Below are 72089 nucleotides of genomic sequence, written 5' to 3' on the forward strand. Positions count from 1 at the left end.
GGGATTGAAATTTGCTATACTGACTGTAATAAGCACCTCTGCAGGACCAAGCACAGCAGCAAGATCACAGAAATAATAATAAAATAGTAAGAGGTAATAAAAGCTCTTTACTTTTATTTCTCTTATATAGTGACCTATGAACTTCCTGATGCATCTCTGTCATTGTCATCATCCTTGCTATATGCTTCCAGATCTCTACTAGCACAATGTTTCACAGTGCAGAGCACTTTCCATTTTCAAACACAATAAATCCATCCATTATTACTAAATAAATCAGCAAATTAAATACATCAGATGAAGCATTAAGTTAGACAGATTTTCCTATGGCTATCTGCCTTAGTGAAGCTGACATAAACTCTGTATTGACTTTATTAATGAATCCACCTCCAGCCACATATTTGTATGCAAACTGTCATGGGAACTCTGGCATTAGCCACATTTCCCTGCAATTCATACAGTTATGGTCTACAGCTGCTACCTACAATACTTGCAGAAAAATATTTTGTGGAAGCATCTGCCACTTAGAAGCTTCAGTGCCTGAGCTGCAAGCCTCTGTCCCTTCCATGCAGCTCTAAACAAACCTCTGTTTGCCAAAACTCAGTTGTAAATGCAAGCTATACAAAAAAACCCACAGCAATGAAGACAGGAAACCTGGCCAATAGCTTCATCAGAAGCTATTTCATCCATGTAGTTTGTCAGAGGTTAATACTGGATGCTCCTTGAATCATGTGACATTTACTTGGTGTTGTGGAAGGTGTCCCTGTGCATGACAGGGACATTGAAATAGATGAACTTTAAGGTCCCTTCCAACCCAAACAATTCTGTGATTCTAGGACTGTTGGGAAAGGTGTCACCAGTCCCTTTGCCCTGTCTGCTGGATCTTATGTGCCAGTGTAGCTCTTACTGTCTACACAGGCTGACAGTGCTTTTGCCTTCCCTTTGGTGGGAAAGTTTTTTCTGCAGCTTGATACAAGACCTCAGATGAACAAAAAAGGGAATATGCTGCAGATGTACAAGGGGGATCCCACCTAAGGCTAATTAGCAACATTGCTTCCAAGGAGAATTTACAGATTGGACTAAAGAACAAACTGGACAGATTTCTCTCATAATTTTGCTGACTGGCTTGTTTGTTTCACTTTATCCAGCAAGATTACTTCTTACTTTATTTACTTTTTTTTTAAACAGTATCTGCACAGTGATTTGATGAACCCTATCTAATTATTGTTTTATTTATTTCAAATATAAGTAATGATGAAAATAAATAATAACTAATTTATCCTCCCTGAATGAGAAAAATAAATGTATACAAACCAGATGAGGAATGCCTGATGAATTATCTTTATTCCTATATCACTGATAAAGACAAGCATACTACTGTTGTTTATCTGAAGTCTTTTAAGCCTTTCATCTAGTGATAAAACAGAGAGGTCTGTTTGTCATGAGGAGTATGAAACATACTATTCTGATAATATCTGGAACCACTGGTAATAGCTATTGTCCGAGGTAGATGTTTAACACAGGCATTTAACCCGCCCAAACCTTTCCTAATAGATGCTGTTAGTTGTGGGCTCTCACAGCCCTGCAGTAATAATATTCATTGTAATTGACCCACTGTCTTAGATACCGGGAAAGAAAAAAGTCCTCAGTTACCTTAGCTGTCACTTAAATTTACATATTAAACACTACAAAATAGTGGTTTTTTAGCCAGATGGTGTTACCAAAAGGAAAGAAACATGAGAATCTCTAATATTCAAGAATCTTCTGCCCATTGTCTTAATCTTTCTGAGTGAATGTTTGAGCTTATTATACTCATAGAGACCTGCTAAATCTTTGGATTTATTGCTCTAAATCAGTGTAGCCATTGTCATTATTAGACCAGTTGCTAGTAAATACTAAAAAGCATTCATTAAAATGACAGAAATGGCAGTACACTATAGATTTTTTTTATTGTTGTCCAGAATGCATGCTTCCTTTTGAAGGGAATAATGAGAGAAAAATTAAATAAGAGGTCAATAAGGATTTTACCGGTAAGGGGAGCAAAGTGGTAGGAATCCCTGTGCTATTGCAGCATCTTTCCTCATTTTTCTCATTTTTGATATGCATACTAATTTGAAGACAAAAGGAGCATTGGTAGTTTTTGTGGGTAACTGGTGGTGAAATTAATTGATTTCAGTAAAAATGTGAGGAGTAATTGCCTTTTTGTTCTTTTTCCTTTGTTCTTGGATGGCCTGTTTTATTTGCGGTACAAGATTCATGAGTTATTTCTTAGTTCTAACATCCCTCAGGCTTGGGCCTTTTCTCAGTTGTGGATATTTGCTCTCATTTAGCATGTTATGAATTTTAGAAGTCCTGAGTTGGGCTTCTCAAAGGTGCTGGGTTAGGTCTTCCCCTTCTGTAGCCTCTGCATGGGAACTGGGCACCTATATCCTTTAGGTTCCTTTGAAAACCTCAGCAGCACTTCCTCCTGAAAAGAATAACAAGGAAGATAGACTTGACAAAGGAGCTGGCCCTTAGTAGCTTCCTTTGTTTTCAATGGAGCTGCAGAGTAATAAGCCTCTGCGAAAATCTTTCTGTTCATTTCACCTTCTAACTGGGAGCTGAGTTCTTTGGAAATGCTGGCCAACAACTACTACATCAGGATGATATCTCAGGATGACAGATACTTTGACAGTTCACAACAGTTAAATAAAAATTGCTGAATTCATGTTATATTTGGAGGTAACTACATTCAAATTTTTCTTCACCATTTAAAGAGAGATGTTCTGCTTTATCACCCGGCAGGCTGACTGCTCTCATTTTCTTTTTAAATTTAACTCAAAACAATTAAACATTCAGATGAACAGTTCTTCCAGTGCAACACTAACACAATGACATGATAATCAAAATAATTATAGTCCTGGAATATTATTTTCTTTTTAAGCAGTCTGAGTCTCCTACAGAAGAGCCTCCTTAAATTGCATCTTCAAAGAGAAATTTATTGCCACCAATATAAGAGTTGATATTAAAAACAAAAATTGTAAAACTGAAAAAACAACAACCTAAAGGAATCTAAGCTTATTAGTGAAATATTAACTTTTAAAGATCTAGGCAATTTCCAGAGATCTTATAATTAACAAAGGAAACATTTGGAATTCATTGCACTTTCTGATTGTTAAAACTGTCATAATTCCATTAGCAACTTTAAAAAGAAAATCATTAGAGAAAATATTACCTCTTTGGAAATTTTCTTCCCTTCTCTTAATTACCGTGGCATGAACTCCTCTTTTGATAAAAGGGTTTTCCTTGCTATTTGATGACTGACGATTAAGGACATTGTTCTGAAAATGTCTTCATTAACCATAAGTACCTGAGCTATAGAATTCTTTTCCCCTATAACTTGTAGACTAATCCATTGAGCATCTCATTATATGAGCAATTTTAACTTATGCAGACAATACTATTGACTTTAATAAGTATGGGTCTGGAGAATAATCCTTAAAAACTGTTTGGTTAAAAAATAGCAATTTTAAAATATGGATATATGGTCAGCTTTGGATAACTGATTCTAACCACATAAAGTAAAAGAAAAATGATAAGGGAAAAATGCCTACAACTCTTATTCAGCAAAAGCTCTTGTTTAAATAATTAAAGCAGATTGTGTCCAATGTATAAATTTCCCTATAAGACCCTTTTTTTCCATAGAGAGTTGAAGTTTTGTTGAATCTTCTCTTTCTAACTCTGAAGTCAATTTGTAGGAGGTGGTGTGTAAAAGCACTTTAGTAGGGAAAAGCAGCAATCTCAATGCATCAAAGTTAGGTGGTAGCAGGGTTATCGCTCCGTGAAAAATCACATAAACATTCCACATATGAAATATTATTCATCAGGGCAAAACCCTCCAAGGGTTTCAAAGATGACAATGGTGTCATGAAACCTTTTTTTGAAAAAGGAAAAATTTATTCCACTGCTAAGATTGATTCTGTCACCATGTAGCAGGCAGTGTGACGAGGCAGAGAATGAACATAATTGAGAAGAGAATTAGCAAACCTTAAATATCTGCTGCTGCAATATCATTACCCATAAACTTGCCCTTTTTCCACCCTCTTTTCCCCAAAGACTGACATCCCATAACTGTAGTGAAAAAGAATGTATTCTTTCAAACAGCTAAATCAACAAGGTCTCACATGAGTAGTGTTGAGTGGTGTGGTTGAATGATTTCATGAAAAACTAATCAAGTATTCATCATTGAGATCAAACACTTCCCAAGTAATTATTATCAAAACCAATCTGATAAGACCTGAAGAAGTGGCATTGCTGATCTAATCAGAAGTAGAACAGAAATAGTTCTCTCAGCTCTTGTAATGTTCAGGTATGAAAGTACAAAAATGTAATTGTATTTTATAATTAAAAAAGAGAAAGCTGTCATATTGTAATCAATTATTTCAGATCAATCATAACAATTTTATTTTTGCTGGTTATTTCATAAGAACACACATTTACAAATTGACTTTTTCATATATAGATAATGTAATACAGGGAAAAAATATGCCTTAGAAACAAACAATATAGTTTAAAGCTATTTCAGTCAAAAAAGAATCATCTGACTATAGTGACTAACAGAACTAGTAAGTCCATATTTTTCATCTTTTGTCTATAACGATGATTTCTTTTTAGATCAAATTTTAAATACAGAATATTTTAAAAAACTACCATGATATTTGCAGTCTAAGTAATCTTCTATTTTTAACTTGTCTTTATTGATTAGAATTCCTAAGGACAATCTACAAAATTTAGGAAATTTTAAAGAATTTTACATGTATTTTAAGCTGCCAAAGTAGAAATTGCAATACCCTACCCAATTTCCAGGAATGTATTTATCTGGTCATTATTTTCAGGCAAGAGCCAAAATACATTTTAGATAGCATAATACATCATATTTCCATTATCCTGGTTGATTTTGACAATATAGAGTTTCAAACAGCTCATATTGGGAAAAAAATCCTATCCTAATTGGTTATTTTATTTAATAATACCAGGCTAGAATCCCAATGCCACTTGCATAAATCTTAATTGGTCCTAATTCTAATAGCTTTATTAGTTTTAGCTCTAAGGTTATATGATTTCTCAGAAAATATTTTTCCATGTAGATTACTGAATCATATCTGGGTGACAAAAGTCCTTAGAAAAGTGGCCCTTCTTCAGAGTGTCATTTCTTGGATGAGGAATTTAAAAACTGAGTTCTAAATTTCACAGATTATTTTGTGAACATTTGAATTATTATGAGTATGTTATATTATGAGTTTTTTTGAAATTAATTGATAGGTAGAATGTCAGTATTTTAAAATAATTTGCTGATATGTAAATAAAAGTATTAATAAAAATGAACCCTGCTTCTTAAACCTAAGTTCATCATTGTAATGTTGGTGGGGGTTATATATTTATATTGTTCTCAAAGAAAGATTTTGGGGATCTCTTTAAAAAATACAGGCCTAAATGTGGTTCAATTTTCACTTAATATTTATTTTTAAGACTACAAAATGAAAGGAAGGACATTTTGTGTCAACAGTGAAAACTATATCCTTTGTCAAAGTGAAGTTCTGTACAGCTCTGCAAAAAAACACATCTGAGAAAGTTGTTTCACTGCAGAAAATGGCATCTTCATGTCACACTGTTTCTGCTGATTACCACTGATGACAAACATCAGTGAATCATTCACTTGAAAGATAGATCTTGCCAGCCTTACTGTTGACAGGAAGGTTCTACACCCAGAAGAGGCTTTGAATGCAGGCTGGTGCCCTTTTGTCTCATACAACTGGCACAACTCTTTCTTGCAGTGTGATCCAATAAAAAACATATTCTAGTTTCAGCACCTCATAAAAAAGAACTGCTACTCTCTACAGTAATGTACAAACCAGATCTTCAACTATCAAAGCTATTTAAATATTATGTAGTTATTTTAAGAAGCCAAAGTATTTTTGCTTCATAGACTGTCAGCTGCCGTGACCGTAAATATACTCTATAAGACCTGTTTCTATAGTTTGAGCCCTAGATGATTTCCAGCTGCAGTTTTAAGTATTCCTCCACCTCTATGAGCAAGAGCCTCTATGTGTGTTGAAGATCTTTTTTACTCCAAACACGCAGGCTTCTATCTGTCTTTGAAACCATAAAACATGGGTATAATAAGAAAATGTTTTTAAAAGTGAGACAAAAGCAGTAGGCCTGAATTCTCTGAACTTCATTTGTAGCTGGTAGCCCTTTATTTGTAGATAATTAATCAATTTATTTGAAAAGCATAGTTTTGACTGGTTATGAGTACAATAACATGAAGTGACTCAATATTAGCTATAAAAACTGTTAATTGCATTCATAGTTGCACATTGAACATCTGCTGTGTTTAAGACTTCTGCCATTAATACATGAAGGAAAGCAAATTATTATTTTCCTTTCCTAGGCACTTTTTTTTTTTAATGTCATGCCTTCACTGAAGCTGTTTCTCTCCTTAATTGTTGCCATACCAGTGCTGGATAATATTTATATATATATTTTTATACATATATATAATTATTTTCCTGCAAGCAAGGTATGTTGCGCGAATACAATTCTATGTAGGTCTTATAGGATATGTACTATAGTAACAATGAATTATGATTTTGTAGTAAATAGCCACAACTGTGTCAGGCTTTACTTTCATGAAGGCTGTACTGAACACAAGATCACTGCCCATGCACAACTTCAATAAGAATATGAAGAGGCTCCGCTGCTCTCTCCCCCATTCTGCTTTGAGGCGATGTCTCATTGATGTCTCATGTCTTCACTGACCCCATATTTAGAAAGTCCTTAACCTCATAGGACCTTGGATGATTATTGTTACTGTAAATCTGAATTCTTAGATTTATAACCTTTAGATGTTTCAAGTATAAAAGAATGTTTACTGAACATCCTACATCATCCAGGATGGGATGGATCAAAGATGTGGTGACACAATTTAGCTCTAAGTTTTCACTTCACCTCAGTTCAGAGTTTATTGAAAATGTCTGTATCTAATGCTCATTTAGATAGCCAATGGGAATTTAATGATGATCACTGCCCGACCATTATGCACTGATATGGGGGTTGATTTCAATTTCAGCAACAGAAAAAGTCCCAAAAGATCACTATCTGTGAACTCTCCCTCTAATTCCTAGAAGGCCCACCCTGGCTTTTAGTCTGAACACACTCTGAACACACTCCTCTAATGCCTATAAAAGTAGTCGTATTTTAGTCACACTCACCCTGAAAAGCCACATTGTACTGTTCAACAAAGTCCTTTTGAAAGCTGTCTATGACATGGAGTTTTTATAGGCAGAAATAGAAAACAGACCTCAAATGGCATGTAGTCAGAAAACAGAATTTCACCTTAATACGTTTGTGGTCCTCTGCTATTTCTAGGAACACACTGAAGAGCTTTCCCGAGATTTACCAACAGCATCTCAATGATTTCCACAGTTAGAGCAACCATCAGTTTGTCAAATTCTGGCAAGACAGGTCAATCCTTCCCATATCTGACCAAGACTATCTCTAAACTGAAGTAAGAAAACAGGAGACTAGCTCTGAGCAGCACATTGTAACTTACATCGTGCACTAGAGCTCCAGTCATGGGAAGTCCATAAATCCAGTGGGACATCCAGAGGGTTTGCACAGGTCATGTACATTGACAGATGCTCCTCTGCCTCTATTCAAGGGTTTCTAACTGCAAGAAGGAGATCAGACCGTTATTTTCTTTATCTAAGCAAAGAAATTTTTCTAAATACCTGTGGAAATTCTTGGGGAATGTCCTAGAACCTGCTCAAAGCAATGGAGAGCAATGGTAAAACTCCTATGGTGTTCAACAGAAGTAGTGCTTGGAAAGAAAAAAGGTTATGGCCCTTCTGGCTGCTTCACATCAAATTTCTATCAATTTTGCCTAATGCCTTTATCCACAGGAGGAGAACTAGATGAGATCTGGCAGAAAAGTCTCTGTAGTACATTCCCTCTGCCAAGCAATGCCTCTGTGAAACTTGACAAATCACATCACTCGGCTGTCTGCTAATTCCCTTCTACTCTTCCTCTGCTGAGGATAGAACAACATTTCTTCTGTTCTTCTAATTTTTCTTGCTACGTTTGCTTAGACATCCTTTCTTTAGAGCACAAACTATTTTTGATTTGTGTTCATGAGCTCAGAAGAATACTAGACACAGTAGTTTCTGGAGAGACTGAAGGTAAGTGTCTTAACAACTCTCCAGACTACATGGACTCCATCTAGACACTGAAGACACATTAAGGAGCTCTAGATGCCTTGTTGGTCTGACAGCTGTCAGATAGGACCTATCATAGATCCTTACCTTCCTTGAGTAGCAGTTGAAGATCAACGGAGACACCCTATGGCAATTTAAATGGCACTATTTGCTCGTGAAGGGACACAACTGCATCTAATTTGAGATCATTAGTGACTACAATGGGGTGAAATGTAACTTGTGTACTGAGAGCTACATGAAGATCTAAATTTAGATTCCTGAATCCTGACCCAAGTCTCACTGTTGGTTTATCTTCAACAGTTTGGAGTTGATGTGGGGTTACAGAAGATCAGTGGTCTCCAATAGGTCTTGTATCACACCTGCTAGTTTCATGTAGAAGTCGTGGACATCACTGATAAGATAATTAAGTCTGGGATATGGAATATACTTTTATTGGGACATACTCCAGACCTGTAATGTCAGCTGTGGCATGCTGCAAAGTTCATTTCCTCCAGTGCTAGAATACTTGTTAGCCAAGATTCATTGTCAATTTTTGTTGCTGTACATTTAGACTGTTGATGCAGTCCTATATGCACAATGGAAATACTGCCAAGTCATTCTCTGAGGAAAACTGCAATGTGCTATTAGAATAATTTTCTTCTTTTAAATGGGACTTTTACAGTAACCATATTAATTCCTGTAAATTATCTGCAGAGTCAAATGTCTTTAGGACATACACTAGCAGAAGTCAGGATTAATGATTCCCTGATATAACGTAGTTCTTACCAACAACTGAAAACAAAAACACTGACAAAAATGTATTTTCCTTACATTTCCTGAATTATATTAGATTAGAAAATCAATGTAAGTCACCATGCCTGCTGTCAGCTTCTGAATGAATAAAATGTTAACTTTTAATTTTAGGCTTGAAGACTACTTTTGAGCAAATATCTGTGTGAAGCCACTAAAATACCTGGATACAAAGGAAAAAAAACACATGCAGAGCCCTTGCCCTTACTCAGAAGTAAAAACAACCCTCCTCAATGCTTCAGCTCAGTCTTCTTAAATGTGTTGCAGATACTGCTGAGCACAGACCTTCTGATCTCTAACAATCCTAAATGCTGCTTTTGACCTGCAGTTGCTTAAAAAATAAATCTGGTTATGATACAGTACCTGTGTTTTCTTAACTTAGCTGCCAAAGCACTGCTTTTCTCTGTGGTCAGGCCACATTACTAAGAACATATAAGAATGAGCTTGGTCTATAGGGAAGAACTACAAGAGGACGTAAGGCAAACAGTGCAAAGAAGATTTGAGATTGCAAGAATTAAACTTTCGGATGAGTAAAGAAGGTTCTGGAAGAAAATCATAGAAGAGTTGAAAAAGAAGCAAAATAATGGAAATGCCTAAAGGAGGCAAATTGGGAAAAAATGTTTTTGGAGAAAATGTAAACAGTGAAGAGGCATGACTGCAAAAGATAGAGATAATGATGAAGGGATGAAAAAAATCCTCTGAGAGGAATGTCGGTAGAGAAGAAGAGGAGGAAGATAAAATGCCTTTATACGAGACACTGATCTTATTTGAGTAAATAGAGTCGGATAATGTTTTTCTGTCGTGCTTTGAGCCGCCCCCCCCAGGGGGGGCTGAAGTGATTGGTCCCAGGTGAGTTTGCGATCAGGGGGCCAATAAGAGCTGCATTTCGCCCCTCTGAAATTAGGATATTACAACTGCTAGAAGGAAGTTGTTGGCAGTGAGAGAGAGAATCGGAGCCACAAGGGGTGGCTAGGGGCCCCCAAACCCAGGGGGCCCCTGGGCCTCCACGGTCTTGGTTTGGCCAGGGCTGAGGTGGTCTCTTCGCCATTTCACCCCACTGCCCTGAAGAGGCAGTGGCGCAGGGCTTGAGAGGCCAGCCGGGGGTTGGAGCCAGCCCCGGGTTGGAGCCAGCCCCCCCCCAGCAGGCAGGCAGGGCATCGGAGCCGAGCCAGAGACGGGCCGAGGGGCGGCCCGGGAGCTGCAGAGCTGGAAGAATTCTAGGCAGAGGATGAGAGAAAGACTTGAAGCAGTCTGGCTGCCACTTTCCACCCCCACACACAGTGGCAGGGGAGGAGGCGACCCTGAGTTGAGACTGAGCAGTGGAGAGACGGGGAGGGGCTTGGAGGAGGTTTGGGCGAGGGCAGCCGAAAACCAAAAGAGGAATGTGGGGGGAGGAATGCTTCCCGTGGCATGTGGAAGTCGAGCTGAAGCTGCAGCTGAAACAGAGAGAAGCCAAACCAAGCAGACTTTTTCTGAGTAAGGACTTTTGTTGAAAACTATTTGGGGTGTAATAAAAGACTGAGCAAAACCCAGAAACCCTGCAACCTGGAGAGGAAGAGTGAACATCTTACTCCCTGAGAGGAACCTTCATGAACTAGGGCGAAAGGACTCAAAATCTGACTCCCTCTAGCTCGTGATGAAGACCTGGTGCAGCAAGTGTTCCCTTGCAGTCGAGGAGGAGACCTTGGCAGAGGCTGAGGAGCTGGTGGGGGTGCAAAAGACCCCTTCCTCGATACCCCAGTGAGAGAGAGACTTTAGCTATCGCCCTGATGGTTTTTCTTCTTCTGGTTTGATGTGGGAGAGCCTCAGGGGTGGTAGAGATTGTATTAATACTGTGTATTTATTTGCTTTTTAGTTTCTATAGTTTTTATTGTGTTAGTAATAAATTTTACTATAATTTCCCCGTGCTAGCAATTGTGTTATGTCTGAAAACCCTCTCACACTGAAGCAAATTGTGGGGAACCTTGGAAATTGGATTTTTGGGGAGCTCAAACCACGACATTTTCATATCCAAAAAACTTTTTGTTGGGTCAGCATCCTAGGCATTATCATTTAATTTGTTTCCTCCAAACATGAGACTTGAATGAAAGCTGTATGTAAATAGGATAGGCTTTTGTATCAAATCATGTTGTCTGGCATTATGAATATATCTGACTGTTTTAAAATACAGTTTCCAAAAACAATTGTTACTTTAACTTTACAATAAAACCAAATAACTATTTAAAAATTATAGTTAAAGCCCCAATAAAAGTGCCAGTAAGAAACAGCACAGTAAGTTTAATTAACATATGTTTACTCAGAACTCACTTATATGGAAACAACTTTCCCAGGGTTAACAGTTTTTTTATTTTTTTTTTAAATCTTTTTCATACAAAAGTTATGGGTTATGCAGCCTATTGCTTCCTAACTCACAGAAATAGTGACCTTTAAATGGCTGCCATACCATATGTTTTCTATCACATTATAGAAGGAACTGCTCTTCGCTTTCTTTCTTGGAATGGAGAAAATATCTACAAGGCGGAAGGAACTGCTGTCTGATGATTTATCAATTTTCTCTAAAATATAGATGGGAGGGATGTATAGTGAATGGATAAATAGATAGGCTTGACACCATCACATGACTCCAGGAGTTGAATCTCTAACTTCTACACCCTTTACAGACCACAGTTTGGTTAACCTAGCACTATTTTTGCTTTGACTAAGAGAATACCAACAAATCCTGTTCATTTAGATATCACTAGATAATGCTTAAGTAAGCTACTTTTTCTTAAAAGAAAGCTATGTAACTCTTGACAACTTTAAGATTACATGGATGTAAAAAAACAGTATGCATAAAACTATTTCTACCTCCATTCCTTAAGATCATAAACAGTAATTAAATGGATTAAGAGGAAACCATAATATCTGTGGGTGGGACAAGGGCAGAAGTGGCAAATTGCCAACAGAAATCTAGACCTTTGGAGTACGTTGAGTAAGACGTGAGTAAGAGTTTTCTCAGCATGAGCCTTTTGTTAGCCAACATTTCAGAGTATTATCCAAATTTCTGGCCTCTGTTTTGGCTTATGTGTAACAACCCTCTGCCCCTGCAGGTGAAGCATGTCAGGAGACAAGAGCCTGAACTACAAATGTGCTGTGAATATTGCAGCCTCCACTGAGCCTGCAGGTAAGATACTTAAAATCACCAGTAAATGCATTAAATGACTTAGCTATATGGCCAATTTTAACATGCTTTAGCCTGGCAGTTAAACATCTAAGCCTAACCATTATGGTCCAATATGTATAATATTGTCAAGTTGTCTACCTGCCACAGATTTTAACATACTTTTCTAAGCACTTTGATGATTTGAGTGCTGTAAGGAGTTGGCTGCAGAATCAGAGCTCTCACACCAAGCAATGGAAAAGCAGTGCACACACAAAAGCAAACCCAGTTCAAATACTGATGCAACTGCACATAGATGGATGCACTGGACATACATAGGATTTCCCATGGAGCGGTGTTTCCATTGCTGAATCATTAGTGTCTCTATCCTAGTGCATGGAGATGAGTCTGACACTGCTGTTGTTACCTTTCACATGTAATTTAATGCTAACACTGGTTTTGCTAAATATTAATTGGAAAAATATGTAGTTTGAATGGATATGGAGAAATCAGATTTGTACTATACATAGTATAGTACAAAGATTTCAGACATACGCGCAGCAGAATTAACCAGCTCTGACGATTATTTTATACATCTGTAACATTGCTAATAGCAAAAGGAAGCCCCAGACTCACTCCTTTGTGGAAAGGAAATCAGTTAAGAACCTGTTCCTAGTGTAAGTCTGGTGCACTAATTGTGAATCATTTTGAGAAGCTGCTCATTGACAGCTTCATGCTGGGAAATCTAAATTACTCTGTCCCACTTTTCTCAGAGGGAGAGAATCATTTGTGTAGGTCTTTCTACAGCTTGAATCCCAGCCTCCACAAAACAAGATGTGCTAAGTAAGGCAGCAGCATACACAAATACTTGTAAACTGGCACTGGTAAGGAAGAGCGCATTATTCAATGTATCCTCTTTGAAAAAAATCAATAAAATTCATATACAGTATGCTCATTGTAAAACGACATGTGCTGCATTTAATACTCACTGACGTGACACTTAACAAACAGTCTTGAACTGAGCTCTATTTGCATTTGATTTCTGTCACAGCTTGACAAAAAAGTCTGTTGCTTTCATCTGCTTTTTCTTTTTAACACTTCTAACCAAAGATGCACAGGTGTACCTTGCAGGCAGAATAAAAAGCAAAGTGCCCTCTAAAGGGTCTCAAACCTCTTTCCCCATGTGTTTATAATGTACCGTAATGTTCAATCACTTGCACAGCTGGCAGAAATAATAAAGGATAATTTTAAGAGCTATTGAATATTTTTTGAATTTTAATTAAACATATGTAGACAAAAGAGCAGGAAACACAGAATCGTCCCAATCTGGAATGAGGGAGCAGACTTTTAGTAGAAGTCCACAGGACACTGCAGTGGGAGCAAGAAAGGATCACACAACAAGAATAGAAGAAAGTCTAAAAGACTAAAAGACCCAGATTGTAACAGGAGATTTGAGATAATCTGAACTCATGCTGTGACCAATCCCACACATCTCAGACATAAAAATAGGAAGTTTTCCCACAGAGTGATGCCTTTTACAGATCTGCAGCAGATCCGCACTGGGTGAGAGGGTACACTTCTAATAGACTCTAACATGTCTGTGGAAATAAGATCAAAGGTTTGACCCTTAGGTTTTGCGTTTTATCTTCAACATGTGAATATTTCCATAATTCTGGTGACTTAGAAAAAATGTGAAATGTTTAAAGCACCTGCATTAATTTGTCTCATGCAAAAGTTCAGTCAATACTACAATAGTAGTACAGTTGCATACAAATTAAATATGAGCACGCAATGAATGGTTCAAAGGGTTGGACTTGATGATCTCAGAGGTTCCTTCCAACCCAGCTGATTTTATGATTCTATGACTCTATGAAATGTTGACAAGGTTTCAACAGCCACTTCCTCTTGCTTGAGAAACTTCCTCTTGCTGCCTCAGAACTTTGATTCTTGCTGGTTTAATCCACCTCCTGGGTGCTCTTCCATGTGCTGACTTGCCAGAGCTCAGGCAAAACTACCCAGGGATTGCCAGGTTTTGGAACTGGATCAGAAATATTGCTAATGTTCCATAAGCGAATCTTAAGTACTTCAGTGTAAAAAGTATCTGAACAGCAATGCCTAACTTTTCTACTCAGGTGAATTGATCCAACATGGGAATTCAATGTGTGTAGGAATATTATCTTCGCCTGCTTAGCTGTCAGAGATACCATCAGTTTGGTTGAAGTGTGTGACCTGATCCTTTTTCCTGTTTTGCTGACCAGAAGCCCTGCCATTTCCTTAGGAAGTGAACAATTCAGACGGTCTCTGATGACTCAGAAAACCTACTGGTCACATTTAATTTATCTCCAAGCTCACTTCAGGAACACTTTAATTGAAAGCTCAGTCAAAAGACGAGTGAGAGGTAAAAACAATGCTCTCCCTATGACAACATTATTACTATGACAGTTACTCAGAAAGCAAAGTCCTGATCTCCAGATATTGCTCACTTTGGTGGAGTTTCCATTCATTGCTCCAAATGCCCAGAAAACCACTCCTGTCAGGCTACAATATATGTCCAAAAATTGCCCTCTTCTCTGGACTGCAGCATCAGCACTGCTCAAACCTCCAGTCTCTCTGGTTAGGCAGGCCACCATTTCCTCCTCCTTTTCCCAATATCTTTCCTCAAGATCTGGAAATGTCATAGAAGTGATTGATGCAGCCCTGAGTGAGATAGTAAATTTCAAGACAGAATAACTGGGAGGGGAGGATACAGGACATAATCAGAGAAAGAAAAGCTGTGAGTTCAAATATGTTTTGGCAGTTCTGGGAACTACCTATCTCTGAATTAGCTTCCTGCACTAGCATTATAATCTGTCAGTTATAAGAAAAGTTAAGACAGAGAGAGAGAGAGAGAGAGAGAGAGAACGAATCCATCTTTTTCCATGGAAAAGAAAAAGAGAAGGCTCTGGGAAGAACTTAATCACAGTACACCAGTACTTAAAGGAAACAAACAGGACAGTGTCTCTTCACAAGGAGCCACATGGAGAAGACAAGTAGCGGTGGATACAAGTTGCACCAGTAGAGGTTTCATCTTGACATAAGAAAGAAATGTTTACAATGAGACCAGTCAGTCACTGGAATAATCTCTGCAGGGATGTGATGGAGTCTTCATCACTGGAGGTTTTCAAGATGCAATGGGATAGGTTGCTAGACAACATTATCTAGGCTCCCTTTCCCATGAAAATTTGGACCAGATTATCTTTGTAGGTCCCTTAGAAACTGGGATGTTCTGTGATTCTATGATTGTTTAGGTCTCCTGTGTACATACTCTGGGCGTGACCACTGGATTTAGTTATCTGGCTCCTGATTTGGGTCATACATGAGATGAAATGTGATGTTTTGTTCTAAATAGCGTGGTAGCAGTCAGAAGAGGGACTCTTGAAGACAGGAAAAATAGTCAGTAAAAAAGTAAGGAATCTGGAAAGCCAGTTGGCATTTGGGATTTTTGGACCATATATTTGACCTCCAGCCCTTCTTTGAATGAGGTTTTGTCTATTTGAGATAGATGGTTACCTTAAAATACCACTCCCCTAGCCCACCCGTTAAAATCTCTTAAACAGTGTATGGTGGGTACTTCTCAGTCCCAATTCCTAGTTTTGCAAGTGGAGATGTTTTCAGAATAGAGACTGCAGAGTCAGTGTGCTAACTTGAAGGGCTGGAAAAGAGTATTCATTTTAGCAGAAACTTGTTCCATTTCATTACAGAAAATGGGACTCCATATGTACAGTAACTGAATTATTAAGTGGACAGATTATATGCCTGAGGACATATTTATTTGGCCTACAAAAAAATCTGTGCATTGTGTTGCAGTAGTTGAGTTCTGGCTAATATAAACACATGCCACACATTCCCCACTCTTTCCTTTAGCTTGGATTTTGATGTTTATTGCTTTAAACATAAGTGTTCAGAAAACAGACACATACTGTAGAGATTCATGAAAACACTTGGAAGGCTTTTGCTGCCCAGTTTATCCAATCAGAGAACGGGGCTCATGTTTGACATGCCTCCTGGGCTCTGGTTCCCCCATAAATTCATGAGTTTAAACATGTGGCCATACCAGCTGGGGACAGTGGAACTAGCAACAGACATTAAGCTGGGCACAGGTTTTAATTCATTGAGGAATTAAGTCCCCAGTTATCAGATGAGTGCTTCAAATTCTGCAGCTTTCTGAGTCCACACATTTTTACCTTCTAAACATTCATGTATAAAATAATTTTTTACAGCCTGTGTTAATTTCAAAGTATGAATAGCTTTTACAGCCTGTGTTAATTTCAAAGTATGAATATCGAAGGCAGAAAAATGCCTCTGTAATTTATGTACTATTTATTTAAGCATTAAAACAGAATTTGCTAACAGCCAGAAAAGCTAACAGATATTACTACTCAAGGGTTTTTAGCAGATATGAAGCCTTCTTCATAACAGAGTTATGGAAGACATTCAGAATTTGTAATTATTGAGTTTCAGTTTTAAATTGTTCTGCTTCTTTTATGTACAGATATAGCAATTTTCTGGTCCCAGCTGAAATGCATTTTGGTTGTAAGGTTTCAGTGAAAAAAAATTTGTCTGTTTCTAAATTAGGTATAAGATTTCCCTTATTCTACAAGTTTTCTTTATAGCAGGAATGTAATTTTCATCCAGCCTGTTTCTTGTCTTTGTTTCCCTCAGTTTATCTTGAGTTTTCAAAGGCACTCTTAATATATTTTTATTAATTTTATTTTATTTAACCAACACCCTGACAAAAAAAAAAAAAAAGGAAGAATAAAAGGATGAAATAGCTGCAAATCTAAGGACCCTACTGAAAATTGCTTTCTAGAAACTTTGTGTTGATCAGGAACTTATTAAAGTGTTGCAATTGGGTTAAATTGCATAAAGATAAAAGTTTAGAACAACTCCATGTTTTTTTAAAAGGTCCTAAACCAATTAGCATCCACAAAGGGTAACCTGTCTGAGGGACCTGAATGCATCTAGGTCACCTTTGGGAATATCTACTGCTCAAATATTACCTGCAAATTCATGCTTTGCGAAAACATCATAACTTTCAGATGAGAGAACTTGAGTGTAGTCTGTTGACATTTTGCTGTTTATCTCTCTAGATGCTTGTGGCCAACCAAGGTAACCTGTTATGTATATATATGTTTGTATATAAAAATACGTATGCACCCCCCATCTCCTCCAGTGCATGCATGTGTTTACAGGTATGTAGACTGAGACGTATCATTGATTCAGACTGGCATGTGGATCTGACATCACCATGCCCTGAGCGCTCTCCAGCTCCCAGCTGGTGTTCATTCGTGCTGAGGCCTGACCATATGTCAGGGTAATATTGAGGCGTACACTCTCCGCTCCTTCTCCTTGCCCTCTGTGCCTCAGTTGCTGCAGGAGGCGGCCACTGTGGTCTCCAATACACCTCCTTGTCTGGGAGCTTGTGTGATGTGGCACCTGCATGTCAGATGTAGACACTGGAATACAGGGGTTGCATCTGTGCTGTTAAAGAGAAGAGGGAGGGCACATGGGCAATCTCAAGACCAGGACCCCTGCCACTGCTTAGTTTTAGTTTTCTCCCAGTCTCTTAGTCCTTGGGGTTAAGACCATAGCCAGTCTGAAACCACTGTGTCCCAATGTGACCCAAAGATCAGTACCTAGTCTGTTCTTATTCAACAGTGCAGACACACTCATTAGTCAGGCAGGAGGAGAGGAGCTCAGAGAGCTAGAAGTTACGGTGATCACAGGATCCAGTGAGCCACAGGTGGGGACATGGCAGGGTTGCCTTGGAAGCAGAAGCAACAAGCTTTTGAGGGTTCTGGGAGAGGCATATGGTCACAATGAAGCACTGAGGAAGCAGAAGGGGAGAAAAGGTCAGGAATATGCTACTGGGTTCATGGCTCAAGGAGAATAGGAAGGGCAAGAGGAAGAGAAAAAGATAAGAGCCCTGATTGCAGGAACATTTGAAGCAAAAGGAACTTGAAACTTTGAGGACCAAGTCTGACTACTCCCCTACAGCAATGACTATTTATTAGAATGTATATAGCAATGAATATTTATTAGTAAAGAGAATTTTCAAAAGGTTAGTGCATATGAAAAATTCTGCCAATGCAGCCTAAGAATTGTTTTTAATAACAGGGCTGGAGGTGGCTGAAATAAATAGAGTGTGTTGGATATCCAGTCTGTAAAGCAGTCAACATGATGAAAAAAGAAGTTCAGTGACAGAATCACAGAATCAACCTAGTTGGAAAAGACCTCTGAGATCATCAAATCCAACCCATGACCCAGCACCACCCTGTCAACTAGATCATGGCATTAAGTGCCACATCCAGTCTCTTCTTAAACACCTGCAGGGATGGTGACTCCACCACCTCCCTGGGTAGCGCATTCTAATGTCTGATCACTCTCTCTGTAAAGAATTTCTTTCTAATGTCTAACCTAAACCTCCCCTGGCGCAGCTTAAGATCGTGCCCTCTTGTCCTACTGCTGGTTGCCTGGGAGAAGACATTGCCTCTCATCTTGATACAACCTCCTTTCAGGTAGTTGTGGAGAGTGATGAGGTCTCTCCTGAGCCTTCTCTTCTCCAGGCTAAACAGTCCCAGCTCCCTCAGCTGCTCTTCATAGGACCTCTGCTCCAGTCCCTTCACCAAGAGTGCCAGGCTTCAGAACAAGAGCTGCTATGGCCAGTCTCCAGCCCCATATACCTGTAATTATCCAGGTGCCTTGCAGCCTTAAAATACAAACTGAAAGCTCTATTTCCTGATGCAATGCATCTGATCTTTTTCTTTCTTCATTTATCCTACTTGTCAGAAGCAAACAAAATTACTGTAACTGCTAGATCAAAACTGAATAGCAGAACTAACCTTCTCTGCTGATGAAGGCTGATATTAGTAAAATAGCTTGATTGATGAGAGAGTTCTATGGATACCTTCTATTTTTGAAAATGGACTTTGATTAAAAAAATGGTTTGTTTTGATTCCACTCTTACTGAAATTATTTTTTGGATTATTTTAGTCCCATTTTTGTCTCAGTTTAATCAATAGCTTTCCAATATTTGTGCAAATTTTCCAGTTTGCTTGCAAAGTGGTTGAACAGGTTGGTTTTGCTGCACTTGAAATAGGAGATTTCAATGTTTTTAACTGTACAGTGCTAAGTATAAAAAAATTATTTTTTTTTTTGGCTAATGAAATCAAAAGAAAAAAACTCATAGGAAGGCTATCTTTAAAATGTATTTAGAGAAAGGTGTTTTTTGAATCAATCCTTAAATCCAGAAGGGTTTGAATGAAATCATTGATCTCATGAGTTTTGGAAGATTTTAGTGGGCCATTTTGGCATGCAAAACCAAAACCAAACTCCTAAATATTCTAGGACAAATACACAATAGTTCAGTACAACCAGAGCACCTGATCAATACTTCTGCTTTGAGTAAGAGCCTGGACTAGATGCCTCTTCCTTTCCAGGCTAAAATTTTATTTAAGTCTGCAAGTTTATGTACATATTTAACTCTTCTCCTCTAAATATAAAAGACTGAACAAGTCAAGTAGTGGCAACAAATGTTAAAGATGTGAAAGAAAACTGACAGCTGATCATGCAAAAGAGATCTATTACTTTTTGTCTCTCTCTCTCTCTTAGCTTTAGGGAATGGGGAGGGATAACTGACTCATATATCATTAAAAAGTCCTTATATGGAGAAAATGTGTTCGAAATTAAAATCTATAATATTGTGCATTGTATTAAGATGTCTGCATAATTAGACTGTATTTTGCAGGATACATTTTTCATTTAAAAGCCTGGTCTGGGATACATTCATATGTAATTTCAAAGAGGCAATTAGTATCAACAGAATGAATTAGTTCCTAAGCCAATAATCGTTACAAATTCCAAGAGATATTTTTAGATATTATAGCCTGTGCACACACTTCATATTACATTAGCACACAGGAGGGTATGAACATCACTGGATTTCTCTTTTATCTATATACTTTACCTATGTACATTATCTATATTCATATATGTATATTCTAGTTCTCACTGCAACTGAAGAAGGTCTTGGAATTCACCTTAAGGGTACCTGAGTCTAACTGTATCTGGATAAGAACATGTAACTCATAAAAGATCAGGATAACAACTAGCTCAAATAAAGCATGAAATAATTCACAGAATGTAGGACCAAACTGAAAGCTTACTGTTTTAGCTGAATTTCATTCCAAGCCCAGCAGCACATGAGCATCCTTATGCAAAGACACTCAGACACAAATTCATTCTGTTGAAAAGTGATTACTTGAGGTGTCAAAGGCAAATAGTCACCCCAGAGTTCATTTGTAGTCAATAGTGAAGGAGCTGTAACTGCAGCTTGCCTCATCACCACTTGAGAAACCTGTCAATTACGAGGAGTAAAGAATGGTCATGTTTTTAATTTTACTGCTTCACTTCAGGTTTCGATAAATGGCCTCTTTAATATCCCATAAATCTACATAAAATGTGCAGGTATTTTCTATTCAAAACACAGAAGCTGAGGTTAATGAGGCTGCAGAATACTTGTATGATACATTCTCATATATTTCTAAATACTCCATATTGAGAGACCAGCTTGTGACTTGCACAGGGTTGTTTTAATTTTCACAAATCGTTCTGATTATACCTTACATAGTCAGCATTATCAAATATAGTAAAGAAATTTACCTCAGTATTTAACATGACTCATTCCCTCAACAAATTTTGTGTGAGAAAATATATTATTATACTCATTGTACAAAGAAGAAATGCTTCATTTCTGGAAGAAGAAATAACACAGGGCACTGAACTTGTGTTGTTAACCCAAGTGACTCTTTACATCACCTTCCCGATATGCTAACAGAAAGAAATTTGTTTAATTTTATGCATTAGCATATGCCGTCGTCAATCTTACTTTCCTTTAAAAGTCAAATCTTCTACTTGTTATATCACAGGTGATTGCTGTGGGAATTACTATGATGAAAATAATTTAGGGTGAAAGGCAGATGAATTCTTAAGAAGTAAGTATACTCTCATGCAACAGTAATATTGTCATGTCCCTAACGATAAAAATGATAGAAGAAAACCCAAAAGATACATGACACCCAGACAAAGTGTTTTTAACTAGAACATTTTTCAAAGTTTTCCAGATGACATCAATTGCTTTTTAAGCAAATTGTTTTGTACAGAACTCCAATGGGAGAATTACAAAACTCCCCTCTTCAGCCTACAATTAGTTTAATCAGGTAACTGAGGGCTTGAATCTGTGCACATTCTTATTTAACAAAAATATCATTCCTCATCGGTTATCTGCAAGAAAAAAGCTGCATTAACGTGATTTGTACACAAACACCTATCCTGTAGTTGCTCCTTGCTGCCAAATTCTCTCTTTCCTGAAGAGTAATATTTTATCTCCTTTTCTTGAAAAAAAAGGAAATACCTCTTAACAAATATTTAAAAAATTAAAAATAAGTTAAAAAAAAAGTGTTTGTGGTGAAAGGTATTGGTATAGGAAATCGAAAGCCAGTTAATCAGATTATCTGGACATTTCCCTGATATGCTGATAACTTTGTATAAAAAAGTTATAACTCTGAGGTGGTTTAATTTACATGGAAAGTGATGGTGGTGCTTTTGTATCTAATGTATAGTTCTGTTGTCATGATGGTTTTTTTCCTTATATAATTTTGAGTAAAAATAACTACAATTTAAGAATGTACATTAGGTCATCTACAGTCTTCCTCTTACAATGACAAAATTAGTTCTTTGGAGGTATCAACACTAACACAGATAGTACTTGGAATAAATGAGAATGAACTGACAACCTCCCTGTCTTTGTGCCTTACAGCTATTGGGAACTTGAGGCTCCCACACACGTAAAAGTCAGAAGTGGACCCACACCAGGTGAAGATGTGCTGTGGTGGTGATTACAGCTCTTGGTGCTCTTCTGTCTTGCCATCTCCTTTTCCCTGACTCTCAGAAAGGATAATAAACAGCAACCACAAAGAGGGAAGTTTTCGAACATTCCTTTAAAGCGATGGGACGACTCTCCCGTAAAAGGACGAAGTGTTCCTCCTGGATTTGTCACATCTTTAATGGGGATAGTGTCCCTTTTCTAGACATTTCTAGTTGGGAGGTATGTTTTAACATAACAAATTGAGCATATACTCAGAGCTCAGTGCATATAGGATACTTCTAGTCTAAACAGCAGTTACATATGCTGGAAGGGGATTGCAATTACAGTTTTGCACTTAGATATCTTGGGCCTGCCTATATCCATGTCTGGGTCTAGATGCTTTATAAACTCGTGATATTAGAAGGAAATCTGGCACCTGTTGAAATAACTGACAGTATTTTAACCACCTTAAACTGGGCTATAATAGCATCCTTCAAATTCGGTGGATGGGGAGGAGGAAGAGGCTTTGCATATTATAACCCTGTACACTAACTGGCACAACTGGTTTTTATTCCGACTGTGAACTAAGCAGGGCTGGAATACAAATAACAATAATAGTGAAAAAGTTAAGTGAGAATTATCAAATAATTTAATGATTGTATCAGGCTCTTACATTTATAATGGTTTGTATTGTGTCTATGAAATCAGGGTAAGATAAATCAATCTGGTGCATACCACCTAGTCTTTCTGTGAGAACAGGGGATTATTTCTGAAATTATTATGCTATAAAAATGCTATATAACCTCAGGAGAAGGTTTCATTGATAGTGCTTAGTATTATCAGTATTATCAACTCAAGCTTCTTCAGTCGCAGGAGTTACACAGTTAATCTCTTTCAAATTACATGAAATACACGAGGAATAACTCATTCTAAAAAATGAACTGAGCTGATTTGGATCTGCAGGGTAGATGTCTTCCTCATTTTTTACTAGTCAATTCTTTGATAACTGCTGAGGCAATCAGGAACTCTCTTACCTGCCTAGTTCATATTGCCATTTGTTACCCCTCCGTTACCTTTAATGAATCCATATATTGATTCCTAAACTACTGGAGATGATTGAGCTTATATATTTTTGCATCAATAAAACAGCCAGATCTAAGTTTGCCAATGGAGACAGAAACAGATATGCTAAGCATAGAGAAGTTTAACTTTTAAGGCAGCCTTGCAATTATTCCATACTCTAGCAACTGTAAAAACTGGGTTAGTGGATAAATAGCATTTGCTTCTTTTATTTCCAATTACATCTCCTGTAAAATATAACCCAGCAGGCACATTCTTTAAATACTTTCTAGATAGGATGTCTTAAGAAACACAGATGTAAGACTGCTCAGTCTGTGAGCTCTACTAGGCATAAAATGTGGAAAAAACACAAGGGTTTTGACTGACTTTACTCTGAGCAATGGGGGAAAAAAGAAGATTAGAAAGACCAGCAGAGGTTCACAGAGCGTCATAGTGAAAACCTTGTTCTCTAGAAGACTTTAAAAACTAGAAAGTGCAATGATGAGTCAGAGGGTCTAAGTTTTTGTGTGTCAAGCTCTATTTCCTATTTCGTACTGATTTATTAGCGTAAACAGCAAGTTTAGGATGCTATGTTGGTTTTCAGAATGCCATGTTGAATATGTACATATTAGTACATAATTCTCAGTCACACAACCTCAAAACTATACGTGACTTTTAGCCTAATTAACTAGTTTTAAGAATTCTCATATGTGTGGTCTTCCTTTGGATATAAAAAATGGACCAAGACTCTACATGAGTCTTCTGCTCTTGAGTTTTGATGTTTCCTCTTCTGTGCCTATTAGCTGTCAGTAGAAATGGTTTTGATATTTTTATTACTTTTTGGAATTTCATTAGCTCTGCTTTTGAGAAAACTCATGAAATGTAAGTGAATCTGTGGAAGCATACATTATAAAGAAGTACAAAAAGGCATGTCTGAAGTTCTAGGCTGAGCTAATTTCATTCAAATCACACTTAGACCATGAATTAGTAGCAGCACATGCTCCGTATACATGATACAGAATATGATGAATTTTCTATGTCACAAACTTCCAACTAATTCAGCTGCATCAATGTATCTCTGCAATAAAATGAATAATAAACAGCATACACAAATTTAGGATTTAATAACCTTAAATTAATATATTGATTAATTATTCAGGTCTCTTTAAAATCAAAATTATATTTGGGTGGGGCGTTATTTGGTTTGGTTTGGTTTGGTTTGGTTTAGGTTTTTTTCCTTTTTTTTTTCATGTTACTCTTTCAGATGCAGGATAAAACACAACATCTCCTTGGGCAGAAGGCTGGAAACTGATTATAGGAAACCAAAAACATAAGTAATCTAAAACTAATTTCAGAGTGAAAACCAGTAATAACTCTCGCTGTGAAAACAACACATTTCTCCCTTAACAATGCTAAGTGGTCTTTAAAATTCCAGTTGAGCAAGAAACCAATGATGCATTTTGATTTCCCCATATTTCCTTAACTTATTGGATAGATACATCTCTACTTGCTGTATGAGGTTGTTCTTTAATTTTTACAGTAACTGTGATCTCAAATTTTGGTTCTGAATTAAACTCTTGGTCAAATTACAATGCCATGTGTTTCATAAATTACATTTGTAGCTGTTAGCCTCAGCAGCTTGCCTCTCAGCGGTTGTGGAGCTGTGTATTTTTAAGAATGTAATAAGCACCATCCACAAAAACTGTAGATGGTGTTTCCAGTAAAAGCATTTTCAAAGAACTCTGGCCCAGCTACTGGATTTTACTGGAGTGAAATACACTTTTACTCTTCTTACTAATGCTTTCCCTTCCTGGCACATATGACACTAAGATATTTATAGTTACTCTTCATTTCTTCTCTTCAAATGTTATTTCAATGTGTTAAGAGAACAATCTCAGTCATTTCTCTATATCTATGTATATCTTTAGTACTTAAGGTTTGTATAATTACAATTTCACACTTGAAAGCACTGATTTTTAGATTAAAAAAAATTACTGAAACAATACATAGGCCATCAGATATATTTTGATGGAACTTCTTTCACCACATGTTTGTGAAGATATTCACCCATTAAATCATGTAATATTGCACTTTCTATAGCACCTTAAAAACCAGTTATAGGGGAAAGAGAGCAGCAGCCATGGATCTGCCTTGCAGAACTGTTTTCTCTCCATATCAGCACATAACCACAAAGCTCTGTGAAGGTTCATCTTGCATTTTCAAAGGCATAATCATTTGTTTTCCTGCCCAGCTACAGCCAACATTCTATTATGGCTGTAACTTTACTAGAATGCTCCTCAAGTTCACAACAATATACTCCAGCATTTAATAAGATCTTTGTTATGCTTTATGAACATCATGGTACCATGCAGAAAGACCCATTCTAATAAATTAATTTTCCCTTTTAGTGAATTTATTCAAATATTTATATAAATCCTCTGCTGTAAAGGTGTCCACTGAGACTTTGGATTAAACCCGCATGAAAAACTGTGAATATGCGACCATGGCCATTGCCCCCATCCTCTGACTGCCCACCAGTTTATCAACTTCATTTTTCTTATTATTTAGTTTTATCCTGGTCACTCCCTTCCTCATTCAGACTAAATCAATTGTGGAAGTCAAAGAGGAGCACTCTTGCCTGCAAATTCTCCTTTAGGGCCACTTTAGGCTTCTATCAATCATCTTTAACTTCAGATAATCCTTCTTCAATTATATGTTACCTCACTACATGAAAGGAATTCATGTAGTATCATCAGTATCATCTCTGAAGGTCCAAGACATTCCAGAACTGATATGTTGCACTGTAGTTTTATGTATGCTGCTACTTTCAAGCACATTTATTACACCTAACAAATAATAGTGTTTGGTTTTTTATATATTGCTTCTTAGTAATTGCATGTTCATATCAAAGCTTGATCAAACTTCTCCATACCCCAAAAGCAAGTGGAAGAGCTAATAAACTTTTGAAACCAGCTAGTGTGAAGTAAGTTGGTTAATATATGTACCGATATTCACATCAAGTGTAACAAGACCATTTATCCTCTCTTCTACAGTCGTAATTTTGAAGTGTTAATCCTTGTACAACTGATCTTTTCCAAGAGCCAAACTCTCTGAAAAACTCAGCCAGCTAAAAAATAATGACCCATCATGTTTTGAACTAATACTACAGACCTGCACAAAAAAGAATTTTCTCAGAGTTTCTGCTCCTTTGCCTAGATTATAAAACAGCAGTGCTGGAAGACTCCCACAGAGAACAGACTGAAAATCAACACTAGACCTGGCACCACTATGTTGCTATGATCCCAGAGAAGAGGCAGGTAGAAATCTGGGAGAGGAATGCCTTCTTTAATCTTCCTAATGAACCTCTTCTTCTATGAATGTGCTACATTATACCCCATACACTATTAAAAACTTGGGTTACCTAATAGCCCCTTAAATTCCATTAGTATGCTGCTAAAAGGAGGTTGAAGATTTCACCAGCGTCAGTTAACTGGCAGCTACTGCATTAATGTCCACTGTCAGTGTGCTTGTATCAAAACTGCACCCAGTGAAGTCACTAACTTGGCCTTTAAAGATTCTGAAGGGACGTTGTGTTTCTAAGTGTACTGACCTCAGTAGAAGTGGCAGATAGTGTGGTGTTTCTAAGGGTAGTTCCTTCTTTTTCAGAGCTGAGTAATCTGTAGACCACAGGCACTATAGACCATATATTCTACAGAATTGTGATGTTCCAGTTTTTCATATCTCTGATAAGAGAAGAAAAAAAGATCATACACTTTTGGTATGGTCTTTGTCAGTTAATCTCAATGGGATTATCTGTCTTCAACAACTGATTTAGCTTGTGTGCCTTCTTTCTGGTTTTACACTCATATTTCTCATGACCTCTGTTTACAAATGGTTGAAAATGCCTTGATGTCTGGACAAATGAATAAAAATTAACCTTATTCCTGAATGCAAGTATAGCAAGCTATACTTATTTATGTACAATAGCTACTTGGCAAATAATCTTTTTGTTATTACAGCTGGTAAAATACTAGTAACTAATAACTTTAAACTGAATACCATGCTATGTTTTGGTTTCCAATACTGTCCAAATAATATAATCCATATTTTTTCAGTTATTTTATTTCAGCATAAGACAGAAACATTCTCACCGTAAGACGTTTACATAACATTTTATTATTTTTTTAATATCGTTTGTATAGGATTCTTTCTGTGCCCCTTGATGGATTTGCACTCCTTTCTCTGCTAGTGAATAATAGCACGCTCAGCTGTACCTGTGTCATTTTGCATTTGGTGGTCAGAAAAGACTCACAGGAAGTCTCTCTAAAAGAAGACAGTTTGCCTTCCTTATGGAGGGACTTCATGCCTTCTCATTTGATCCATCAGTCACATAGCTTAAATCCCAGAATCTCTCAGGTGCTCCTGAACTATATGTTCATGTGCTGAGCTGGTAAAGTGCTTCTCAGATGAGAATGTTTCATTCACTTAGAACCCACTTCTGTCACCAGCAGTAGTATTTTTATCTCAGTAAACCCCATTTACTGATAGCAACAAAAGTCATGGTCAAAAGTGTAGGTAGAGAAGCAAAACAAAATTCTCAACAGGAATATAGTCTTACTGACTTACATATAATCTACGTTTAGAGTACTATGGTACAGTACAAAATTAACATACAGTTAATTTTGGCAGCATTATTTGTGCACTCCTCAGCTTGTTCAGCCATTTGAATTATCTCCGATTATAAAAAAGAAGAGCCCTTGCTCCCCTCAGTATACAAAACTTTCTGTATGTTCTAACTTTAGCAGTTATGCATCCGTTTATTATAAAGAAAGATCTGTGAGTCTTGGTCTTTCACAAGCCGAAGACATCCCAAGAAGAGATCATCTAACTTTTATAAAGAATGGTGCACAGATAAGGACCTTTATTCTGCCTGATTAAATGCAAGTACTTAAGTTAGATGCCAAATCAGCCTAAACTTTTTTTTTTAAATGGGCAAGAGAGGCAGAGACTTCAGATAACAATTTTTGTGTGTGTGTGAATGACATCTGCTCTGTGGGAGTATGGGTCAACTGTGCTTCCAACTTGGCTATCTCACATAGCCTGAAATTAAATAGGGTGGATGCAGGTCTAATAACCTCCAGTGAGATGGACTGAATCTTCCTTGTGAGCATCAATCTCCATACAAAACTTTCAGAAAGTTACAATGAGTTCAAGTAATACTTCTGGAAGTGGTAAGACCAGGATGGGGCTTTTTACTGTTTAACACATGAAAAAAGCCAAGTCCTATATTGTACAGCTCCTAGGCTTAGAAAGGAAAACAGCATAGTACTTGGCTCACACCATATACTGAAAATTAACTCTCATGCAGCAACTAAAGCACCCTGTCTAATACGCACGCTGTGACTGTAGTTCTGTAGGAAAAACCTGTAAATCAGGAATTCTACGACTGATGTATCTAGCCAGATTTACACTGATGGCCTCTTCTTTGTTTTAGGATTTTAAATGTATTTAAGTCATAGAATCATAGAATACACTGAGCAGGAAAGGACCCATCAGGATCGTCAAGTCCAACTCCTTGTACATTAGCGACTTTTACCTGTCCCTGTAATTAACATTCCCTGATATCACCATTGCCACTGCTTTGAACAGGAACATTCATTTTTGTACAAAAATTTGAGAACCAGTACTATCTCAATATGGGACTACAGTGCACACACTGGGACCTTCATAGCCTAAGTGGTCTGATGAAACACTCTATCTGCATTAGAGATGCCTACTGCTCTTTATAGCTCTCCTTTTTACTTTCTTTCCTTTTCTATTACTATAAAAGACCAAATCCATTGCTGGCATAGCTGCTCTGAAGGCAGTGAAGTTACTTCAGGGATGGATTTGACCCATTTTATGCTTTTCAAGAACCTAACTAACAATAAATGTCACATCGCCGTCACAGCTCTAGTGCTGTTCAGAGGATGGATGTACAATACATCTTTGTCTTCTTCCTGCTCATAATGAGTAGTGTAGGTCATCTACATCATTAACATTTGCAGCTGATGCATTTATGTAGTCTGTATACACTTCTTGGAACTGCACAAACCTTCTCATTGTTTTCAGAACCTTGATTTTTTGTAGTATTATCATCATCCAAATGTATTTAAGGATAAAACTATTAGAAACACAATTGGTGAATTAATGTCATGAGGACTGCTGCTGGCAGCTCATCAATTTTTGATATGCCACTCAGACAAATGAAACATAAGCCACCCAGAACAAGGGGACCTTTTGACACTTCAAAGGAAACCCCTATGGGTGGTTTCCTCTTGAAGCTGCACTAAACTGGCTCAATCTCCTCAGCTGGAAGCTGCCAATGTCTCATTAACCCCTAAACAGGCCCTGCATGAGCTTTTCTTTTCAGCTATAATTATGCCATGCACTCCTGTTATGCTGTACTGAATTGCAACACTGTCACCAGCACATTATAAACATCCACCCTAATTGAAAAGCAGATTAGACTCGTGTTAATTAGTGAAAAAGCCCGCCCACTTGCATGCATTATGATTGCCTCTTAAATACTGAGGATGTTGAAATCCCTCAGAAAGACAAGGCAGACTTAATTGCAATAACCTGCAAATTAAGTTTAATTTACTTTAAATTTACCGGTTTAGCAGGCTCATTTGATGGTGTTAATGTTCTAGCAAATTAATTATCTGAATTAGTCATGCCTGGTGGAGTTTTGCAGCAGAATACATTGTACAGTGGCCTATTAATAACAGACAAACAGGACAGGATTAATGAGAAGCTTATGCTAAAGTTTTTTTTTAAAAAACAAGGATCTTTCATGAATTCAAATATAATCACCAAAGTGCAAATACAGACACAGAATATAAACAAAACTGAAATTTATTACACTCTATGGCATGCCATCTAGGAGAAACAGTAAAACATTACCGGTGAAATATTTGATAGAAAGAGGCTTCTTCTATGCACTCAAGTAGATCACTTCTCACAGCAAACCATTTCCCATTATCTGGTATCTCTCTATGAGACTTCAAATACGTAAGTGCTTTCGAGAGTACTTGTACTACAGAGAGAGAGCTGATAAATAAATTAGAAATAACATCTCATACGTTAATTCCATAGTCCACTTTGTGGCTTATGAGGCAGTAGAATTGCTTTTTTGTATTCCATTGCTAACCACTGTCTGCTCCAGTTTAAGGAAAAGAAAAAAGCCCTCCCCAGAGATACAGCTGCAAGTAAGCTGCAAAACAGCATCCTTACTTGCCTCTGCTCCTTATAAAAATACAAAAAATTGAAAAAAAAATCTTCTAATAGCCTTCAGAATAGCTCTCAAAATAAAGATATAATTGGCCTTGTAAACAATGTCAAGGTACAATCATTCACCCTGCAGAAAGTGTTGGCTAACGCTGTGTAAGAAACGAAGATAGCAGTGACAAATATCCTTTTTAATTCATCTCAATCATGAAAGTTTAGTCTGCTTATGTGCTAAGTGTTGCCTCTTCCATTAGGGTCCACAGCCATCCCAAATATAATGAGGTATATTCAATTCAACTCTGTCTCCCTGTGGAGGACAGGAAAACCTATGGGAGTACAAAAGATAATCCTTGATGAGTGTGAACTGAATGTGATTAAATATAAAATTCTGGATTATTGATTGGAATGTGTATGTTAAAGCCATCATTCACTGAGAATATCTGTGTCTTGTGTTGGTTTTAAAGGGCTTTCAGGCTGCTGTGCGGTGACCAGTGAAAAAGCCCAAATTTACATTATTCTTGCATATACTGTAATGCCTGGAAAATAAAAATGTCACCCCTTGAAAATAAAGACTGAACTATGCATTCCTTAAAAACAGAGTATCTCATTAAAGAAGGAAAGGTTTGGTAAGGGAAAAAATATACATAGTTGTTTTATGGGACATATTTTAATTTTTGAGGAAAAAACTTTAAAATAAAAAAATGGTTTCAATATATTTTTTGTATTGTACTGATATATCATGTAGACCTTTTCTGCTTTCCTTATTTCTTCCTCTCTCAGATAAAATTACAGTTTGAAGCACTAAATGAAACTGGCACAAAAGCAGCCATTATTAAAACTGGGCCGAAAAATGAAAAGAAAAAAAAAAAAGGAAAGTAATTCTGCTTTAAAAAGCTTGTACAGGAAGGTTTGAGATGACTTTAGTAAGAACCCATAGGGAATAAGAACTACACAATGAAGAAAATGGATTCCTGTGTCACATAAACAAAAGGCAAATGACTAATATATTTACATATAACATGTGGTATATTCATTGCACACCATGGTGACAGAATTGTTTATTTCATTTATAATTTATACAGCAAAACCTTATTATATGTGTAACTAATTTGCCTGATGATAATATGCAGTAGGAGATTAGGTTTCCATTATATTCTGTCATTAAGAACAAAAGATTTTCATTCATTGGTTAATTTTTTTCTTGGTTCCTATCCACAACATAAGTACATTTCTATACATAAGTACATTTCTCTTAAATCATTATGATGCTGAACTAAGTAGAAAGCAGCTAGGAACTTGTGAAAAAAAAAGACCCCTACAAAATCTCTCACACATGAATCCCCTTTAAATACTCTTCCCTTCTGGAATTTCTTACAATATCAGTAATGACAATATACAAAGAACCTCTCACAGGTGATGTGCATGCACCAAAAAAAGAAATGTCAGAATAAATATAGGCTCTAGAAAAGCTTTTCTCTGAGAGTGGGGAAAAAAAATAATCAAACATTTTACCAGAAGCAGCATTAGAATATGTGACTAGACAGTTCATCTCAGACTACAGGGAGCGGGTGGGTGAGTAGGCAGTGATGAGGGAATTATCTTGATGTATTTTCCACTGTGGCACACAAGACAGTGCAATTCTCTGAAAGGAATTGCTAGCACCAAGTCAGTAATTCCCCTTTGTGGTATTACAAAGTGCATGTATTACAACGCAGGAGGGGTTGGAGTGGGGAGAGGAATCTGCAAAGTGCTATACATGTTGCCAACACTGAAGTATGTATGACCTTGAATTAATACAAATATGCTTATCAAAATATGAATGCTGTGTCAGAAGCACACATACATATGTTGAATTTATATCTTTGTTACCTTTTAGAGAACAAAAAGCAACTCTAACAGATTTGTTAGGCTTGAACTTGCTTAACCCTTTGCAAGTCTACTTTGCATTACATAGTGAAATCAGCCAATTGCAGAAAAGGATAGCTGAAGAGAAAAATTATTTTAAACAACAGGGGATATTTTCCTGTTTAACTCAAAGCTCTCAATCACATTTCAAAACAGTAAGTCACACCATTTCAGTCTAAAAATCTGTGCAAAGATTTGATAGTTTCAAAAGAGTGTGCTAATACAAGAACTTTGGATAAAGTGGCAGTCAGTTGCAGGTATACATAAAACACTGAAATCTTTTACAACTTAAATTAATGTACTGCACAAACATCTTCTCAGGGACACCCCAGGAGTCATCAGAGTCATAGTTTTTTGACCATGAATACTGAAAAGTCTGAAAGTTCAGGAAGCAGTTGAGAAAGTGCATCTCAATAAGCAGACAGCAAACAGGTAATGGACACTGCCTGCTTTTGGGACCAACATGAATAGTATGAGCATGCAATAATACAGTCTGGGCACCAACCAACTGGGCAGCAGTTTTGCTGAGAAAGACTGCAAAAAGGTGTTCTGGTGGAGACAAAGTGGACCATGAACAAACAATATGTGCTTCCAGGAAAGACGTGCAGCAGCCTCCTGGGCTGCTTTAGGAGCAGCATTGCCAGGAGGTGCTCCTTCTCTGCTCAGCACTTGTGAAACCCATCTGGACTGCTGATCTAGCTCTGGGTATCCTAGTACAGTGGAAGCATGGACATACTGGAGTGATTCCAGTGGTCCATGAAGGTGACTAAGGGACTGAAGCATCTATCATACTAGGAAAGAATGACAGAGCTGGGACTGTTCAGCCTGGAGAAAAGAAGGCTTCATGGGGATCTGGTGAGAGCGAGTAAAGATGGAGCCAGACTCTTTTCAGTGGTACCTAGTGACAGGACAAGAGGCAATGGTCTCAAAGTGAAACACAAGAATTTTCATTTAACCTTAGAGGAGGTCAAACACTGGATCAGATTGCCCAACGAGGTTGTGGAGTCACCATTCTTCAAGCTGTCAAAAACTAAAACATGTTCCTGGGCAACCTGCTCAGGTTGTCCTTCTTTGAGCAGGTTGGGGGTGTACTAGGTGGTCTTCAAAGGTCCCTTCTGACCTCAATGATTCTGTAGTTTTGTGGTTCTGTGATCTTTTCTGCACTGAGCTGCAATAGAGAGAAGACTACATCCCTGAATCCACACTTGCTTCACAGCACTACGTCCTTTAGATTCTCATACAGCGGAAAAAAGAACAATAATGAAGATTTCTAGTTTGTCAAAGTAGAGCAAAGAAAGAAGACATCAAAGAGGGCTATCAGAGATCTCCAACAGGGATGTTCAAGAGTATGAAGTTATGTGACTTTGTCCTATGCCAGGTTTGTTTTCTATCCTTTCATTGCCAATAGAGTTTAACACCTATAATGGAAATCATGCAAAATAAGATATTCCCAGGGAAAATCTGACCACAGTATGTGCTCTTCAGAATATCCGGGGAAATGAACTTTTACACAAGCCAAAGTAAAGTGTTGAATATGTTTCCTTAAAAAATGTTATGCTAATCTATTTATCTGATTTTAGTATATCAGCTACCATTGAAACCAAGCAGATAGAAATGGAAGAGATGAATGAAACTGGTTTTGTCCTAGATTTTCTAATCAAAGCTTAGTCCCCAATAAGGAGCACTCTTGCCACTTTCTAAAGGACCAGTGCTATTAGCTTGATCACAGAAGTATGCTAAAGTGGAAATATGACTGCTAGTCCCAATGCCTTGAGCCTGGAGTATAAGCCTGAACATACAGAAGGTGAGTTCAAACATACTTGCAAAAAACTGTACATGCATACCCTATATAGGACCTGAGCACTGTCCCTTGTGAGAGAGAGCAGTGAATATTCAGGAGGAGTATCAAGGGATGGGGAAGCCTTAGCTGAATTTGGAGATTATTTGGCTTGTTTACATAGATTAAAAATACTTGGGCATTCAGATTGTAATCTCTAACTGCAGTTGAATAAGTTCCTAGTCATGTTAAGACTGTTTCAATACTGTGCAGCATATGCAATTTATTAACAATTCATTAACAAGTCTAATACCCAATCAGGGTAAACATCAGTTGGAATACAAGTTATGCAAGACTGTTCCCTCTGCAGAGATTTATAAGGGCTGGAAAAGACCTAAAGATTTGCAAAAAGTGTAGACATGCTTCATTTGTCTACAGACAAACTGAATCTATGCAGTACTAAGAAAAGAAGGACTTAAGGACATCACAACAGATCTTGTTTAGTGTTCTAAGTTAACAGCCTAGCTTTTCTGCTTGGGTAATAGAAGGAACTGGGTTCTTCCAGAAGATCCTTCAGAGCATCTGATTATATAGGTCAAACACACCTCAAGCTAAATACCTAAACGCAACATTAACATGCCATCTGCTATTTTAAATGGGACTATAAAAACCTGTCTAAGAAGCAACATAAAACCATACACGTATTCAGTGAAATTAGACAATTTTATCAATTTTTACCCTTTCTTTGTACTGTAGAGGATGAGGAAACCACAAGTTTTGACAAAATCTCCATTTTCTGACATTTTAAATAAACTGAATGGATAACATTTTTGGTGCCATACTAGCAGATGACTGACTCTTTCCTTCTTGCATTCAAGTGCATAAGAAAACATTAGCAGTGTCAATGTTTTTGTAATTGTGAGGGTCTTCTACATACTTTTATTCCATTGACTTAGACACAAGAGAAATGTACCCTAAAGTCCAACTAGGACTGCAGTCTAGTCCGGAGCTACTGCATTTTAGTTTGTGTGATTCAGATTAATAACCTCTTAATTTAAAAGGAAAACTGAGTTCAACACATGACAAAAAAGTGGAAACAAACAAACAAAACAACAGAAAAGAATGTGAGGGACCATAGCAGACTGCTTGAATTAAATCCACATGTGAACAGACTCTTCCCATGCAAATTTATGAGCCTAAGTGATGAGTTTGATCTAAGTAGCCTTAGGCACCCAGTGTAACTGTCAGAAATGAGGCAGAGGTGGAAAATTCACATTCCACTTTGCAGAGTGGTTATAAAAAAGTTGATTTGATCACTGGGAATGCTTATGTCCATCCATGGATTTTATGTGTACCTTGGTCAACTCAGCTAGGCACACAATGTTATTTGGAGTTAATATTAAGTTTGATTATACTTTTTGCACACCAGGAATACGCAACAGTAGTTAATTATCCTGCCCCATGATATTCTTAATTATAATTTTTAAAAGTTAGCTGCAAATTTTTTCAGATTATAGATAATCTTCTCAACACCACCCTCTGTCATATTGTCTGATACATAGATACAAAAAGTTCCCATGCTTTTTTAAAATTTTTTTAAACATCTGTCTTTGAAAATGAACTCTTTAAACAAAGATGGCTCTAAAAAGGTAGCCTTTTGATTAGTTGTCTAGTGAACAATGAGAGGAAAGTGAGCCTACTTAGACCAAAACCCAGCCTTCAAATTTAGTACCTTTCTGTTTTCTCCTGGTCCTTCTCCAGCTGACAGTGTCCCCCACACTATGAAGAACTTCAGTGTCCCAATTCAACTGTGTGTCTGGGGACCCATGGTGCTGAGCTGCCACTATTCAAATGTCTCTTCCTTGCAAATCCTTGAAGTGCTACTCAACCGATGCATGAAAAACTCATGCACTCTGGTCCTCGCAGTAGCAAAAGCGTGCTTTACACTACGCACTGGGCCCGCTATTGCAGTGGATCAGAAGTTAATTCTAGATCTGAGGTATGTAAATTGTGCTCCTTCGGAAGATGCTGAGCTCTAAGTGGCAGTCTCTGAAGAATGAGATATAGGAACATGAGCAACTCCAACTTTCTAGAGTTGGTTTTGAGCAGTTACACCCCAAACAACTTAAAGCCATTAAGTGCTTGTTTTAACTGCTTGCCTGCCTCCTTTCCTCCTCCCCCTGTAGCTGCCAGAGCTGTATGTGTATGAACTTCAGTGTTGATGGTATCATGGTATCATATCAATGAGGTTACTTAAGAGTAGGATGTTTTTTCTTCACTGAGTACCTAAGCTCCTTAGCTATGGTAGATCAGAATAGCTCAGGTAGCTTCAACAGAGCTCTGACGTTTTAAATTGGTATGTAATGTCTGTGTTCACTTAGTCTATGTTGGAAACCCTTGAAACAAACTACAAAATTGTTCCCTTTTTCTGTCCATCATCACTGATTTAGAAATAACAATCTGTAGGAAATTTTGGTTTTTTAGTTGCAGTATGTGTTCTTATGGCATTGTCTATGGCCATGTAAACATTGTCATACTCAGTGAAGTATCAGCTAAAAGAAAAGAACTTAAAATGCAAAATGTTCAGCACTCAGAAGCTGCATCTGATTTGCACTGAGTGTAGGTGGCAAGGGCAACCCACCACAGGGCACAGCTGACCCCCTCAGCGATGATGGGGGCACCTTGGGGAAAATCTATTTTTAAAAAGGGAAAAAAGTGCCACACAGGCAGAGAAAGAGATAAATAAGTGAGAAACAGCAGTGCAAGCACCTGGGATTTTTCCTCAGTTAGAGAAGAAGGAGGGGGATTAGGTGCCTCAGATGTCATAGCAAATATTTCCCTGCAGCTCATGTAAGAGACAACACCAGAGCAGTTATTTCCGTCCCAGAGTAGTGGAAAACCCCATGCCAGAGCAGGTGGATATTTCTTGAAGGAACTAGGATCTGTGGAATAACCCACGTAGTGAATCAGCTTTATCCTGAAGGAATGCAGACCATCGAGAGCCTATGCTGGAGCAGGTCTGGGAGGACTGTAGCCCATGGACAGTACCCATGCTGGAGCAGGAGAAAAGTATATAGAGAAAGGAGCAGCAGGGAGAAGGTGTTATGATTGCAGCCCCTATTCCTCATCCCTTTACACCACTCATAGAGGAGTAGAGGAGCTGGGAACAAAGAAGTGAAATTGAGCGTGAGAAAAAGGGAAGTGGGAGAGAGGTGTTGTATTATTTTGGCTTTGCTCCTCCCTCTCCAGGTCTATTTTAAGTGGCTGTAGATTAATTTTCCCCAAATCAAGCCTGTTTTGCCCATGATGGCACTTGGTAACTGTTCTACCTGCATTTGTCTGAACCCACAATCTTTTTCATCCTGTTTTCTCACTTTGCCCTTCTGGGGAGGGGTAGTGAGTGAGCAGCTAGGCGGGAATTTGAACCTTATTCAAGACTAAGTCGCCATGCTATTTTGAGGCAAGACATACTTGCTAACTAGCTTTTCTGATATATGGCCTCTATATCTCCCTAATTCAAATTTTTATATTGAAATAACACTGAACCATTTCTATTCATTTACTTATCTACTTGCTTTTGATGGACAGTGAATTTGCTGAAAAATTCCCTTTGGGAAGAACTTGAAATATTCAAAAATCTGGGTCAAGTTTATGGTTTCAGATAAGTAATAAGGATTACATTTTGATAATCTTTAAAAATGTTATTTTGATACTTTGAAAACAAATATTTTACCTTTTTGTTTTGAAATTTTTCATTTTACTTAAAAATTGATCTTCAATTTAAAACAAACAAGGAAATATTTATATCCTCTCCAGTGCCAGTGTATATCCTAAAAGACCCATTTGTTTATGCTGAAAAAAATTTTTAAGTTTAATCCAAATTAATTTATGAATTTTTTTCCCATCTGCAACTGGAAAATTAAATATTGCTTGTATCCAATGTGTTATGGTTCGGTTTGGTTTGGTTTGCTTTTCCCCAGTCCCCCCTTCCAATACAGATATTGACTGAAAGTGTCTTTCATCCGCTTAGTTCTCAAGTGCAGCATTGGTTGTAGATTCTTGCCATACTCCCACAGATGTTAATCTTAGCTCCCTGTACATTTCATTTTTTTAAACTTTTTGGGAAAAATAGTTCATTTGCAAACTTCCCACTTCAAATTTCCAGTTCTTGTTAATGGTCTATGCTGTCGCTATAGTCTTTGACTAGTAACTGCAATCCCTAATTTAGATGATGTAATGGGAAAAATATTTTCAATAAACCTGATATTATGTCTTTTAGTTGTGATTTAACTGCTCTTTTCCTGAAACTCTTTAAAAATCCTGGTGTCCTACATTCATATGACAACATGAAAATTCAGTTTACATTTCAAAAGAAAAAAATTCAACCTTAGCAATAACACTTATAAAGAGAATTTCAAAAATTAAAAGTAAATTAACTCTCCACCTTTTTGAAAATTATTCTTTCAAATCTCAAAACTATAGTTCAGTATTACTTTATTCTTAATTTTTTATTTTCTTGGTCTAACAAGCATTATCTTGCCAAGAATTCATGAATATTCCAAATATAATAGGTTTTGGGAAAACATTATACTATTGTTTTCAGATTTAAATTCTTTTATATTAGCTCTTAGTCCACCTGGCATATAAATGACTAGGTCCCTAAGGAGCCAAGGAAGTTTCCTTACACAGACGTAACATAACTGAGAAAGTGGTAACATTCTGTTTTCAGGCTCATGTTCTCTAGTCAGTCCATATGGCAATTTTGGCCCATGGTGAAACCACATCAGGAGAAGCATAAACAGCAAATGTGACCTGTGGAGGAGACACACAGAACAACCTAATCCAAAGACGTCATTAGTCTCAGTGGCTGTGCTCTACACTGCTGACTGAATACATAATCCTCTCCTCTGTCCAGGTAAGGCTGCACCATTTTGGTACATGTACTGTAGCTCCATATAAGTGAGGTAGAAAAAGGTGTAAATAGAATTTTTCAATAGCCATAATACAAGAAGTTTTGGTACTTGGAATGGAGTATCAGGAGATCAGCCTGGACCTAGCATTGTCATGGTCTGTGAGTGCTCAACTTTTCTGAAATCTTCTTCTTTAGATGCTTTTTCCTTTCCCCCTAATGAAGAGGAATGCTCACAAATGCAAAAGTCCTGGCCCTCCTATAAGACAGCATCAAGGACTGAATAGGTCAAACATTCACTTTTAAGTGATTTAGGCATTGGACATATGCATATTGCAAGGTATGTCAAGAACGCTAAAATCTCTATATGCTTCCTATTGTGACAGAGTAGTGACTTTGGATGTAAAAACATGCAATTTAAGGATATATATACAAATTTTATCTATTCCAAACCAGAAAATGCACAACTGATGAAAACAGAGGCAGATAAATATTCTGTCTGCATCATATATTGGATTGCATTATATATTGACAAATGGATAAAAGAGAACTGGCTGTCCTGGGGCTTCCTAATGAGATATGGACTCCTTTACCTTTAGGTCACCCTTGTGATTCCCAGCAAGGTCAGGAACTAACAAAATGTGGCCTGAATTGATGATGGCAGTCTGGTTCCTTACTGCCAGATGTTCAGTTAATAAAAGTAACTACAGTGACTGGCATCATACTATAGCTTTGTTAGAGAACCCAAATTAGCTTCCCCAGCAGCTACTGAAAGGCCATGGAAAGTAGGTCCTCCAATAGCTGGTCTGAAGCACATTGTGAGAAAGTTCCCAGAATGGCTTCTTGTGCTATATCCATTCTGCAGATGCACAAATGAGTCCCCTTTCTACAGCTATCAAATCAACAGTAAATTAATTTCTGTTGCAGATTTAAAACAACAGGAACAAACCCCAGTTTGTGCTAACATCGACCACAAAAGGGAATAGGCAGCTAATATATCACTCCTTTCACCTGGGGTTTTTTGTTCATCATAATTCAGTATATAATGGTAAACCAACACCTCACACTGCAGAGCTTATTTTCTGTGATATTGCTTGAATATCTAAGGTTCCTTTCAGTGGACTAATCAGCCCTCTTTATTAGACGTGACTGTATATTCATGATCCTATTGGGATAGATAGATTCTCTATAGTTTGATAATAAAAATATGTTGCTAATGGGTTTCCTTGCTCTTGACTTCTTACATGAAGAAAGAGGAAGAGTGGGCATTATTTACCCACAGGTAAAGTAAAAACTATAAAGGTAAAAGGCTTTTCCATGCAATATACTGCTCAAATGTAATAATCCCTGAGATGCTTATTTTAGTAAATGAATCGGTGACACAGAGCCAAGGAAGGGAGCCATCTATTACTGTGCTATAAATGTTAAAGACCCTATTTAGAGCCTTTATCTCTGGAAGAAACAAAGGCATTTTTGCTGATATTTGTACGACATCCATAATGGTACCTCACTAACTTGTGAGTAGATGTTACAATTCCAGTCTGCCCAATTCTTTTTCACTGATCATCAGGGAAATTCATCTAAGGCAACCAAAAAACCATAGATATGTTTGTATCATATTAATAAGAAGAGAAAGCAAGGTAGCTGCCAATTGGCAGCAGAGTATGTTTTGGTGGTTTGATAAGGATACTAAAGAGTTTATGATGTGACAGATGTTTCACTACACTATTGTGAAATGAATAGATTATGAGAAGTAATTAGATGTACATTGGAATCAATGCTGTTATCATCGAGGCCTTCGGGCGATGCAATAGATGAGAGTCATGGCAGCAGGTGGTCCAATGGCTCGGAGACAGGAAGACACACCGCAGGAGACTGAGTGACAGGTTTCACAGATCCAGGGGGTGAGAGATCTGAGCTATTGCCTGCATTTGTAATCTTTACTCATGTATAAATAATAACAACTACACTATTGACTTCATATGCTATGTCATACCCTCTGCTACCCCCTGCACACACACATGCACACACATATACAAACACACACTCACGTGCACACACATTCTGCAACTTCTCCCCTGTGATAAAGATATGCTTTTATTTTCATGTGAATAAAAAGAATGCATTCATCCCTTTGATTCCAGTGCCACCTCAAATTCTTTGATTAAAATACTTAAATAGGAAACCTGGCAACAGCTTTGAATATAGTGCAGTGTATTGTGTGCTTAGTGCAGAACTATATATGCACTTTCCATGGGAGACTTAACAGGAAGTGAGGTGCAATAGGCACAGTTCTCACTATGCTGCTTGTTTTCAAGCTTTTCCTTATTTTACTTCTTTGTCCAATAGGTCCCAAACTTACAGAATTATTAAGATCATGCCTGAATTGCCTTTGCAAAGGACTAGCAAGCTGAATCATCAGGATAGATAACATACAACATCTGCTGACTCTGGGAAGATTTGGGTCCTGACACAGAACCTCAGTTGTACCTGTCCCCAGAGCTTCAGCCTGGAATTTCTGGGCTCTCCTGCACCAAGTGGAGTGGGCAGCACAGGAGACCTAAAGTAAGTGTTACTAGCACTCAGCCTCTCACTCCATGAATGGTTCATAGTAACAGGAGCTGGCTCTAGAAAGCCCTTTGGTGCTGCTGCTTGTCAGTCCATGCCTGCAGGTGTTTGCTGTGAAATCTTTTACTTTATTGTTGAGGAGAGTGACAGTAGGATAAAAGGGAATACTGAAACATTAAAATGTATATTTCAATATTCTGAGTGTAAACATAAATACCAGGATTTTTCTTTGAGCTATATGAATATCAATGCAAATACATAGTCATATATGTGATGTGTATTTGGATAAATCATTTGTTCTGTATGAATACCTACCATGGACTGAGATTTGTATAATTTAAGGTGGTGAAAGGAATGAAATCCAATGTTATGGAAAAGAATAATACTTAACCACCAGCATAAACTGATGAACTAGGATGGGGCTTGCTAAAGAAGGGTATAGGACAAAACCTTCAGGTATATATATGTATAAGGCATGGCAAAAAGCGTGTTGGTCTAGTACTGCAATTTAGGGAAACTTGACTTAGCTTACAAAAAACCAGGATGTACGAATAACTAAGTGTCTTTACAGTGATAGTTATATTTAGACGAATTGGTCTGGGAAAAACATAGAGGTTGGGACACTGTACAAATACAAGATAATACCCCGAGATCAGAAACATATGTTTTCCCTGTGTGAAACAATATACAAACAATTATCCACTTATCAACATATACATCCTATTGCTCATGTCTCCCAGAACCATAAAGAGCTTTGCCAAGCTATCACCACAGAACTAAAGAAGCTATCAAACCTGTTGAGCCAACTTTCAGTGAAGTGGCACCTTAGTGGGACTAAGTGTCAAGGAACACTCTGGAAATCAGGTGGAACTTGTCCAGAGTGATGGGACTGCAAATCAAAATTCCCTTCTGAAAACCTCGTCATTGCATGTGCATTACCTGCTAGACTAGGTTACTAATTTAAATGGTGAAGCCTCAAGAGGCTCATGTGTTGGGGTAGCCAATCTATATCAAAAGAGGTGAGGAAACCTATTGCTTGGTTGATTGAATCTGACTGAGGTTCAATTTTCTGTACTGATAACCTCCTTTTTAATTCTTTTGTTCCTCTTCTTTCCAAATTATCTACACCCTCGGGTACTCTGAAAAAAAGGAGATCTTATGCAGTAATATTCATGCTTTTGTTGGCCTGTCTTCATCCCTGAGAGGTTATAGGCAGCACCACTAACACCAGTAAGTGTACTGAACTGCCTATGTCAGAATTGAATCAGTCCCACTAATTCCAGAATATCAATTTCCTTTCAGGACTTTGTTCAGGAAGAGCTTGGTAACTGTGACCAAACTTGCACTTTGTGAAATAAACAGCAAATATTAAACATATTAAAAATAAATGTATGTCTTTAAATTGTACAGCAATATACAGTGCACAATGGATTGTCCAGAATGTAAATGCCTTATTCTTCTAAATATGAATTCTAAGATCCTTCTTATTAGTTTAGTAGTATGAGATAGGCAGACAGGCAGATGTTCCCATTTTTTGGACTTTCAAGTATCTTGAGTACTACCAGATATTCAGTTTCTACCATCAAGGCCTACTAATCAGATTTCATGGGTCAATGCAATGCCCCGAGAGGAAGAAACTCTGAGTGCAGCTCTCTTGCTCTTCAAGTAGGAACCAAATCACTGTGGGATATTGTCTTAACAGTATTGACATTTCTGACTTTTTAAAAGGAACTGGCTCACAGACACCCCTAGATGTCTCTGGTGTCAATATAGAACCCAGGGAACTGTGAGGTCTAACAGCCTTTCCCAATTTCTTTCCCTGTTCCCCCGCCTTCACATCTTATAGCAGGATTAACTCTATCCCCGGCAAAACCAGTACAGGCAGTAACATCACTATGGAAAAGTACCCCCTGCACACACCAATATCAACCATTCAGGGATATCCTTGATCTCAATATTCTTGCAACTTTCTCCTAGTGTCCCGTCTTCATTTGACCTGTTTCCGTTAGCTTGCCTTTACTTATTTTTTTCCTCTTTTCTTCTAGACCTTGGAGCCCACCACCAGATCATGTCACACTTATATTCTTATCACATCCATGCACATCTAACCCAAAAGATAAAGAAACCCAGTGAACAAAAGGAGAAGCTCTTGAAGAGAATTGGCTTATGTAATAGCAGAGTGTGTCTCAGTATGTTCAATAGCAAAAAAGCAAACCTTATGTTCATACTGTTTGCCTCTAATTAAATATTGAGATTCCATTTGAAAGTTGTATCCTTTATAAATGCTAGCAAGTGCTTACAAACACATGCTCAGTTAGGAGCTATAAGGATAGTAATGCAGGTGCTTTTCTCAGCAGAATGATGAGTATCAAGCTTTCAGCAAAATTCATACCTTAACTTGCAAATTATTAGGGATAGGAACCTGTGTGTCCCTATGTTGTTGAGGACTATTTAGCTAAAAAGGTCCTTGCAAACACAAGACAATAGGGATGATAAATAATAGCTATCTTCTAACAGTAGGTCTCTCACAGTTAAGGTTTAAAGGCTCTTCCACTGTGAAATGTTGAATCATCTGCCATTTGCTGAACTTCCTGACAGAGCTCCTGCCTAGAGAAAAAAAAATCAGGAAGAGATTGAGAAAGAGTTTGAGGATAATTACACAAGTCTTTTTAAAGTTGCTGTGCAATAATAATTAATATGTGCTTAGCTCTTGCCATAGGTTTTGCTGCAGTCTTGGCTTTCTACCATATGTGAGGCTTTTTTCGTCCTGTCACAATTCCTTTGTTTTCCAGAGAGTTGTCCTATATAATGACTCTTTTCAAGAACTATATTATAGGCTCCTTCTATCACAATGCCAACATTTCAACTTCCAAGAAGTCATGTCTTATAAATTCCAAGCAAAGTATTACAAAAATTACGTCTCCAAGGCTCATTTTTAAACCTTTCTTTAAAAATCTCTACTCTTTCATTGCATGTTTTGTCTTTACACATGAAAACGTGCACACATAGTCATATTCAAACACAAATATATGCTCATGATATGTATGGCCAAACATAAACAAATTGCTTTAATTTTTCCAGTCTATTTTCATGATAGCACTGAGAGAAAAGGACTTAGTAGTTGAAGCACACTGTGGGTGACTGACACTGGCAGTGCAGGGGTAGTTATACCGTGATGCCATAACCAACCATAACCATCACAGGGTCACTTTTATCACTGGTATTTCCTTGGACAAATTTTCTTGTGCAGCTTCACTTTTCCTATCTCTCCTTCAGACAAACAGAAGTGATGGAGAATGTATTTCCATAAAATCCATGATACTCAAAAATCAGACAAGGTTGTAAGTGTGGGAGCCCAAACCCAGCTTTCAGCAAAGGAAAACAAGGGCTGACAAAAACCTCGTGATCTGAAGGAGCTGGACCCTTCTCACAAGACCTGTTAAAGTTCTACCTTATGCATCAAGCCTGGCTCCAGCAGAAATCAGAAAAGACTTTTGAGATGATTGTATCAGACCATGTCTAAACCCCTGTAATCCCTCTATCCCCCATGTAATCCTACTAGAAGAAAAATTAACTATTTAGAAATTGCAGTAAAAACTTGTGTAATTCCATAATTAACATAGCTCGTCCCCTTCATTAACATGTCCAGCCCCAGATACCTTTAAAATAGTGTTCTCGTGTTCAATAAACGATTCCAGTTCCCCCATACTGGGATCGTGTCTAGCTTTTATTTTTCAGACCGCCACTTGTAAGAAGAATAGTTATGTGATGTATGAAGTGCTGTAAATGCTAAGTAAGTATGTTCAGAGTGTATGACACGTATAGAAGCTGATTATTTGTGCATAACTATGATTTGCCACATCTAAATAACTCATGCATAGAAAAGACAGAAGATGTTTAAACTTCAGTATTTTATTCTGCTCTGAAACTTAGGCTGCCAAAAGATGTATGCTGGACAGTTCGCAGGCCACAGCCTGGAAATGCCTGCTATACTCAGACTCCAGCAGATCTGCTTTTCTTGAATCCTTGAATAACGAATGTACCCCAATTTTCTGCAAACTTAAAAGTAAAGTAAAAAAAAAAAAAGGCAAGGGAAAAAAAAAGTAACTAGTTCTTCATATTTTGTTTTGGTATGCTCATTTTATAGTCTGATTACTAAGAAACATCAGAAAGGCAATGAGAATGCTCAAAAATTCATCATGGACTAATACACTGTTGATATTTAATGCATGCATGTCCAAATACTTGTTGAGTTACCAGGGCAAGTACAACACCTGATTAACTCAATTAGGAGCTTGTACAAAGGACATAACAGACAGAAAGATATTTTAAGGGATTTATGATTTCAGCAGATATGAAACACCAAAACTATTGGGTTGACATTCTTTAGTTTCCTGAAAGAGCATGAGCATTGCTGATTTACTTGATTTACTTTGATAGTAGTATTTTTTGCTTTTTGCTCTCTACTTTTGATGACCAATACATGAAGAGCTGCTTCTTCTTGTCACACACAAAATATAATGGCAAGAAATACGCTGTCTTCTAATTGTTGGACTGTTTTTCCTGCAATTGCAGGGCAAACTTACTGTCAGTTTTCACTTGCAAGAAAAAGTTTGCTCTGCAAACTTATAAATGAAAAATACTGGAGTATAACTAGCTTATAAAACTAAATTATTTGGGAATTTTGAAGGAATTTGAACTGTATTTTACTTATATGAATGAGCCACGGAATAATATTCATGAAAGATGAGCTACAACTGGATATGACTGCAGCTACTGAGAGGGTATCATACCTAAAATCTAGACAATGACAGAACTTGTCTGGCTCTTTGCTAATACCTGACATCAAAGAGAAAGAAATAATCTACCCTGCTTGCCTGTTTCTGAATTGACTGAAAACATACCTAAATATCTACCTATGGAACTATATAACACATTAATCTCATAATTTTAAGAGTGGAGTAACTCATCTGAAAACAATGGAGTCAAACTGGTGTAAATGAAGGTGGGATAAATTCATGCACAAAAAGTTAGTTGGTGGTTAGTACAAGTACTAATAATAATATCCTTGCTAGATGAACATTGAGAGACATCTACTTTATAATGAGAAAATAATTCAGAATGCTCTTAATTCTCTACTGGCATTCTATTCATCAGCACACAACAATAAAGCTAGGCCCTTTGTCAGGATCGTTAAAGTAAACATAGCAATTTCATACTTGCTTTTAATATTGGAACCACTAATAGATGCTATGTTCAAAAAGTATAAGCAAACCACAAGACCCGCTAATCAAGGTAAGTGCCATATGTACAAAACAAATGGAGTCTTCCTCACCTTTGGCTCGAGAAAACAAAAAAGAAAGGGATTTCAATAGCATTGTCTTTAATCCAATTTACTTTGGATTTAATCTCCAAAACAAGGCTGGCCTGCTAATTCCCAATTATAATGGCACATGTAATCAGAGTCCTCATTAACAAAGACTGACTATATTGTCTATTAGGAATGGAAATCTGAAATGCAAATTCAGCAAATCAAAACGTTAAATGAGCTCTACCCAAGATGCTTAGAGCTCCTGCCAGGGCAGCGCATGCTGGCCGACACCTGCCCTGAATTCTCCCTCCAGCTGAATGTTTCATTCTGTTCCAGTCTTTGCCTCCTAATTGACCTGCTTATGATCTCTGCTACAATTAACATATGCTTATTAGTAATGGCTGGTTAAAGATTTCAAAGTGCCGCAGTTTACAAAGTCTAATAGAGATGGCACACCACAGGAAAGATGAGACCACTGTTTTCCTCATCAGCAGTGTCTTAGTGGTTTGGTTTCATGTGATTCAAATGAGATAATTTTTCACATCATCTGATGTCTGCAAACCCATTCTAATTGAAACTGGAAATCTGCACACAAAGTGGCTTAAGGCTCCCGGTGCACTAAATGAAAATCAGTTAGTGAATATGATTTTTCTCCTCTTTAACCACATGCTTAGCAGCCATGGGAAAAAGATTTTTTTAGAAAGAAGAGGACAAGGAAACAAAGAGGGAGAGGGGGGGAAAAAGCTAGTTTCAATCATAACAAAAAAGAAAATAGTCTACCCACACTATTTTTGGTCAAATTCCTTAGTCCATTTCTTAGCTCTTAATGAAGGTTTATAGATGGATCCATGAACTGATTTTTTTTAATATGTTGCAGAAGCAAAATAATAATTCTGTCATTCCCAGAGTACTGATTGCCATTATTTTTTCTCAAGCTCCTTATCCAGGAAAACATTCTTAACTAAAACAAACAACCAAACAAAACCAATCAACCAAAAAAAAGCACCGTCACTTAAATATGCAGAAGTATGCTCTTATATGATGATTACTGTAACACTTTTATTAATGTCAGGGTAATGTCACATTACCTACACTTTCTTGTATGAAAAAGATTATATTACTGCTGATTTGGCAGGTCAGTCTACTTTCATTAAATTTTCCTCGTCTTCAGTGTTTTTCCATATTACTATCTCCAGTTTGCAGGAGCCAATGGGCGGCAAATAGATCTCTCCCACCTAGTTATATTCCAGTTTCATGAGCAATGCATTAATACAGCAATTATGTCTAATTCTTCTCTCCTAACTGCATTATTATTATTTATCTAAGGTTTCTTGCTGGCCATATTTATTCCTTTTAATTTTGTTCCTTGATTTCACTTGATCATAATGCATTCTTAAGGAGAGGATTGGGCATTTCACAGTCCTTCCTTTGTACACTTATCTTTGATTATATAAGCCACTTATCCCTTTGAAGTCTGATACTGCCAAAATCCCAGAAGGCTGGAAAGAGGACAAGAAAATATTTGGGTCCAGTGTTTCTCTTCTGTAATCCAACCATTTCCACTTCTTACAGACAACTGCAGGTAATATTTTTTTTTGTGGAGACTTCGATCTTCGTACCAAATGAATTAAATGGCAATTTTGTCTTAATTTCCTGAATGACATTGCTTAGAACTAATGTTTCATGCTTCATTAAAAAAACCACATACTCATCAACATGTTTTTGAACTCAGAATGCAGAACTGTGCAGTTAGTATAATGCCCACATGCTTTGTGAAGGCATAACAAGACACTCATTGCTCCCGAAAAGGCTACGGTTTAATTCGGGCAAATACAATAGGAAGAAAAGATTAGGTTCTAGCAAAGGAGAGAACACCAGAGAGCAAATTCATGCTCAGTTGTACAATTGATTTGCGGGCTTTATGTAAGGATCTATTGGAGTTGGAAGGTATAGTTCAGTTTGTAGGGAAAAAAATATTATTGCAATCTATAGGAAAAGGTATACATTAGAAGGCAAAAGAAAGAAACAGAGGTGTCTCCTTAAGGTTAGCACTAGCAATTCTTACACTTTTTTATTTATGGATATTTTCTTGGAGAGCGATGCCCCCATTGACTTTTTATCTTCATTTTGAAGCTGGTGAAAAACGGATAGTCCCAGATGTTCTGATGTAATTGAAGTGAATGGGTTTGTAGTAAAAAAAAACTTATGTGTTCCTTGAAAAGGAAATTCTCCCATGCGCCTCAGCTTCATGACCATTATAATCATTTTAGCACCCTTTTAACAAATTAAGATTAAAACTTCCATGACTAAATACAGTCAGCATATTCAGCTGCAGTGCTCCATAAACTTTTTTTGCCGTTGCTGTATCTGAGTATTAACTTTATAGGAGGTAGACTTGATCCTGCTTATATCAGAACTACCTTTTCCCTTTCCTTTCCATTTCCCCTGCAACTATCAGTATAATCAAAGCAAGAAGGGGATTAAATTTACTGAAAATTAGCCAAGTAAAAGTCAGGGCTCTTACTTCAAGAGTTCTACAAGGCTCACTTTCTAATCAGCAGACAGAGAGACATAACCACAATGTGATTCAACCCATCCCAGAATGGGTATTGAAGGCAGGTAGATAAACTGGTGTTTTCAGTAGACTGTAAAGGAAGGCTCAATGGTAACTTTAAACTGTTCACTTAATTTCAAGGAACTCCTGAAAAAGCAGATTATGATGACATCCCTTGGTAACATAACTTCCCACTGTGTGAAAAGGTATCTAAGAGGAATCAGAACCTAGAGTTTTGAACACAGTATTCGGTACAAGGAGTTTCCCACTGCTCTTTCTGCTACCATTCAGCCTGTTATCACATTTCCAAAGGGATTTGTTTAAACAATTTCCTACATTTTCTGCCATCTGAAGTGAGTTGAGTTCTAACCATCTTACAGCAAGGCCTGTTAAAGTTAAAATGAGCAATATCCTTTGATTCAATTTAACAACCCCTTCAACTGCTCAGCAGAGCACTGCTGTTGGCCACACCACTAATTTTTCAGACCAAACAACCAGAAGTGGCAATTTTGTAAAGTTATAGGTCAGGATTCAGGACTCATAGTTCTTACCTGTGTTATTTGGAAATAAAGGAAAAACTAAGGGCAAAAAGTGAGTACTCAGTCTTTTCAGTATATATTCAGTATGTACCGGATTAAATCAGGTGCATAATGATAAGGTCTTATGGTTGCTCATAAGTTCACAGCTAAAAGAACTACCAGTAGCAAAATTCCTGTCATTTCATTCTACTTGAGACTGAGTTGTGTTAAAAGTACCTAGACTCCTCCATGACATGGGATACTTGCTTGAATAAAAATATTACTAAAGCCCCAGGAAAACTGTGCACACCATAAATCAATATAGACTTTATTTGCATTTAATTTTCATCCAAGCTTATGCTTTGAAGGACAATTTCTTAAGTTTATTTTAAATGTAATAAAATTAGATGCAGATTATCACCTGAATATGAAATAAAACAGAGAGTTTCCCATTTTTTATGATCGAAATCTCTGAAATACAAAACCAGTATCTCATAGATGTTGATACATTTGCATTGACAGAGGAAAATAGCCATACAGTTAAACTCTGGCCCTGGTACACAGTTTCTGCAATTGATAGAGATTTAGGCACTTGGCTGAAAGCAGAGTTCAACTCCCTTCTTTTTTTTTCCTTAAGTAAACCAAAATACGGTAAGTGTCATCAAATTATTTTTTTTATTTTTAGCAATCTGAAGGACAAAAATTTGAAGAATAATTACCCATACTCCAATATAACTTTTCACTCACCCATGTGCTATTAGATGTGGTGTTTCAAGGTAACACATGTAGTTCTTCCTGCAAATAATGTCAAAGTATTTTTTTATTCTCTGCATAGTGACAAATTCTCTTCTACGAAATCATTCAACTAGAACTCTGTAAATCTGGCTTATCATTCAAACTCTGCTACAGACCTTCACAAGAATCTGTGATAACTTGTGATAGGATCTATCCTGAAGAACTGTAAAGGAACAAAAACTCAGGGTGAAGCTGATGTGAATGGAAAATAGTCAATACCTCAGAAATACAGGTGCTTAATCACTTTGAACTCCAGTTGACTGCTTTTTATTTTTTTTTAAAAAAGAAGATAATACTTCCCAGATTTACAGTTTTTTGGAAAATGTGTTTCTTCTTATTTATGAAATACTTGGATATTGTAGTAATGGGAGCCCAGTGGACAGAAACGTGTTCTTGTTCTGCAGCTGCTAATGAAGTTAGCTCTTGCACATGGAATTTTCTGTCTATAAAGAAGGAATAGTGGTACCAGCTACCAGGGACAGCTGAATCTGTATGGGCACTCTGGGATTCTCTTCTACTTCTCGTAGCACAAATAGTGACAACTTCTGCTTGCATGTTCCTTCTTTGCTGATTGTGTAGGAGATTACATGCCTGATTAAATTGCTATATTCCAAGGAAATTCATTTAACATATTTGTAGTAAAAGTTCTCCAGACTGTAAATAGAATTTAACGTTCATTTAAATACTTGAAAATAGCACAGCTTTTTAACTCCAGATGGAGCTTAACTTGCAATGGAGTCATATTCCAAAAAGTAAATCTGAATGTGCTTTTTAAAATGAAGTTCCTATTTGGTAGTAGTGTATTTGTATAGCTACATACCTTACTGCTACAAAGAGTAACCTTTCTAAACATTAATGGATAAAATTTCTTTCTTTTATCAAATAGACTATCATGGTTTAACTGGCACTATTATGACATATCAGATCAGTGTTGTGTTGCATATGTGTATGGGGTGCAGACAGTGAAAGTAATTATGATGCTGGATATACTGAATTTTCTTCTGTTCACTGATATATTTATATGTACTTTAAATGCCTAAAACTTGAGGGAAAAAAGAGGAAACTTTCATATTTTTCTTTTTTTTTTTTTTTTCATTTTCATTTATGTAGATGCTGTGTTACAAAACAGGGAAGAAAATGAGAGGAAGTGGATGAAAGTACCGTCTTCTGTTTTCCCCGTCATGGAATTTAAAACTATTTAGATTGAAATTTTTTTCTATTATTTTTTAAAGGAAAAAAAAGGAGCTCACTCCTGGGACTTGACTTTGTATGCCAAGCTCATGCCTTGAAATAGAATTTTAAAAATAGAAATTCTTGTATTTATTGTAGAATAAATGGTACTGCTTTAATAAGAACACTTGGAATGCAAATGAATCATGGAACTAGTGTGTGAAAATATACCCAAAATGAAAGAGAGAAAAAGAAAGCAACATAGAAGATGATTTATTTACTACCCTTCAGTTCCTAATTATAATTATTTTTGCACTGTGAAGTCTTCTCCAGGCTTTTTGTTTCATACTATCACCACTAAAGTGATGAAAAGGCTATTAAATAAATATGTGATATCATCTCTATTTTCAAGATTAGGGATGTTAGTCATGGAGTCTCAATAAATTCCATTTTGCCCTTCCAACAATTCTTATCTTCGAAGAATAAAGTGCCTTTATTAACACAATCGAAAATTATCATCTCCCAATTGCTCTGAGGACTCGCTGCTACAAAAATCTACAAAGGCATTGAAGTCTGATCTTAGCACTTTCAGGACTCTAATGTTTCCATTGCAACAGAATCTCTGCATGATCAGGATAGGGAAGGACCGGAGCTCTCGTGCTAGGCATTGCACACACTAATCACAGAAACAGCCTGTGCCTTAGCATGATTACAGCCTGTGCTTTATTCCAGATAGGAATTCATCTTTTCATAGCATAAGTATAAAAAATGGATGTCATGAAGTATTCTCCATAGATGCTTGTTTCCTTTTGTGGATTGTAGAAGAAACCTGGAGTGGTGATCTTACACAGGTGGTCCTATTTGTAAAGATGCTTAGTTTAGGGCAGATAAATGCAAGGAGCATGTTCTTCTGGGACTGTAAAAACACAGATCAGAAAGACAGTCCTACAATCTGAACTCTGAGTCCCCATCTGTTGATGCTAGAGAGTCTTTACCCTTAACCACCTCCTTACTCGAATCATTCTGGATTCGTCTTGTCTGAGTTCCAGATTTTCTTAAGTGCTGTCAAAACTACTTTCTGTACTATGAAAAGAAAGGTACCTAAAATATAATGGCAATTATTTCCCTAATTGGCTTAACTCCTTGTTCTCTGTGCAAAAGGTGAGACTGCTGACTCTTCTTCTTGCTTGAATACTTTCAACGTTACACCAATTAATAAAAGAAAAACAAACAGTACCCCCACAGTCTATTTTCTTATACAGTAGTATGCAGTCTCTCTTTTCCCTCTTTTCTGAATTAATGACTGTTGTCTAACACTAATGAACACATAAGAGAGCAGCAAAGAATTTTTAGGAAAGGTTAAATGATTGCAAACACCCTGAAATACATCTTAGTTTATCATTACAATAATATTAATGCTACTTTAAGTTGTGAGAGACACTGAAGGTAATATATAAGTAGCTCTGCAACATATGAATATGGACAAGAATTATATTCAGAAAGTCTTCATGTTTTAGTGGACTTCACAGAAATGATCCTGCACACTATTTCCCCAAACTATGAGCAAATGTATTAGCAATGCACATAATATCTCAGAATCTGAAGACCGGTAAAATAATTTTTTTTCAGTATATTTTGAGACTTCTCTGTGCTCTCTTAACAATATCCACTACCACAGAGAAATAACGATCAGATTACCAGTCTATAAAAAAGTCTTAGAGCTTCTTAATATATTATAAAACATCATTATGTTTTCTTAAATATGACTGCTGTGCATGGATGAGTAAGAGGAAAAGCCATTAAATTGTGATAGATTATGAAAACTCAGTTTTCATAGAGATTTTGAGATTTTCATTCCTTTGGTAAATCTTTGGTATCAAGATTTTACCATATCTTATAGAATCAGCATTGTGTTGCTAAGTCAGTGTAGATGGTTAATTAATACTAAAATCTCCAGCAGCTAGGTCAGCTAAGAAGACATATTCTCAAGGCATCTGAGCACTGAAATACTTTATATATTGCTGTAGAAGTGTTCAACAGAACTGCGAGGGAAATACCTTTCTGTTATGTAGGGAATTTTTTAAATGTAAAAATTTCCTCTTTTCATTGTCAGGAAAATTCTGATTTTCTGAAACTGGTGGCTTTTTTGTACTACAGAATCTGTAACCTGCTGCTTTTTGCAGTCATCAGAGAAGAGGAAAACCTGAGTTCAAGTCTGTTCTTCAAAAAAGGAAGAGCAGAGATACGAACCTACATTGCATAGAAACATTCCAGTGGGTCATCTCTCCTGGTGGAGATCACTGAGTAAATAATCACTGGGCAGGAGACAGAGTCTAAATGTACAACAGGTTAGAACACTGATGTTAAACACCTGACATCAGTTCTCTTGATTTTTCTATATGACAGATGAATGCCACAACAAGCAACACCATTGCAAACTGCAAACAGATTTACTACAGTCATCTCCAGAGCCAGGGTGTGCACTGTTTATGAGGTTACTTGCAGCAAATGCTTGGGACTTCTAGAACATCCACCTTAGGTGGTTGAGGAAGTACTTATCTTTTACTCTTGACTATAGAAGGAGACTGAGATCAGACACCTAACTTTGGCTAACAAAATCTGTGTGGGATGAATATCACATATGGGTAGTAAACTTGCAGGTTCTCTGCTGGAATCTGTTTAGCACATTATGTGTACTGTATAAAGCACTGCAGAAAAGCACAATATCATGTTTGAAGAAATATAAATAAGCACTGGTTGAGATTTACCAGTAGGCGTGAGTAGAGAAAGGAGCTAAGTAAGATGGCCACTAGTTCATCAACCATAAAGCATTGCCTTTTTTTTTTTTTTTCAGGAGGAATGCTGAAAATCTCATAAATTTTATGTGGAAACGTGTAATTTATCTGTGGTGGTTTTGTTTTCTGTTGATCCATGTTGGTGTTGATTTTAAGAGCTCAAGCCAAGTGAGGTAATCAGCTTTTAAACATATTTAATTTAAAACAAAACAAAACAGAAACCAAACCTTGGATATCTTTTATAAGCATAGTGAGGCACTGAAACAGAGAAGTTGTGGATGCTCCATCATTAAAAGCTTTCAGAGTTTAATAGGGCTTTGAGCAGGCGTCCCTGCCCATGGCAAGAGGGTTGGAACTAGATGATCTTCAAAGGTCCCTTCCAATCCAAACCACCCTATGATTCTATGATCTTTTAAAAATTAGCAACAAAATTTGACTGCTGTCTTTTTATAACAGTGAATGGTAATCATTATTATGTTATTATATGGTTTGTCTCTTTAGAACCTTAATTTTTAAAAGATGAAAAAACTGAGATACAGAACAATGCAATACTTTTCAAGGACAACGAGCATCAGAAAATTCCAATCTAGTAACTGGTAGATTATGCTTGTTACAGGAATATTATGTAGGTTTATTTTCTCCATTTTATCACTGATCATTGCTATTCCCATACTATTCCATTCCAGGAATAGCATGGAAAACACATACTGAGAGTTTTTCCCTAGATGTTTCACCATCTTGGTCCCCTGTTAAGTGTTGGGTAAGCATCTATATCATCAGTGCAAACTTTATTTTAAGTGAAAATTAATGTTTGCTGGTTTCAAAGCTTTTTTGTGTTTGCATATGATTTTGTTTTTCTTTTTGCCTAATTTCTTTTTGTGGATTGTTAAAGGGACAGTTATTACTCTGGGGAAGATCCCTTTCTTTTCACCCTCAGCCAAGTCTTTTTTTCTTTCTTATCTCTTCAGCGCTCACAATGCCTTTTTAGTGTTTGCTCACAGAGTTCTGTGTTCCTAGTGGGACATGGTGTGTAGTTTAAATATCTCTCCTGATATTTTAAATGACATCCAATTGACCTCATAAATGTCTTATGAGACCAAACAAACTCCATGCTCGAACAAAAACCGTCAACCAATCTACCTTGCTTGTCCTCAGGCTGCTCTGGCATGATGCCATAAAGCAGCAGTATTGATATTTTGTGGCATTCAAATTGTTAGGTACCTAGGCTAAGCAATGGGAGCAGAAGTATTAATGCAATCTGGCCATGCCACTGATAATTACCCCAATATAAACTAAATTTATAGCATGACACCTTCGATATGAATTGGCAGCAGGCATCCAAACCTTTTCTTGACATTATCATGTAAAGCTAGGAGGCATATAGATAGCATGTTGTGGAAGGTGTTTTATAGAGAAGCATAAGAGATTCAGAAAAACTTCTGCATAGTTTTATCATAACCTTCATCAAGACTTGTTTGTTGTCAATAGTGACTTTTACCACAGCCAAAAAAAAAAAATTCTTGTAATGTTTTATAATTTTAACTGAATAAACTCATAAATGCATTCAAAGTGTCAGGGAACACAGCTACACTAAGCAGTATAAGTTAACATGATAATTCAGTTTAAAGCTATGCCTCTAGTTTTCCAGATTGAAAGCAATTTCTTTCTAATATGGAAAACAGAACCTATCTGAAGGGAGCTTTTTATGCTATACTTTTGCGTTAAAACTTATCAAGTGTCTAGGGAAATGCATTCTTGAAATCCTGTCATGATCCATGTGTCATCGAAGACAAAGATCCAATGTGCTATGGAAATTTCTTGATGCATATTATGAGCTGTTGTTTGCCATAGTGTCTGGATAATCCTGCTTCATTTATTGGAGGGCCATTTCAGCTGCACTGTCAACAGCCTGGGATGATTGGGTCACCTTTCCCTATAAAATTATGTAAAAGCTGTCAAATGGGCAGGATTATAGGCACATTAAAGGTGCTTTAAGATTTCATGCCTATAAATATTAGCAAAGAAGATTTAAAGGCAAATTTGTCATCAGTACATGCCCACATTTCTACAACCTTGTTTTACAGCACTGCAATGTTATCACCTACATTTTATCATCTAACTATAAAGTGTTTTGGTGGGGAGCAGCTGCTTGCAGCCTTATCTGTTTAATTCATGTACCAAGAATTAAACATTATTTAAAAAATATAAAAAAAGAGGATATATGTTTCCTATTTCTCATCCAAGTAGATCAACACAAATATTTTGTATTTGGAGGGTCAGGTTATTAAAAACCATTATATATTTAATAAAGACTTTTTGATTATGGCACCAATTACAAATATCTTTGCATGGAAGTAATAATGCAGCAGATCATTTTGCCTATTATTTACTTTTAAGTTGTGAACATTTTATTATAGTGCTTTGGAATGACAGCTCTTATTTATTGTACATTATAAATGCCATGGGCACCTCCAACACAAATAGACATTGGCAGACCCCTAGCATTTCTTCAGAGCTTTCTGGTATTCTTAAAAGACAAGTGTAGCATTTTAGTCATATTTTTGTGCTGGCAGATTTCTAGCAAATCTCTAGGTTAAACAGACCAAAAAAGCTCAGAGAAGGAAGAAAACCATGTTCTCCCACAATCTTTCAGGAAAAAAAAGATCTCAAACCCCTACCAAGGAGTAGCGTAAATTGTGAGCAATGCTATGTCAGTTGTAAATTTCTGCTCTGGGACTTCATCCAAACTCCACAGACATCAGTAGAAAGTTTCCCATTTCAATGAGCTTTGAAACTGGCTGTTGTTAAGGCAGTGTGCATGTCTGCTCTCTCTATCACAAATGTCCAGGTCAGAAGGCAGCACTAGATGGAAACCTATGTGTAAGCTGTAACTGGTACATCAGTCAGCAGAGCATGCCTCCAATGAATTTGCTCTTGCAACATGAGGTAAGGAGGGAAAATGCTTGAAAAATCCTGAATGCAATTAGGCACGACATGGTTGTTCTCTCCAAGCTTCATTAGGCTTTGTTCTTAGTTTTCACATTCCCTGTTGGCTTGGATAAATGGCCAATCTCCAGTTAGCTTCAGTGGGAGCAGAAGTGTTGTGGAGGGTTTGTCTGAAAAAAATGGGAAAAAAGGGATATAGTACCTGAGCTGACATCTTGCTGCAGAATAGGAGAAGGGAAGAGGAGAAGACAGTAAACAAACTGTATGCTCAATGCACCTGGGAGAAAGTAAATACAGCAACTACCAACAAGGAGGAAGCAGAGGAACTTACTAACTGCATACAGATGCAAATTTTTCTTACGTTAGCCTTTGGGGTCCCCTAGAAAATAAACTGAGGATCTGGTCAAACCCCCCTGTGGGTTTGTAGTGAGGGAATTGGCAGCTGTGGCCCAACAGCAGTAGGGTTCAGAGAAAAAATTAAGTGGAAACTTCCCTTGGAGGTGAACAAGTAGAAACAGAAGCAGCATGGCTGATACTTCAGCTGAGCATTTTTTGGTTTGCTTCTGGCTCAGTCAGAAGATATGTGTTCAGGAAATTGGATACAGAAACAATAACAGGCCTGGAGCAGACCAAGAAAAAACCTTCCACATGCACAGACAAAAGGAAGCTTAAAAGCAGAAGTTAATGCAACTCTTTGTTCCCTTCTCCTGAGTGGGCTAGAAAAGGTAGAAATGTCCAGCCCTTATAGTCTCCATTCTTGTCTATACACAGTTTCTGGAGGCAACTGTGAAGATGATGAAACAAGCAACTGGAGTGAAAGGAGCAGAAGTCATCTGGACGGTAAAATATTACAGTTTCAAAATCTAGGATCCAGTTTGGAAAATAAAGAGGCGGGTGGAGGGGACAAGAAAACAAACACTAAGAGACCTTTTCTTGTGTGGACTGCTTATATGGCAAGCTGCACAACCCCATAGGCGACAGCTTGTCTTTGTGTGAGCTGCGGATCAAGCAAAAGTTGGTTTTTGCAGGCAATAGTACTGGAGAAGTGCAAAGAATACTGCTCAGACTGCAATAACAAGATATCCACTCTTGGACAAACCAAACTGTGGTTGTACAAAGCAATGGAGATTCAGACAACAGAGTAGAAGATAATGCAACTGTTTAGGGTCCTGCTGACAACTGCCTATAGATTTGTCTAGCACATTTGAGACACCACATGGTATTGGGTGAATCCTCTTAGAGTTCACAGATGTGGCACAAGAAGTCCTTTGCCTTCCTGGAACAGCAGAATGCCACAGAATATCTCAAATGGTAATAGACAAATATGGTTAAAGACATGAATTGAGCCCTGGGAAAAGAAAATGATCCAGCTATGCTCTCTGTCAATGCTGAGCACTAAAACTGAAAGAAGTGGGGCTCCAGAGCAGCTGTGGCTAAAGTCTCAGACAGCAGCCGGTAAACTGAGGCACTTGTGGACATACAGCAGAGGTCAAAAATCTTCCATCAAGAATCCATGGTCCAGATCCACGACCTGAGGTTCAAAGGGGTGCTATAAATCCTTTCTCCATGAGATATTGAGTAAATGTGAGCTGGGACTTACTCTTTTGTAGACACCACTCAACGTGTACAACACACCTTGCAGTTGAGAGACCTGTCAGTGAAAGAAATAGCGAGCTCTTCATTCCCATCCTTCAAATACCTTGTTCAGTTCGGAGACAGAGCAGGTATTTCTGCTCATCCTTAATAAACTGGCAAGATTTCAGGCATTGACTAAGACAGTTGGTGATACAGCAAACTCCTTATTCCTTGCCAGAACTTATTTATTATTAAAGACATATTAAGTGATGGGAGGTAGGTCTTGAATGTTGGATTATCCATTAATCAGTTCAATAGGATTCCGGAAGGTATTTCCACTGCAGTTTGTATAAAAAGGGATGGGGAAAGGGAGAAAGAAGTTGAGAGGTGGTGCTGTGAGTGAGAATGTTTGTATGAGTGGTGGGGGATGTGTGCTATTAGACCAAGAGATCTGAATAGATGAGCAAGACCTTGAAGGCCCACAAATATGAAGAGACCAGTGATGGGAACACCTCTTATGAACTCCTAAAAAGAAACAGCAATCTATGGGATACACAAGCCATCCAAGGAGAGGGCTTCACCTGCTCACTTGTATTTCTGGCTGATGTAAGAATGATTAACTATCGGGGAACCATGAGAGGGCAGCTCACATAATTGCTGGTGCTTACTGGTGGCAGGTGACTATTGTCTGCCTGTTCCCCAGGGCATCTCCCTCCTAGATAAACCAGTTATAAGCAAATCAAAGAGCACCCACTTGCTAAAGAGGCAAAAGATGTTATTGCAGAAAATAGGCAGCACCCTCTTTGCAGCCTCTTAACCTTCCTAGCAGGGGAGGGCAGTGGGGTCCCAGCTATGAGTGACAGCTCTCCCCAAATATGTGGAAACAAGTGAAGAAGAAATGATGACCTGCACTGAGTATGTTTTCACTGAATGATTCCCAGGTGAGTTCACTTAATAAAGTCACAGACAAATTAAACCACATTCCTCACATCTTGTCATTATTTCTGCATGTCTGGAACAATGAAGACCAAGACTCTTTTTTTAGGTGCAAATACAGCAAATTGAGTTTAGTATGTAGAAAATCTATAGGCTTTTAGCTGGCTCTAGAAAGCATTTCCAGAACAAAGGTAACTTAAAACAAGTATGGGCTTAATTTAATTGACAGGTATTTTTCTTTTCTTATTATAAACATGGATGGTAATGTAGTCTATAGATCAGTTTCTCTGTTTTAATTCCAGCCTAATTATTCTAACGTTTCATATTTTATCAATATATTTTAGGGATCCTAGCTTCTTCACCAGTTATTTTTTTCTAGATTAAATGATTCTGCCAGCTTTGACTATACCAATCCAATATCCCCTGCCCTCCCCGTTTCCCCCGAGTCTTTGATATACACTTCATAATAAATACCCTAGCAGCAGGCAACACAATGCCCACAAACCTGATTTTTCATCTGTCTAAAAAGAGGTCAAATAGATGATGAGGCAAGCTAATATGAGGAACTTATAAGTTTGTAGAATAGTCCTGACATATTCTGCAACCTTGTGCCAGAGTTGCTGAATGCTTTGGGTCCTATCACACATGCTGAGACTGCTTTTCAAAATTACATATTATATATATATCATCACTGTCACTGTTTACTTTGCGCATACTTGCTGTAGTCATACATATTCTATGAATAACATTAAATATAAACATTTGGTATCCTACACTAAAGGAGATTGTTTTTGTTTGACTACATATCTCAATCCATCCTTCATCAGAGAATTCTTGATCCAGATCGCTTTTGCACTTGAACTGAGCTTTTATCTCCCCTGAATTTATTCATCCTAAAAGGATGTCAAGTGCAGATTCTTTTCGTGGTCTTTATCCATAATTAAAAGCTAGGATTCGAAGGGAGTGAACTCAGGGATAGAAAAATTCCTCAATTTATCTCCCACAGATAATGTTTTATTTGTAAATATCTATAAACGTGTTGTTTTGGTGTATGGTTTAAATTTCACTAATCTCTCGAAGGGCCTAAATATTCTTTCATTACAAATATCCTTGAAAGTCATCATGTCAAAATCATTCCACAATTAATAGAGGTTTCCTCCAAGGGCCTCAGGGAGAAGAGGGCTGTTAGTAAGTGGACAAATAGGAGATACTCTCTGGCCTGCTTTAAAATGCTAGAGGACATTATGCATGTGCTGGCAGGTTAGGCTTTGGTTAATTCTCAAAAATCCTTCCAGGATGTGTTTCTATGTCACCAGTAAATTCTTATCAATGACATAAATATGTGAGGTCTTGTACTATTTTCTTACAGCCACCAAAACTATGAGGCAGATCCACTGACTTACATGAAGATATGACTGTATATGATACTTGTCAGCCTGAGGTGCAGACCATAATTGTCAGAAAGAAACTGCTAAATCTTGCTCTTTTTTTATAAAAAACCCTGTTGTTTTGAGGCTACATAAGGAAGCATATATTTGAAATGCCTAATTTTCAAAATGGCTAAGAAGAATTACTGGATATTGTAACAGTTCTTCTCACTTTATTTTACTCAAATTAATACAGAGTGTAAACTCTATCTTTCCATTATCATTGCTCAAGCTAGTGGGGAAAAACTTTGTCTGGTTAAATACAATTTTTCTGGTTTATTCTTTTGTTTTGTTTGGTGGTGGTGGTAGTGGGGGTGTTTTTTTCCAGCTGGAGGGGAATATTTGTTAAAGTCTAAATCTATTGTGACTCAGACAAAATGTCCTTGCTCCTTCTTTTAGTAGTGCTTTTAAACAGTTTAAGAGAAATTTTTTGAATAAAAACTCGTGCATATATGTGGTTTTGTAATAGTGGCTAGAAATATGAGATATTAATGTATATTTATGTAAGACTGGAGCAGATTCTCTGGTTACTTTGTTGGACTTTACTGAGTGGTCATATGGAAGTTTCATATGGAAGATCAAAATCAGCCATAAAATGGGGCTGTGACTGTAACCTTAATTATCGAAAGGATATTCCCTCCAGAGGATCATAATCCGGTTTGAGAAGCAGAAAGGCGGTTACTTCCCTAAGGGAGTCTGGGAGCGATCCTCTCTCAAAAGCTTGGTGACATAGTCCTGTAAGCCTGATACGATTTCACTTTCAAATGTATTTAAAAATTCTACAGCAAATCCATTGGGGGCATAGGCTTTCCCGCTTTCCAACACAAATACTGTTTCCTTAATTTCATTCTCTATCCTGGGAATCTGCAACAGTTCTTTCTGCTCTTGTGTCAGTTGTAGCTGCTGCTATTTCACAGCTGATGAAAGAATTGGATTTTAATGTTTGTTCAGAGGTACGTAAGTTGGCATGATAATTGTGAATAACTGTGATTCTCCAGGGTGAAGAGGAGTTTGGCCTTAGTATTTTCGAATTTACTGGGTTAGTTTGGATAATTTCTTCTTTGTTTATCAAACAAACTAGCAATGAGCATATTAAGGAATAATTAAAAATACACTTTTTTATCAGGTTTTTATAAAGTGATAGAAATACATTTTGAGCAAAATTTGTAGATCTTTCACAAAGTGAGTAATCTTAAAATCTGTTCCTGTCTCAACAATTTTTTTAACAGGATAAATATTTTATTCTGAAAACAAAATATCTGTCAAATTGTGTGACCCCATGGATCCAATCCTCTCACACACTCTCCCAATCCTTCTCCAATGAAACAAACTATTCATAGGAATTATTTCCAGGTTTTAAAAGTTATCAGCATATGAAGAATTATTTACCTAATTCTCATTATCTTTATTCTTTGCTTTGGGAAACACTAGACTATTTCTGCAAGTTATCATCAATTGTCATCCTTATCAATAAAATCTGTCTGAACTGAAAGAAGGCAAAAACTCTGAAAGTAAAACTAGAACCCAACTTTGGCTCTCAGTGGAAAAAGATAAGCACCTTTCATCATACCACATCTGTACAAATTACCAGGGATATACTAACTTTTGAAAATGCTTATTTATTTCAGTCAACTTTGAGTGTATAAATTAGACTAGAAACAACTTCTTAGACTAGAAACAACTGACCTTCAGACTGATAAAGTTATGACTGCCCCATAATGAAAATATTTATGAGGTTCTAAGGAAATGCTATGTTCTGTTAAGCTTTCCTTGTTCCAACTCTTTTTATTTCCCATTGTTGCCAGGTTTGCAAGTCAAGGACTGGTCCATCTCAATTTTGTGATAACTGTATATTTCCCACTCTCCAACAAGTCAAAAGGTAGCTTGCACATATAAGCTTTCAGCCTCCTATGGACAAGTTGATGTAGACTCACGTATTCTCATTTTGCAAGAGATCTGGAAGTCCCCAGCATGCTGTCCAGGCAAGATGCAAAGTGGAAAATAAGTTTCTTAATAGTTTGCTCTGACCCTTAAGACTATTTCTGGACAATAACACACAGGTGTAAGTTGCTTCTTTGAGCTCTAATTTTCAGTACGAAAAGCTTTTTTTTATTATTTATTCTTGTTTTTTTCTGCTTTTTTTCCTGAATGCACAATCCCTACGTACTGTTCAGCTGTCCAGATTTATGTCAGTAAGACCTACTGAAAAAATTGTGGATCTAGTGTATTAGGCATAAATCACCTATTATCCTTACCCTGCTCAGAAATTGTTCTCTGTTTGCTCACTTAATTGTTTCAAAAGCTACTTATCAACATGATTCAAAAACTATATTATAACAAGATTTTCCCTATTCATTTTGCTTTCCTTACAGTTTTGTTAAAATGATGATTTGTTGCCTTGAACACTGCTACCAACACCAATTGCTCTTGGTAATTTAGGGTTTCTGATCATGACTGGAGGTAAAAAATTTCATTCTTCTCAACTTCTTACTTCTCATGTTGGTTGTTCTAAAGGTTTAATTGTGGAGATGTAGAGTGTCCTTTTTCCTGCTATGCCTTCTTGTAGAAATCATCTTCTGCTTACTCATACTGGGGGAAAGAACTGGCCTCCTTTTCCTCCTCTACCAGCAGGACTCAGTGGGAGTCTTTGCTTCTTTGCGAGGTTTTTCCTTAAGCACTTTGTTTTTCCTTGGCTTTTCTCTTCCCTAGCACAAGGAAACTCCAGCCCTGTGGATGTTTTCACTCGCCCTCCCAGTCCTGCTGCCAAATCTGCTGCTGCTGCTCATCTTTAACTGTTTCGAACAGAACATCTCCTGCAGCACATTGATTAAGTACAGGAAGCATTAGTGACCAGCAGCTCAGGGCATTGGGTTGTTATTGACTCTGACAGACCAATTTGTTTCTCCAATGTTCATTATTCTACAAAAGGGGCACATCAGACAAGGCAATTGAAATGTACAATATTGCCACCTGTCTCTTTTCTGCCTTGATTATGTACAGCCTAGATTTCAGCTCCAAAGTACACCGAGACCTCAGAGATATGAATTGTAAAAATGAAGATAATTAGAATTCCAGACTGGCCCAACTTGGAGCAAAGGTAATTAATGTAAGTTCCAAATGAGCACATATATAACAAGTAAATAAATTTAAAATTACGCAAAAGTTCCTATATTTCTTGGAATTATTAGTGTGTGGTCACAGTGACACTTTGTGTTCATATCTGGGGAGTGCACTCTGCTGAAACACTGAAGTGTGCTGGAGTTAACATCTATTATCTAATATGCTCATTAACAAAGAGTGACCTAATGTCTGCAGAGAGAAGACTGCAACTAAATTTTAGTAAGGTCAAGAGCTATTTGTGGAGCAGCAGCTACCGGATGTAAAAGGAAAGCGAAGAAGAGAATGACGCATTTTGAAACATGGCACTCACAGTAAAACTAAAATATGTATACCAACACAGTGCACTGCTACTTCATTTTTAATGCATGTACCAACATGTTTGTCCTTTGCCATGGAATGGCATGTGACTTTTCCCCACATTCACCTTCTGTCCTTGCCTGTCAGCAGACATTTGGTCTGCATGTCTCCATTCATAAAATATAGAGACCTACTAACAAGACATTTCTGAGAACAACAAAGATATTAAAATTCCTTAGGAACTGCTCTTAGTCAAGAGTTAAAACATAATGCTATTAACACACTCTGGGGCTAATAATTCCAATTGTGATCCATCATTTTTCCTTTAAACTAGCTATGTAATAGCAGAGAGCATGCCAGTGTACAGGAAACTGTGATTTTCTTTAAAACTGGAAAAATACTCCAGAGAAGTTTTACTCACTTGTTTTCCCTTCCCTAAAATTGCACATAACAAAGATAATTTTTCCTTACACCACCCTTATATAATTATTCTTTCCCATTAGAAATAACATTTGCTTCCTGCCAGTGGCTCTGATTCTCAGCTACCCTGCATACTCCCCTGTGCCTCACACCAGCAAGAAGAGATAGACCTGTCTGTTTAGACTCTCTGCGCTGCTCTGGCAATGTGAAGAAGCTGTAAACCCGACAGGGAGCCAACCCCAACAAGTCCAGTTAATTCATGTTTACAGTTGTTTTACATCAACAAAGCAGTGCAGGGCAGCCAAAGCAGACCAATGAATGTGGCCTTCCAGATGTGTATTGGTTTTAAAACTGAAAGTTGCAAAATAAATGTATTATTTGGAATGGGTATTCAATACAATTAATTTGTTTTCCATAAGCTCTTGCAAGGACTTCCAGGCTCTGACAACAGATTTGATTTTCTTCCTGATCATTTAAACCCAGATGCTGCTTTTGATGCATGTGTCACGTACATATGGTGGAGTCATGAGCCACACATCTCGCTACACTTTACAAAACCCAGACAAAAATGTACATACTTTTACTCTTTTGAAAAAGATTGACAGTAATTTATAGAGTGCCCTTGAGTGCAGTTAAGACAGGTAGGGTAGCATCCTCACCAATCTAAAGGTGATAGCTAAACCTGGCTGGGGTCCCCTTGCTTCTAGTAGGATGGGACTTTCTCACTTCACTGCTAGACACTATTAGTTGGACCACTTCCACAAAGTGAACGCTTCTGCAAAAATATCAAAGATATGGTCGCAGCCTCCCTAATGCATGGAGCAGATTTTCCGTGGGACTAGAGCAGAACTTCCCTTACAGTGAATTCCTATTCACCAGAGGTTTATTTCCTGAATATGCAGGGAACTTTCAGGCTGCACAACTCAGTGGATACAGTAGTTTTTAAAAACCTACAACAGAATACTTGAAAAACTAGACACAAAGTATTTACTAGGGAGAGTTTTTTCCAAAGAATACCTGCTTTAGCAATCTACCAAACTGATCTTACTTAGCAGTCTTTCAAGACGGATGACTTAATTAAAATACTGTAAGCAAAATTTTAACTTAACAGAAAATTTTTAAGTTGAAAATTTACAGATATGCCTATGTGTCCTGAAAAGTATGTGTGTGTGTTTCTCTGGGAAACCAAACAAGCCTTTTAAACATCCAGGAGGAAATAGTGTGTACGCTAACTCCATTTACCAAGTTAGCTAGCGTTAGCTAGCATTTTATAGCATAGGATATACATTTTATGACGTCATAGAGATCTACTTATTGTATGAGAGACATCAAAAGCAGTTAAAAAAACCACTAAATCAGTGTAAAACAATGTAAAACAATGATTAGCACTATTATTATTCTTGATTTTCTTTTAAGCTTCAACAACATTGTTCGTGCTACCCCCAAAGCCCAGTTATAAATCTCAGAAATCCTCCTGACGAGTCCAAATACGCCACCTTTTACAAAACCAAAAGAGGAACTTCAAATTTGAGGGGTTTTATTGGTTGGTGGGGTTTTTTCCTTTTTCTTTTTTTTTTTTAAATGTACAAACCATGCACTGGTGGCTATGACCTTGGAACAGCAGAGCGGTTCTCGATTTGTACCAGCCTGGGTGCACATGCACAATATTATTTCTCCCTGCTGTGCCTATCTGCCTGCTGTGTTAGCAAATTTACAGGTCTCTGGTCATTTATGAGAGTTTTGGCCCCATTTCCTCCTCCTGGGATGCAAATAACTCCCATGGACTTCAGTGAGGGTTATTTGTAACCCACAGTACGGGGGTAGGGCCATGCTGGCTGCTCAGAGGGCTGCAGTCCCAGATTTGACCAGCTGCTCTGTGCCTCTGGCCACAGGAGATGCCAGCAGAACCAGGGCCAACGCGCTAGGAGTATGAAAGGCCACCCTGACTGAATGCACCTATGTAAATAACAGACAGACATCTCAAAAAGCAGGAGGGAGCTGGGGACAGCAGAAGGAAAGATACAATCTTAGCAAAAGCAGCTTTTGGGTCAAAAGAGACACGTAGCATTATCCAGTCACATTCTATATCAGGTGGCTGGGATGCTGATTTATCAGAGAATGGTGTGTCTTCATAGAAGGACTCCAGCCCCAGCTGCTTCTTTAGAGGCAGGCTGCGTGCCATTTACCTCTTGTCAATCAAAATCCATAAATGGCAGAAGGAGGTGGAGAAGTGAAAGAAAAGGGTAGTGGGAGAGAGAGTAAACCCTGGAGGAAAGATCTGTAGGAATATATGATACATGAAGTAAATGTGAACAGGCTAATACACCACCCAGAGCCTCTCCTGATACAGTTAGCCTTGCATCAGGCTTCGTTTAAAATTCTTACCCATGCTATATGCACTCCAAAGCAGTGTTTGCTGGTTCATGGCTGAGTGAATGCAATGGACAGGATTTGGATGCTGTTTTAAAAATGATCATAAAAAGGATCTTATATTTAAACTCCACACCTGTAATCAGATCTCTGAGGGTCATTACTACTCTTGTCTATGGATACAGACACTTCTCTATAGAGGAGGGGAGGGGAGGGGATACTTTCTTCATCTATGTAGTATATTTTCAGCTACCTATTTCTTCTAGTATGAGCACTGCACTTGTGTATGACTGACACACAGTGTGTTGTCATCAGACCAGGCTGACCAAAATGACTTCTGCTAGTTTCTGTAATGATCTGTGTATGTTTCTGTATGTGCATACGTGAGTAGACCTATCTGTATAGAAAATAAGAGATAAAATAGATAAACACAGTTTGTATGATTCAGAATGGAGCAGTAAGGTCTTTCTGCCTGTCCTACCACTTCTAGTTATGTGGTTTGTATGGGAGAAAATTATCCATTCCCCTCTCTGACATAAGAATATGAATCATAACAAGAGTATAAATCACTATTTCCCTTTCCACCACTGGGTAAGGAGGTCTTGCTTCCCTCCTCCCCCTGCATCAATAGTATCCCAAAAATCCTTTGCGCAACACCATCTGTGGATTGGAGGCAGATGTCAGCACTGAAGTGATGACCTTGCTAAGTTGCTTAGGCCAACAGGTCAAGTCCAACTCCCCTTTGCTCATCCTTAGAGATATTCATCTACATGAGTGACTGCAAAGCATGTTTAAAAAGCGTGATATTTATCTGCTGGTTGTGAAGCAGCATTATAAGCCACAGTCCTGTTAGGTGAAAGAACTGAAAAAGAAGAGTGAATTGGAAATGCTCTGAAAGTCTTTCCTCATTTTGAGTGTGTCCCTCCCTGGGAGATGCTTGCATTGGTTGGAGAGATGAAAAGTAATGATATAAGTGATGTGAAGGCAATTGCCTGGGGTATGACAGCTTGAGGGAGGAAAGAGACAAATTCAGCAACATATCAGTTTATGACTCTTTAAAAGTAATTGGTTTAATCCTTGAATCATAATTTAAAACCTACTAAATTTTACTGTCTTCTGCTCTATTTTTCCCTCATGGGAAAAAAAAAAGAAAAAGTCACTCTTTTAAAACTAAACTTACGTGAGATCCACCAAAGGAAGTATTAGACCACCCTATTGCCAATAGCACAGATGTGCAGGGCTGAGTCATGAGACCAAGGGGTATTTACGTTAAACAAATTGTTAACCTTAATCACTTTAAACTACTGCATTTAACTAGTTTATCTTTGAGTGTCCTGCACCAATGGTTTCCAATATGTCCCTTATTTTAACTGAGAAATACATTGTTCTGTATTTATTATAGTTTTTAACTTCTGTACTATTACGGTGGCTCAAAAGGGTCTCTGTAGGAAAGAGAATAGTGTGGGAGTTTTTTACTCCCCGAATTGTTCCTGAAAAATCATTATTGTATAGGAAGCTCAATTACATCTTAAAACTGAAATTTAACAATGAAGTGCAATATAACATTTTCAAGAAAAATGTATATAAAATATTGGAGCAGAATTCTGCAGGGGCAGTTACCTCTTCTGAAAATTAGTAAGTAATCATGTAAAGACCACAAATAGCAAGCTCTACAGGACATGGACTATAACCTTCTTACTCTGCCTGTAAACAGTGATATGTGAAACCCAGACAATGTCTTCTGAATCCAACCTATTAAACAATAATAAACATATCACTTAACTTATAATGTTACCATGCACTTTAGCTTACACAGCTCTGTATTTTCTTTAAACTAGTGATTTCATGTCTCTAGTGTGCTTATATGCATGTCTTTTTTTGCTGTACTGTGGCAACCTGCAGTCTGAGTTCCAGACATTTTTGTGGGAGCAGGGGTTGTGTTGTGTGTGTGGTGATTTGGTCCTGTCTGAAATGGTTTCAGAAAACTCAAGAGTTCTGTGCTCAACTCCTGTTAATAATTCATAATTTTAAAATTTAAATAAATTGGTAAAAATCTCACAGTTTACCAAGTTTATCTACTTGCTGTTTTTTTCTTGATTTTGGACTGTTCAGTTCTTTGTGCTTTTCAGATCCTGCAAGACCTGAAAGTGTGGAGATATTTATAGGAACAGGCCCTCCACAAGTGGAGGGGCATCTAAAGGATTAGTGGACTATTCAACTGTCACGAGAGGAGGAAACTGTGGTTATCATCCAAAGAAATGACATTAGGCTTGGATACGTCACAGCTCCCTGTCATCATCTAGAAGTTTGTGGTTTACTTTGAACTAGTTCCTAGAGTGAGCACTCTCTTGGAAGAATTATTCAGCTCAGCAATGCTAAGTGCTTAGTAAAGGTGGGCTATTTAGGACACTCTCCTTTGACTACCAAGGGAGATTACTTTAAATTAATTGCTAATTACTTTAAACTAGATGTCCATGACTAGATCTAAAGTGAGCTAGAAGCTTCAGGTTTGGCTCTAGGAGGTGAGGTGATTGATCTTTGGATCTAGGTTTGCCTTTTAGAAGGTGAGGGGATTCTTACCCAAATACCCAACTATGGGGTTTTCCCTAAGAATCTTAGAAAGGACGGAGGGAGCCTCCCTGTGAAATTCCAGTGAAACTCACAGTGTGGAGTTTTTTGTTAGTTCCTGCATGTGTTTTTAAATTCAAGACAGGTAAGTGAAAGAAAGAGAAAGCAATAAAGGCGAGTACAAGGCCCAGCATGTTTAGACAGGTAAAGTAGGCTGCATCCATGGCTTTGTCCATGGAAAAGAGAGCATGGAAGGAGGAGAAGAATGCAAATCCCATTCTCATTCTGATAAAGAGCTGAGATGTCTGAATCATGTACTCAGACTCTTGGATGCCTTCCCAGGACCAGTAATGGTTGTGCCTCACAGCCTAAAACTATGAATTCTTGAAAGGGGAAGACATCCCACAAAGGGAGGAACAGACAGTAATAAACATAGGTTATATCATCCTTTTAGTCTCTTTCTGTATCCCACAGTGATTTTTAGAATAATTTAACAGAACTTTTCTGAAGTTTCATTGCCATATGCTGTTTTGACTGAGTGAAACATTTGTGGAATTTGATCTGTGAGTACAAGGTTTCTTAGAAGACTTCTTGCTTACATGCTCCTTGGCTACAGATCATGAAAGAGTGGACATGAAAGATAAAAAGAAACTATTCAAACCTAAATTTTTGAAGCAGATTTTAATTTTAAAAAATTATTTCGGGTTTCTCCTGCTTTATTTCTATTATTATTATTATTATTATTATTATTATTATTATCCTGATAATCTTTGAACCTTATCCAGAATTCCTTACTCAGGTTAAACTCTTACTGCAGTCAGTTTTGACTCAGAACTGCAAGATCAGACTCTTTGTCACAGATGGGTTGCAGCATCAAATTTAATTTTCTTGCATAAATCAGTGAAGAACTCAGTTAGCAAAGCCACAGAATGTTTTCCAATGCCCTTTTCTGTCAATCCACCTTGTTCCTTCCTCTCATGGCCTCATTGGTCTGACATGAGGAGTTAAAAAGACCATCTATTCAAAAATACAAAATTCTGAGGGAGAATGTTCCTTGTGATTATGGATATTATATGGGACATTAGAATTCCACTGTTGTCTTTTTAATAGGATATGGAAAGGAAAATAGGAGATGGTACAGTTTAGAGTCATTATTGTTGCAAACAGTAACAAGAGGAAATACAACAGTAAAATCTTATCCCATTCGCATGTTCTTCTTTGCTGTACATTGGATTTCAGAGTGTAATGTGCACACAATCAATTTGGACTTGGTTGCAGTCATATATTCCCTAGTGGGACCCTAATATCTTGACCATGAATTTCAAAATAACTACACAAAGTGATGATAAAAAGTAGACTTTTCTACTGGAACTAATGGTGATTCCTTCCGTTGTTTTGCACAGCATATGCTGTTCATAAATAATGTCAGAATTGGGCCAAGTCTCCTTAAGAAAGGTGGTCATTTAATGTAAGTAAATCCACATTAAATATTGAAGATCAGAAAAAAGCTGCCTTTTCAAAGAGGTCACTTTTAAGTGAAGGAAACAACAATGCATGTGTGCGGATGGCCAGTTCCACACTGGGTGACACAGAGTTAATGGCTCATAGAGAGCATATACGTGTTTTTTAAAGATGTTTTATTGCTTACAAAAGGAAGTAGTCTAGAGAGACTGGATACATAAACTGGCTCCAGCCAGCTGCGGCTGTCAGGCTAGGAAG

At 37.4% G+C, this 72089-nt stretch overlaps 1 long non-coding RNA gene across 1 annotated transcript; it reads left to right on the forward strand.

Moving 5' to 3' along the window:
* Positions 1-10243: 10243 nt before the first annotated feature.
* LOC116782838 lies at positions 10244-22138 on the forward strand. Its single transcript, XR_004355374.1, has 4 exons — positions 10244-10514; positions 12128-12201; positions 21144-21209; positions 22034-22138. It is a non-coding gene; the product is annotated as an uncharacterized LOC116782838 (long non-coding RNA).
* Positions 22139-72089: the final 49951 nt, after the last annotated feature.

The sequence above is a fragment of the Chiroxiphia lanceolata genome, chromosome 2, assembly GCF_009829145.1.
Source record: "Chiroxiphia lanceolata isolate bChiLan1 chromosome 2, bChiLan1.pri, whole genome shotgun sequence".
In the NCBI taxonomy this organism is placed as follows: Eukaryota; Metazoa; Chordata; class Aves; order Passeriformes; family Pipridae; genus Chiroxiphia; species Chiroxiphia lanceolata.